This window comes from Lygodium microphyllum, chromosome 20 (assembly GCF_053477565.2).
Source record: "Lygodium microphyllum isolate KBCC chromosome 20, Lygodium_microphyllum_v1.1.10, whole genome shotgun sequence".
Taxonomy (NCBI): domain Eukaryota; kingdom Viridiplantae; phylum Streptophyta; class Polypodiopsida; order Schizaeales; family Lygodiaceae; genus Lygodium; species Lygodium microphyllum.
The window spans coordinates 39,447,191-39,519,279 of record NC_141154.1 but is presented as its reverse complement, the minus strand read 5'-3'; positions in this window follow the sequence as shown (position 1 = coordinate 39,519,279).

The window sequence follows — 72,089 nt, the reverse complement described above, 5'->3', positions numbered from 1 at the left end:
ATAAAGCATGTCAGAGAGCTTCAAGCTCCAACCAAGATCAAATACAAGTTGCCCTATTACTTTTTACAACTGGACTGCTCTTGTTTCAGATCTGTAGATCAGATCTGTAGCTCATAACTAAGCACACATCCAAGTATTAGTATGCCAAGACCTTCAACCACCTTCCAAGGTGTATATGCAAGATGTAGATTGCTTGATAAGCTCCTAATGCCTTGTTTTGCAGTCAGATACATCTTCAGCCCCACAACAGGCGCAAACATGCAGACCTATCTAGAGTATGCAGTAGTAGCATTCGATGACAATGATAATCATAGAGCACACTCTAGTGCTCAATGAGGCCCTAAGCGACTACCCAACAAGCTATAGCAAGCTCTTGCATAGATAGAATACATAAAACCTAACACATACCTTGATAGAGTAACAATGACAGCCTTTCTTCTTCATAGAGACACTCTGTCTTCAAGCTTCAAGTCTTCTTTTCCAGTGCATTCCACTAGTGAGCCCATTCATGGCTCTGATACCATGTTCACTTTCATGGATGCAGATAAAGAGCAACACACAGAGTGAAGCAACATGCTTCCTCTCTCATTCTTCTCATTTACTGAAAGAACATAAGTCAAGTATTTACAAGTCATGAAGGACCATTCACACCAACCATAAAGACTAGAGTACCAACTTATTTAATATACCTGACTAATATAGCTAGACTAGCTGTGTCCGGTTAAACACACATGAAAGAGCTTGATTTTCCAACACTTCTTGCATGGTGAATTGGAAGACGAAGTGTATATGGAGCAGCGAGAAGGTTATGAGTATTTAGAGCACCCCACATATGTGTGCAGGTTAAAGAAGGCGCGCTATGGGCTGAAACAAGCACCTAGAGCATGGTCTGACAAGATTGGAGAGTATCTTGTCAATATTGGATTTTGTATTTCTGATGCTGATTGCTCACTTTATTTGAGAAAGGGAGATGCAAGGTTGGTCATCATAGTCATCTATGTGGATGACTTGATTATTACAGGTGACAGTGACAATGGGATTACTGAAGTTAAGGACTTCTTGAAGAAGAAATTTGAGATGAAAGATTTGGGTGAGCTGAGACTTTCTTGGTATTGAGGTGATCAGATGTGATGATGGTATATGGCTATCCCCCCAAAGGCAATATGGCTTGGATGTGTTATCCAAGTATGGTATGACAACATCTAAGCCTCTTTCAGTACCATTGGAACAAAATGTGAAGTTGAGTGCTGATGTTAGGGATGAGATAGAAGACCCTACTATGTTCAGGAGGATAGTAGGGAGTTTGATCTACATGACTATCACAAGGCCAAACTTGAGCTATGCTATTGGCCTTGTCAATTAGTTTATGCAAATGCCTAGAAAGCCTCTACATGCTATAATGAAGGTAACTTGGTAAAAAGGGTAGTAATTGGACATAATTGAAGCTTAATGTGAGGTGTTCACTAGTCTCAATCCATGGCACACCTTTGAGTAGTCCATCAGTAAGTTTTCCAAAATGATACCACTTCATGCTCCCTTGGAGTATTACGGGGTTTGTCACTTAGGCCCCACTAAGGCTACATCACAATGGAAGAGTCCCGGCTGAACTCACTAGGATCAACTTGAGTTTTCAGGTTCCTAAAATCAGATGGGTCTCCTAACAACCATCTAGCATCAGTAATTTTGGGTTTTCACTTCTTACAGGACTACTAAAACTGAAGCTGACTTACCATTGCACTTGGTTGAAAGGAAATGGGTTGGATGGACCCGTCGGGGTCTACACGCACCCGCTTTCCTTTGATGATGGAATCACCTTAGTTTTGTAACTATCTACAATACATTTATTTGAACATATACAACCAGCTTCCTTAATTAGTCCATTACATCACAGAGTTCTTCATGTAATTTATCTCACAGACATGCATACAATTCAAAAAACCCTCAAGTAAAACAAATTTCTTTATTATAATGGAAGCTTATTATAATTTCCATCTTTCCGACCTTGGAAGATATAGAGAGTTCCATGATGATATTGTGCCCACGAAGATTCCACCCTTATAACTAGTATCCAGGGTTTCACGATCCCATCCTAGGACATGAACATGCTCATCAAAATATAGTAATAATGCGTAATTTATGGCCAAAGTGATGGGACCTAAAATGGGCCGGCACTGGCTATAGCACTAACCGGACCTCATGCTCATGACACACAAACACCCTCACGGCCTCGCGGACCAGGAGCGTCAATATAATGCTAAAGGACACACTGTCCTAAAGCTTAATCTATGCGTTCATATTTCATAGTCCAACGTTTCCCTAAAAATCCTCAGAGGGAGATCCCAAAGTACTTAGGCATAATGCCTCGTCACACACACATAGGAGGCACTCCACCGACTAATAGTCGGAGACCTATTGCAGCTCTCCTACATCACAGGGATTGGCCCTTTGATGCGCTGCTAAACATATAACACAAACGAGCACAAACTCCTCTCTTTTATATTTCTCGTATTTCCAGGAGATATATCATGCTTCCTCACTTCACAGTCCCTTAGGAAACCGACCCTCTACCTTAGGGCAAGGGATAACCTCACACTCTCAATCGTGGGTCGAAGTCCTAAGAAAACAATTGTTATGCAGTACAAGAGATTTTCCTTCGATACCATGAACCATGCATAGTGCATAATATGAATGGTTTAGTGCACAAACAATAGAAAATCAGCATTGTGCACATGTGGAAAACATTTCTTTCAATGATTTTGACTATTGCTCGTATGCAGCGTTGCATGAACCTAGCACCGAGAAACCCTCATGCTACTAGGTTCTTAATTTTAAATTAACGATCGATCTATATGATATGCATAGATAAAACCAATCATCCTTTTCTTTCTCTCAGTACTTAAACACCACTCTCATTCTCTTTACTCCCTCGTCGTTTAGATTGTGCATAGTGCATAGGTTTAGGGTAATATTTTCCATGTTTTTTTTGTATGAAAAGCAATAAAAACTCACTAAAACATAAAGGTAGGGATGAACTGAGGCTGAACCTCATACTTCAGACCCCCCATACATATATAAACATGAATGTTATTTTTCCTTAATTTTCGGCACTCAAAATCCATTTTTCCCCTATTTTTTAGTGGTTTTTCCCTATTTTCTTTGTATTTTTCCCATTTTTTCTGCATTTTTCAATTATTGAAGACTTAAAACAGGTTATGGGCTGTGGCCCTTAGTTAATTTGCAGCAAAATATAAATTTAGTTGGTGTGTCTTATTATATTTTTCATTTATATATCAAAAACACCCAATTTTTCCCTATTTCGCGTGTTTTACGGGTTTTACACCATTAATTTCAGTCACAACACTTATGATTTTCTGATTTTGTGAGTATAAACTACTTAAACTCATAGCAAACAACATTATGATGCATAATCATCCCATGGGAACGAATATTCATGAAGCAAATTGCATAAAACATCAATTTCCTTTGTAAAAAATGAAATTACAGTTCTTTGCGGGTTGCGGGTTTTAATTTGCCATGTCTCGGGACTGATTTCCAGCAGTCGTTAATGCTCATGACAGTCCACAATCAGAAATCTTCATTCCTCTTGAACCACGGAGCAATCCAGTCTCGGTTGGACAAGCATCCGTCATCCATTCTTCTTCTTATTCTTCACCACATGAATCTGCCCTTAGAGGAGAGAGAGGGAGGAGAGAGAAAGACTGATTTTCTCTCTCTCTCTACAGCCCGCCATTGGATGTGCAAGAGACGGCGATACGGAGTGGAGAAGGAGTAGATCAGTCTTGGCTTGTCATTGATATGGCTTGCTCTCAGCCCAAAATCTCATCCATGGGGGGGGGGGGCGTTTTTCTGCATGCGCCTGCTACACGCCACCCCTCCTCCTCTTCGTTTTTTAATTTATGGGGGGGTGCCCCCTTTGAAGGGCACCCCTTCATTCCTCAAGTGGCCACCCTTTCATTTCTGGCCGCTTTCCGGCCTCTGGGGCATCCGGCGACCAATTCGAGCCCGGAAAAATCCTGCGCGACCGTTTTGAGACCACGAACTGATCGGCAACTTCTGTCACTTGCACAGGCGCATGGGAAAATTACTAAAATTCTCGGAGTATCGCACGGGCGCTCGTCAAGCACTTGATGCTTCAAATCGACCTAGCTGGAGCCGCCGCCTTCGATGTTAAATATTTTTTCCCTAAATTCCAGATTTTTTGGCAAATTTTAGGCACATCCCAGGCTCAAAACTCTGCTCTCATTGTCGACCACAGGATAGGGCGACTCAGCCCGTCGAATCCCACAATAGATCTGCACAAAAAAACCAAAGGAAGCATTAAGGTGATACAAAATAGATACACACTAAAACACAGCACAATGCTCACCCTAACCCCTGACAAAACCAAGGCATAACATCCACAAGGAGTAGGCCTAGCATAATCTGATACAAAGCCTGAAGCTAGTCACTAACCAACTACTCCAACATGGCCAAACTAAAAAGAACTATCGAAGAGGTTGCCCTAAGTGGTGGTCTGAACTACCTACCTAACTAAGGACAACACAACTAGGAGCTTCTACTAGGCGAGGACTCCTATAGCCTGATCAAGAAGTATTTTCTTTCAGTACATCTCTTCTTTTAGGGTTTTATTTTCCATACTTGGGCATGTAAAAAGGAGGGAGCTGAGCGTAGTGACCCAAGGAGAACAGGGCATCGGTCTGAGGACCTGTCTCGGCACCCAAGAACCTACCAAGCCCTCGCAAGGCGACACTTAATCCTTTTTTGACGCTCACTTTTATTTTCGCTCCAACCTTCCTTAATTTCTTCTTTTCCAGCAAGATGCCACCCCTAGGAAGACAAGGCATCGGCCCCGGGTTTGACTCATCCCCAGGAACCTACCAAGCCTTCGCAAGGCGATGATCAACTGTTTATAAATTTTCCTTTTCTTTTCTTTTTTTTGGTAGGGGTTAGAACCCCTTTTTACAAACCTTTGTATATTTTTATTTTCTTTAAGATATTCAGGATTTCTTTCATTATCATCATTTTCCTCTGGCAGGCTTCTCTAATTGCCTCACAACTAACAAGAGTTCCTAGAACGGTCGCCTAGCAGGCTAGCAGAACAGGGTCACTAGGACTACTTCTAGAACAGGTCTTTCAATGCTTGACAATGTCTTTACAGGAGGCAACAACTACTCAGACCTCCCTCAAACATATTGAACCTTAACCCTGGGTACTTCATGCCTTGGACGCCGGTCCCCAACAAAAACCGAAAAACCCCTTTAACAAGTACACGAACACATATAGTATAAAAACCACAGTACTCATAAAGGAAAGATATCACCTAGATAGGGCCACAAGAAGCTTCCACGCAACAAAAGGCTCCTTCCAAGCTCTTCTTCCGAACCTGTCTAGCACAGAACTAAAACAAGAAACCATTAAACGCACCTGCACTAAACAGACAACTGGCCCTCTTGGCCTAATGAAATAAAACACTTCACTACAAAACTTAATCGGCCCTCTTGGCCTAACGAGATATGGACGTAATATCCAAAGCAGCTAGCCTTCCTAGCTTAAAACTAGATAGGTCATTTTAGTCCACGTAATACTGATGTCCTTGGCATATACATCACACCCTATCAGACTACCCAGGGTGCCAAAGATAGCATATCATAGGTCGACTAGCCCCATGCTACTCATGCGAGTTAGCTAAAAGTTTGATCTTGTATGGTTTTTTTTTTTAAATCTCCAGGCTTTGTAGAGCTACAAGTCCAAGCCTTTCCACAAATAACTCATCAATAAGACCGATCCCTTCTTGGGCACTATGAGCTGAATGAACAACCTTAGTGGACTCGCATGTCCCACATTTATTGTAATCTGAATAAAGTGGTTGTTCAAGCAGCTGAGTGGCTCCTTTGGGAGAAAGAATCATAGCTTTGTACTCATTCGAACCTCCCCTATTTGGATTTTCACATAAATCAGTGCTGCGACCCAAACCAGGTAGAACTTCAAGCCTAAGCACATCACATGGGTATATCCCAAGGCAGTGTATATGGTCAGATGTATATCCAATCTTACCCTCTTGGGGGTTTGACAAAATATATCCAGATGGGATCCTTGGTCTTGCATCCGACACTCCTGCCATACTTTTGGAGATTTTGGGTCTCCAAACCCATCTCACATTTCCCTTAATATTCTTGCATTCCCTCAATTTGCTGCATTGTTCTGACGAACTCAATGCAAACTTATCCCTATGGCCAAATGGCCTCACATCCTTATGACCTTTGTGAAGCACAGGTGGACTTTTAGCATTTTTCATCCTCTTTACAAAAGATGTCTTTACTTGTTTACTTCCGTACTACAATTTTTTTCCCATAAGAACCATGCTTTCATTGAAGGAAACAACATCCACCCGGAAGCATGATTCCGACACCAAAGGTCTCTCAAGAGCCTTACTAGCAACAAAATTAGAACCACACACGGAATGCTTATCAACACTCATAGGCCCATTGGTGCGATCCATATTGCCATCACAACTACCTCTCATGGAAGTGTTGCAAGCCCTAATGGGACTTACATGGCTTGGCACCTGTTAACTGAGAGGCATGTTATTACTACTCATAGGATGGCCATTTTTTGCTTTGAGATTTTGGCCACCAAACAAGGTTCCCCTCATAGGTTGCCTTGGTATCAACAAGCGAGTTGTCTTCTTGCAGAAATGGTTGGAAGCTAGGATGCACTTGTACTGAGCGGGGAAAACTCCAAAAGTTTTCCAAACATCTCTGAATATGACCCTCATAATCAATGGCTTGCATTTTTGCTTCCCTTAACGACTTAGGATTCCGCAGTCCCACTTGGATTTGCGTATTAATCTCTAAGCCATTCAAAAAGAGCTCACATAGCACATCATTTGGTAGTGCACTAGCTCTTCTTGGCCAAAGCCTAAGAGTACTATGAAAGGCTCTAGCATACTCTTTAATAGAAGGATAAGACTCCTGTCTAAACTGCATAAGCTGCCCTAAGACGTGAATCATAGGGAGCTTCTTTTCATACTCATCTAGAAATCTATCACAAGACTCCTCAAATGATTTGATCGACCCTCTTGGGAGGCTCCAGTACCATTTCCTTGCCTCTCCCTTTAGGGTACTTGGGAATACGAGCATCTGATGTATATCGTTGAACCCACTTGCAATCCAAGTTAGGTAGATTCTCTTGAATGAATTATTGGATCCTCATCTGGCAACCCATAAAACACTGGGAGATCCCTATAAAGAGGAGGACATTTAGTCCTTTCTTTGGGGATCAACATCGGGTCATTAAAATCTTCATATTCACCATGATATGGGTCCAGCCTCTTAGGATCTTTAACCTCTTCCATCCCCACCCTTTCTGGTGTAGGGGGGTTAATATCCTCATTGACATCCCTTTCTGCCAACTCACTGAGTGGTCTAGGGAGTCCTATAAGTTTCAACATGTCATTTTGATCCCCTCTTAGAGGGTCTTCCATACCTTTCCCTTTAAAAGGAAAGTCCATAACGGTTTTATGTAAGAGCTTTTGGTCCTTATCTAAAGTATATTTATCATTACCACTTCTTAAAACTTGGGAACCGTTCCTTTTAAGCAACGGTTTTCCCTTGACAGCTAGGACTTCTTACATCCTTGTGATGCCTACTATGTCGTCATGGTGGCCCATTACACGGGATGTTTCAACCACAAGCATATTCCATCGTATATCCGCACTTTCCCATGGCATTATGGCTTTAGCATGATGACTTGTTGATGCCACAACTACCATAGTTTCCAACATGCTTGTTTCATGCTCTCTAGGTTGTTAAACATGATTTCTCTTGGGTCGAGACCACACCAAGGCGAACCTTGGCCCATGCCATTGTTTTATAGGATGGGGTAACCACTACTGGGCTACTCTTTTCATCACATAAATTATCTTCTGCAGAGGACTCATGCTCTACATAACTAACTAAGTCCATTAGTAAGTTTTGTATGGGGAAAGCCAAGTTTTTCTATCCTTGAACAAACCCCATTTTATGGATAATTTAGGGTCCCTTGAAACCCTAGATTCGAAAACCACCACTTATAGGTAGCTCCCGGCAGGTGCGCCACTGATGGGACCTAAAACGGGCCGGCACTGGCTATAGCACTAACTGGACCTCATGCTCATGACACACAAACACCCTCACGGCCTCGCGGACCAGGAGCGTCAATATAATGCTGAAGGACACACTGTCCTAAAGCTTAATCTATGTGTTCATAGTTCATAGTCCAACGTTTCCCTAAAACTCCTCAAAGGGAGATCCCAAAGTACTTAGGCATAACGCCTCGTCACACACACATAGGAGGCACTCCACCGACTAATAGTCGGAGCCCCACTGCAGCTCTCCTACATCACAGGGATTGGCCCTTTGATGCGCTGCTAAACATATAACACAAACAAGCACAAACTCCTCTCTTTTATATTTCTCGTATTTCCAGGAGATATACCATGCTTCCTCACTTCACAGTCCCTTAGGAAACCGACCCTCTACCCTATGGCAAGGGATAACCTCACACTCTCAATCGTGGGTCAAATTCCTAAGAAAACAATTACTATGCAGTACAAGAGATTTTCCTTCGATACCATGAACCATGCATAGTGCATAATGTGAATGGTTTAGTGCAAAAACAATAGAAAATCAGCATTTTGCACATGTGGAAAACATTTCTTTCAATGATTTTGACTATCCCTCGTATGCGGCGTTGCATGAACCTAGCACCGAGAAACCCTCATGCTACTAGGTTCTTAATTTTAAATTAACGATCGATCTATATGATATGCATAGATAAAACCAATCATCCTTTTCTTTCTCTCAGCACTTAAACACCACTCTCATTCTCTTTACCCCCTCGCCGTTTAGATTGTGCACGGTGCATAGGTTTAGGGTAATATTTTCCATGTTTTTTTTGTATGAAAAGCAATAAAAACTCACTAAAACATAAAGGTAGGCCGAACTGAGGCTAAACCTCATACTTCAGACCCCCCCCCCCCCCCCCCCAATACATACAAAAACATGAATCTTATTTTTCCTTAATTTTCGGCACTCAAAATCCATTTTTCCTCTATTTTTCAATGGTTTTTCCCTATTTTCTTTGTATTTTTCCCATTTTTTCTGCATTTTTTAACTACTCAAGACTTAAAACAGGTTATGGGCTTTGGCCCTTAGTTCATTTACAGCAAAATATAAATTTAGTTGGTGTGTCTTATTATATTTTCCATTTATATATCAAAAACACCCAATTTTTCCCTATTTCACGTGTTTTACGGGTTTTACACCATTAATTTCAGTCACAACACTTATGATTTTCTGATTTTCTGAGCATAAACCGCTCAAACTCATAGGAAAAAGCATTATGATGCATAATCATCCCATGAGAACGAATATTCATGAAGCAAATTGCATAAAACATCAATTTCCTTTGTAAAAAATGAAATTACCGTTCTTTGTGGGTTGCGGGTTTTAATTTGCCATGTCTCGGGACTGATTTCCAGCAGCCATTAATGCTCATGACAGTCCACAATCAGCAATCTTCATTCCTCTTGAACCACAGAGCAATCCAGTCTCGGTTGGACAAGCATCCGTCATCCATTCTTCTTCTTCTTCTTCTTCACCACATGAATCTGCCCTTAGAGGAGAGAGAGGGAGAAGAGAGAAAGACTGATTTTCTCTCTCTCTCTCTATAGCCTGCCATTGGACGTGCGAGAGACAGCGATATGGAGCGGAGAAGGAGTAGATCAGCCTTGGCTTGTCATTGATATGGCTTGCTCTCAGCCCAAAATCTCATCCATGGGGGGGGGGGTGGGGGGCATTTTTCTGCGTACGCCTGCTGCACGCCGCCCCTCCTCCTCTTTGTTTTTTAATTTATGGGGGGGTGCCCCCTTTGAAGGACACCCCTTCATTCCTCATGTGGCCACCCTTTCATTTCTGGCCGCTTTCCGGCCTCTAGGGCGTCCGGTGACCAATTCGAGCCCGGAAAATCCTGCGCAAGCGTCTTGAGACCACGAACAGACCGGCAACTTTCGTCACTTGCATAGGCACACGGAGAAATTATTAAAATTCTCGGAGTATTGCACGGGCGCCCGTCAAGCACTTGATGCTTAAAATCAACCTAGCTGGAGCTGCCGCCTTCGATGTTAAATATTCTTTCCCTAAATTCTGGATTTTTTGGCAAATTTTAGGCACATCCCGGGCTCAAAACTCCGCTCTCACAAAGCCCCTCTTAGCACACACATCTCCTACTACCCAATGCTTTTTCCTATGGATAGATTTTTCACTACGGAGTTTGTCTGCATATCTCAAAGTGATAACCATGACCCCCTTGGAGTAGGGTTTCGCAGCTAGCTTGGGGGTAGCCTAGCGTGATCTTTTACTTTTATTCTCTTTGTCAATGCTTTTAATCAAAGATCTAGCTTCTAGCAAACACAAATAATCCTTTCAAACATATGTCAATGATGCAATGACAAGCATACCATCATGCAGCTCACAGCTTCACATAGCCAAGGTAGACCTTAGCCTAAAGTAACCTTACAGTCTAATGAGGATTCTCCTCCCCAACAAGAAGTGTTAAGTAAATTTATTTCAACTTGTTAAGCAAGGCATGAATTTCCCATTTAGGACTATCTTACCCAACATAAGAAAATTTCTATAAAGAAACATATTGTAGTAATAAGTTAACGAGATGGCTCACAAGACCTTTAAATAGAGTTTCACTTTTTAAACGTTAATCAACACTTATCCTTGTCACATTTGACAATAATTATATCGAGTTATTTTACTAATCTCGAGTATACATAAGTCATATGTGCAATAACCTCCTGTAACTATTTCTATCATGATTCTACGATTTATTATCTCGATTAATCTAACTACAAATCATAGTAGTTAGTCATTTATGTGTGTATTAGTATGCTTTCTAGGTGAAACTTTCAATTCGTGTAAGTGTAAAATATGGAAGCTAATATTTTATGTACTTAATTCTTATATGGATGCTATCCATGCAATCTAACAGGTAGCTCTTGTACCATTTGATGCAAAAGCTAACATTTTTTGTAAAAATTCAACATAAACATTATTATTTTATGTAACAATATGAAAATAATAGCCTATTTTTGAAATGTGAATAACCTAGTTTGTCATGATGACAATGGGAATTTCGTCTTTGCTCGCACTTGCGTTCACCACACTCGATGTTCCGTTGGTAGCAGTAGCTCCGGTAACCTCAGGCACTCTCGTATCTCTGGAAATACCTGTTCTTTGATCGGTTGTGGTGGTTCTCATGGTATTTCCACCTCGTTGCTTTGGAGTCATTGTCAATGAGTGGGTTCAAGAGATAGAGAGGGTAGAATGAATTCAAGATGGGAGAGCATGAGAGAAGATGGCTTAGTCAAAGACTATGATAGGGGGTTGAGCTAACTTTCTTCCTCGCACCTTCTCAGGGTAACCCCTCTCTCTCTCTCTCTCTCTCTCTCTCTCTCTCTCTCTCTCTCTCTCTCTCTCTCTCTCTCATGGTAGCATCTTCTTCAAGATAATCCTTCCACTAGACAAGGTATTCTCTAAGGGTTCTACTCCTCAATTTTCTCTCACTTTCGTAAAATACTTTGTTAGGTTGTAGCTCAAGGACTCCTTGGCTAGGAATTACAACTTTTTTATCATCAAGGATATGGTTAGGGTTAGCTATGTATGCTTTCAATAAGCTAACATGAAGTACATTATGGATTTTTAAATTCTTAGTGAGTTGTATCTTGTAAGCACTTGAGAACCGTGTAGGGTCCACAAGATCTTGGACTTATCTTCTTAAATTCTCCTGAAGAAAAACAACTCTTTTTTGGATGGACATGGATGAAGACCATGTCTTCTTCTTTGAAGATTCATTCTTGCCTTTTGAGATTAGCATATAACTTTTGTTGGTCCTTTGGCAGCTTGAATATCTTGTGTGATAATCTTGATTTGATCGTCCATTTCTTCTAACATTTTTCTCAAAGCTTCTACCCTTAGAGTAGGATCTGAAAAATTAAGTGGCATATGAAAATCTTGACCATATAGTGCATGAAATGGAGTCATTTGAATACTTTCATGATAGGAGGCATTATAAGCAAGTTCCATTAAGGGTATATATTGAATCCACCTTTTAGGTTCGTTGCTGCAATATGCATGCATAATATCCTTAAACACTTAATTAACTCATTTTGTCTATCCATTAGTTTGTGGATGATAAGCAGTGCTAAAACAAAGTTGGATTTCAATGGCTTCAAATAAACTCTTCTAGAAATGTGACGTGAAAAGAGAATCACTATCATTGATGATCCTTTTAGGTAACCCATGTAACCTAAAAATCTATTTTACAAAAATTCTTGTAATATCTGAAGCTTTGTAATTGGTTTTTGTTGGAATAAGATGAGTGACCTTTGTTAGCATGTCTACTATTATCATTATTGAGTTATGTCCTCCCCAACTACAAAGTCCATGCTAATAAACTCCCATTTCATTTGGGGAATGCTAGGTGGCTAGAGTTCTCCTGGTAACTTGACACGCTCAGATTTTAGCATTTGGAAATTTGGACATTTAGTGACATACTTAAGTACATCACCCTTGAGTCTTTGTCCTTAATAGCTTTTCCTGATAGTGTTAAGAGTTTTTGCATACCTCAGGGGTATCCTGAAAAATGAGAGTCATGTGCTTCCCAAAGTATCCTCCTCTTAAGAGTCTAAATTAAAGAAATGCATGGTCTCAATTTGAAACAAATAAGTCATTTATCTTCATCTATAGAGAATTCTTGATACTTAGTCTTAATTTTTAGATCTTGTTCATTATTCTAAACTTCTCAAAACAATTGTTGATAGTCTGGGTCCTTATTTATTTCATCCTTAGTCAACTCGATGATAGGATTAGTTGGAATTGATACCAATGTAGCCAGAGTTTCTACCCTAGATGGTTCTTCAGCGATCGATAAGAGCCTTAAGGAAGCTTTAAGACTAAGGGCATCTGCTACTACATTTTCTTTACCATGTCTTAATTTAATTTCAAAGTCATACTCGTGAAAAATTTTGATCCACCATCATTACCTCATATTAAGATCAGGTTGAGTAAAAATTCACTTAAGAATTTTATGATCTGTGACTAAGGAAAACTTATTTCCAAGCAAGTAATGTCTCCATAATTTGAAAGCGTGAATCATAGCTTACAACTCCAGATCATGACTAGCATATCTCTTTTCATGGGCTTTCAATTTTCTCAAAGAGTAAGCTACATGATGACCTTCTTGCATTAGTATGGATCTAAATGCAAGAGAGTTGGCATCAATGGAAAATTCAAACTCCTTGCTTAAGTCAAGTAGCCTCAAGATAGGAGCAATTATCAAACTATGCTTTAGTTACTCAAAGCTAGATTGTTCAATTAACGTCCAGATAATGGCAACTTACTTTTTGAGTAGGTCTGTAAGAGGTGTTGTAATTAGGGCATAGTTTATGACGAATATTCTATACCATCCTATTAGATCTAGAAAACTTCTCACTTCCTTGATAGTGGTTGGGGGTGGCCAATCTTGAATATCTTTGACCTTGGCAGGATCTACTGATATACCTTCAACAGAAACTATGAATCCCAAGTATTGAATCTTCCTTTTGAAGAAGGAACACTTCTTCTTCTTGGCATACAACTTGTGTGTTCTCATTGTCTCCATGACAATGCAAAGATGTGGTTCATGATCTTCTTCCTCCTTAGAATAAGTTAGGATATCATTAAAGAATACAAGAAAAAAATCATTGAGATGAGATCTGAAAATGTCTTGCATTAGCCTATTGAAGGTACCTAGGGTATTTATCAATCCAAATGGCATCATGATGAACTCAAAATGACCATATCTTGTATTGAAGGTGGTTTTAGGAACATCTTCATTCTTGACTCTGATATGATAATATCATGTTCAAAGATCAATCTTAGAAAATATCCTTGCTCCTTGTAGACGATCAAGAAGCTCATCTATCCTTAGGATTGGATATGTATTCTTCACTATTACTTGGTTTAGTCCTTGGTAGTCGATACAAAGATGGAGAGCTCCATCTTTTTTCTTTTGGAACAATATTGGGGCTCCCTATGGTGAACTAGTTGGCCGAATATACCCTTGCTCTAGTAGTTGTTTGACTTGCTCTTTTAGTTCAATGGCTTCAAGAATACACATTTTGTAAGGTTTTTTTGCCACTGGAGTGGCCCCTGGAACAAGTTTGATCTCATGATCAACTTCTCTTTCTGGACGTAACTCAGTTAGCTCTTCAGAAAATAGTTTGGTGTACTCTTTTGATCAAGATGGTTCTTCTTCTATCTAACCATCTTGATTTACCTTGTTAAGCTTGATCAAGTAAATACGTAATCATTTTCTTTAGGCCTTTCACAATTTGAGAAGATTTTGGTAATTGAGCTTTAGGTTTCCCTGTTTCACCTTGTGTAGTTGCTATTTCACCATTCGAATCGTGAAATGTGACATGACCTTTTCCACAATGGATATGAGCATAATTGGGAATCAGCCAATCCATTCCTAGTAAACATTCATTATCTCCTAAGTTCATTACTCTGAATCTCATACTGGAAAGGTTTCCTCCTAGATTAAACTCTACCTTGGCCATTTGCTGTGTAGAAAGTACATCCTTTCCATTTGCTAATTCCAAAGTATTTTTGATGCATTTATTGTATCTATCCTTGACTTCTTAGCACACTTAGGTGAAATAAATGAGTGTGTACTTCCACAATTAATCAAAACTTTAAATGATTTACCTTGGTGACTAGCTGGTGTCTGTATTATAAAAAAATGACAATTTGGACCCTTCTTATGGAATGCAGCATGAAAAACTGATTTTTCAATATCTTCTTCCATATAGGATTCTCCTCCTTATTAATATCTTTAAGGGTAATATTTGACATTCTTCCTCTTGCCATAGCTACTTGACCACTGTGTTGTGCAGCTCTGCCTTGACCTCGAAATTGGCCTTGGCGATGGTTTCCACTAAGCTTTGGACAATCTATCCAAAAATGTCTAGGCTCATTATAGTGAAAGCACCTAAGACCATCCCTATTTCCTTGGGTAGGAACAACATTTCCAACTGCATTGGATTTTGAATTTTTCTTTTGACCTTGGGTTCTTTATGCTTGGCCTTTGATTCCTCCTTTGTTCAGGTTATTGTAGCTCCTGAACTTATTATTTTTAGGTTTTGATTGTACTTCTCACATAATAAGAGCATCTTGAAGCATCTTGGAGATCTATTGGGCACATTGATTCCAAATGAGTGTTCAGAGAAGAATTTAGCCCATTGTAGAACTTAGAAACTTGTTGAGCAATATCTGTGGGAGGTGCATATTTAATAAGTGAAACAAACTTGGAGTAATATGCTTCTAGGGTAAGTCCCATTTGCTTCAAATTAAAGAACTCATTCATCTTCTGGGTGTAATAAGCTAGAGGTAAATATCTTCCTCTTATAGATTATTTCAGCAAATCCCAAGTAATGGTATTTTAGGGGCACCTTGATCTTAGCACCACTGCTTCCACCAGAGTCGAGCTTTGCTAATTAATTTTAGCGTAGCTATCATGGCTTGGTTGGCTGGAACAGTTCTAGCATCAATAAAATAATATTCCATGGATTCGATCCAAATTTTTGCATCGACTTCCACACGCTTGTCTTTCCCATCAAATTCCAGAGGTTTGACTTGCTTCAAAAGATTCCTTTTCTCTTGGGCTTTGTTGGAATTATTGTGGGTGTAAAGTTATGGAAAATTTTCAACAATTTCCAAGTTAAATTTTACGAAATTAATATAGCATTAATATTAGATTTTGATACTCAATTTATTTCTCGCTTAATTTATTGAAATAATTTCAAATAAAGCTATTTTTCATTGCTAAAGTTAAACTATGATTTCAAGGTTCCAAGAAAAAACAAGGTTCCATTATTTCTCTGATTAATAAAGTATCAATTAATCTTTATTACAATAGATGTATAAGGTAATCAAATAGCTCACAGGCTCATCTTATTTTTTTCAAACAAGGATTCCCTACTACAATCTAAGCATGACACTCTCATACATTCTTTATGAAATAACTGGGATTCTGAGAGTACTTATCTAGGAATCTATATTTCTTAGGGAGTTCAAGAAATCCATCATTTTTGTAGTTGCGATGACTAGAGCGACCTACAACTTTTATTTGTCAGTTGGAAGGATCTTCCTCATAGATAAACTCGCTTAGTTTGATCTTCTTGCCTCTTGTATACAGGGTTGAGTTTACACTGGCTTCATAAAATAGATAGATCTCGACAACTTTAAGGTTTTCCATCCATTTTACACTTTTTACATTATTCTAAAGATAAGTTAGACAGCTTGCATTGATATACCAGTATCCTTTGCTAATCATCCACCATCTTACACAATATAGAGGTGAGGGGTTATATAACAAGTCTAGTATCCCCATCATCTCATTTCTCCACGAAAAACTGGATGAATGCATAACTAACATAAACATTACTTGAAAGATCAAGAATCATTTCTAAGATTCGTTATTCTTCCATAATTCAAAAATATACATTAACAAAGAGAAAAACACATGTTCTAGGCTATGTTTACCATCCCAAAAAAACTTCTTAAGCTCTCAAGGGGGTCAGTCATGAATATATGTATATATAACGTGAGTTCAAAATAAGGGGTTTTTAAAACATCACTTTTATACATTTTTTACATACACAGAAGGGTGTCATATAAAGGGGTTACTTACAGATCAAATAGAAAAGGGCTGTGTTTTATTTAATAAAAATTGACAGATTAGGATATTTATAAATAGGCCATGAATGCACGTTATATAGAGGATATATATATAGTGAACCCCCCGAGCATAAGCTTATGTCATATTCTATTTTTACGAGGGGTTTAATACCAACTGTGAGGTGTCTGCCAGTCTCAATCCAAGGCGCAGCTTTTTGTAGTCCATCAATAGGTTTTACAAAGCCCAGTGCTACCTTGGAGTATCACGAGGTTTGTCACTTAGGCTCTACTAAGTCTACATCACAAGAGAAGAGTTCCAATCGGACCCACTAGGATTGACTTGAATTCTCAGGTTCCTAAAATGAGACGGATCTTCAACCAGCTAGCATCAGTAATTTTGAGTTCTCACTTTTTATAGCATTACTCGAATTGAAGTGGACTTGCCATTGCACTTGGTTCAAAGAGAATGGGAGATGGAGGGGAGTATAGTATGTTAACCCTCCTGCCCATAAGGCAAAATCCCATTCGAGCCCTGTTAATCCCAACACGAAGAAAGCAAAAGGAAATTAAAAAGACGCAGGAAAAAGTCGGAAAAAAGGTAGCCCGATTGAAGAAAGAAGAGGAGAAAAGGCCAAAAGCGCAAGGGCAACCTTAAAAGTCCAAGGCAAATGCAAAAGGGGAAAGGTTCATTTTAAAATAAAAAGGCACACCCTGAAATCTTGTAAAAGAGTACCAGGCTCTCTCCTGTGCAAATTGTAAAGATAGATGGGCGGTGGAGAAGAAGTAAGAAGGATAGGAAGGAAGCTAGGAAGATAGAAGGACAATGGGAAAAAGGGCCTAGGCTACAGCCGGCCATGTAAAAAAGGGGAAAAGAAAATGACCGCCCAAAAGGGATTTAGGGTTTTGTATATAAAGTTGAAAAGTGATTGAGAAGCTCATTCTTGTGTGTGGCCAAAAGTAGCTCTCCTCTTCTTCTTCTTCTTCTTCTTCTTCTTCTTCTTCTTGCTTGCTTGAGCTTGTGCTTGAGAGAGGGAGTGTGAGAGTGTGAGAGAGTGAGTGTATGAGGGTGAGGGACCGTCGGGTGGAGAAGCTCTCCATCTTCTCCTCTCTTCTTCTCTTCTCTTCTCTTCTCTTATCTTGCTCGCGGCGATGGAGCTTGGAGCTTGGAGCGGGAGGATCGAGCTTGCGTGAAGCTTGCACTTGGATCATGGAGCTACCGGAGTGCGCGGGAGAGGAGGCAACTCAATCAGCATGAAGGTAAGCTCACTACACCTGTAGATATGGATGGCGTATCGGCTATGTGAGAGGTAGCCATTCGTGCTCGGCTTGGAACGCTTGAACAATAAGCAGTCCGTGGGTCTTGGTGGTTGAGTGAAAGCTCCCACATTTTGGTTCCGTTGCCGGGACCAACGGATTCAAGCCTTGAGTGCTTGCGCGCTTCGAATCGAGCGTTGAAGTAAGGGTTTTCCCCTCGAACCAGTGCTCGAGGTAGATCGGTAGGAAGCGAGGGAGTTTGAAGAGGTATTCGATCTCCTTAGCAAGTAGGTTTTTGGTTTTTTGGATTTGGAAAATGATGTTGGAGTAGGGTAGTTATTTGCTTTGTGATTTGGGTGCATTAGGGTAGGAAAAAACAAAGAAAAAGAAGAAAAATAAGCATCAGGGTTTCTACAGTCATAACAGGGCATGAGGGTTTGATTCATTTTCCGATCTGCATTTTGGAGTTTATTGGGTATTCCAGGTATATACAACTCTTCTCCTCCTTCCATAGCTTTGATCTGGAGGCGTGTGTGACAGGCCGTGACCTGAATCGTGTGATTCGGGCGATTAATCATTGCACCGGCAAAAAACGCGCCGCTCTCGGCGTGTCCGAGTGACGGCAATTCTAGGCCGAGTCCCAGAATCGGCCCTCGGCCCACTACCACTCAAACCACTTGACACGGCCCACCTGACTCAGCCCTCGATCCACTACCACTCGGACCACTTAACTCGGCCTACCTACTCGGCTCTCAGACCACTTAGCCATTCAGGCCTCGGCCCACTACCACTCCGACCACTTAACTCAGCCCACTCGACTCGAATACCCACCACTCGGCCTGTCCGAATTGATCATTTGAACCAACTTTGAAATTGGGCCCTCGGCCCTACCGACTCGGCCCACTTGGCTCGGCCCACGTGACTCGATCCTTGGCCCACTTGACTTGGCCATCGGACAACCAGACTCAAACTGGCCAAATTTGACACTCGGACGAGTCACATTCGGCCCTTCCTAATCGGCCCTCAGACGGGCCGAATCGGACACTCGGCCCTTGCAATTCAGACCTGTTGGGCCGAATTTAGATTTTTTCAAATTTTAGCCTGAAGGCAGTGAAACTGACTGAGAGACCATATAGAGCTGAAACCATATTGTAGATCAATCACTGGGCTGAAACTTAAAGCAAGTAGTTTAAAATTTGGCTATAAACGATCTTTCAAATCACGTATGGCATTTACCATAACGCCCCTGCGGGCCAGGTGGGACTACCCCCCCCCCCCAGACCCCCGCAGAGGGGGCTCTACCCCCTCCACACCTCCCCCAAGTAGGTTGGAGAGAAAATGCACGGCATGACAGGTCCTCCAAACTAGACCCTAGTGTAGTAAGGGCTCTACACGAACATGGATTCTCATTGACAAAAGAGCAACCAAAAGCCCATACTTGAACTCAGAGAAACAGAGACCCTAGAACCTCAATGGGACAATCTAGCCAACAAGGGCAAAAGGGCCACACTGCAAAAACACATACGTGTTGCATTCGGACTGCATCTAGTCAAAGCGGAAAGAAACAACATCAAGCTACAATAGCGAGAATGACTAGATATGACAGTCTTGACAATAGATGCTCCTTGAATAGCACTGCATTGACAAGCCAAGACATCAGTGGAGAATCCACATCTGGTCGTGTCGTTGGGGACTCAAGGGCATTTGTCAGAAGGCTTAAATTTACAAGCCAAGACCCAAAAGATGAAGACATAGTACCACCTGCTTATCTTAGGGTCAAATTCACCGCGAAAAGAGAGCATAATATCAATGCTCTGATTGATGAAGGAGCAGATTTTAATGTCTTGACCTATGAGGCATGGACCCTACTAGGCCAACCAGAGCTGACACTGACTAATGCAACTCTTAGCCCTTATGGGGGACCTCCACAAGCACTCATAGGGAAGTGCAATATCCTTGCAACAATTGAAACTGAAAGCTTGCCTATCCTATTTCATGTTCCTCCAAATAGTGCTAAATATGGTAAGGAAACCCTCCTTGGAAGACCCTTCAAAAGGGTGACCAAATGTGAGGCTAACTATGTAGCACAGAGGATATACCTGACACTATCGGGTGTGAGGATAGTCACAACCTTTAGCAAGGGTGACCTCATCGAACCTCTAGGGAAAGGCAAGGAAGGTGCTGACGTAACAGTCAAGCCTACTAATGAGAGCAAGGACTTGTTGGAAGAGTTGATGCAAGCACAGGTCGAACAACAAGAACCAGTGAGTGAGGCCATGCTTGAAACAAGAAGGTCAAGAGACAATGCCAAGGACGGGCTTTGGACTCTAACAAATATCGTAGAAGACCCCAAAAGAAGCCAAAGCCTTATAGACGAAGGCATCGATGGAGGGTCAGCACAACGCCGCGATGGATATCCAAAGCGTTGCTATGTGCTCAAGGGTATTACGCAAGTAACCGATGGATTTGGATACCAAAATCCCCTGCTAAACCATCTCTATCAGCTGAAGGCAAGATTGCATCAAAAGAAACGAAGCGTAGGAGGAAATCTAAGAGAAACTCTAGGTCTTGAGGCAAGAAACCAGACATGAGTGTTCGAAAGAAAGAGCCTCAGCCTAGCATGCTTAATAAGAAGATATCATATGTAGCCATTGAGTGTGCAAAAAAGCCATTAGTGCCCAAAGAGCCTTTGATTTTCTAAGAGGATAACAGGCATCATAGGCACAACATTGCTCATGGCAAGGCTAATCGCTCAACAAAGCAAATGGGACAATCGTCTAATAGCCTCGAGCAAATCATTCAGCTAGTGCCAAGTCCACCTAAGAGTCCTAGATCTCCTACATCCTCTTTTTCCAAACGAACACAGGAAGCACAACAGCGGTCGTCAATGGCGGCTGCTCACTCCCAATCTCTATCTCCATCAAAGCTTCCAAATATCCAAGAGGGGGGACATGACACTAGTCGTAGCTCTTGGCCCAAGGATATACATGTGCAACCCAATGTGACCAGATCAACTCATGCTCGATCTACATAGATGAATGCTCAAAGGGCAACAAAAGATGCGACCACTTCCGATCGCCCTAGGGACCAAACACCGCAATTGATGCCAGGAGGCATATTCCACGGTGGATTCCGTGCCACGGTGGATTCCGTGAGGTTTTACGGTGGATTCCGTAAACTTAGATGACCGGGGCTCATACACAAAGTGGATTCTTTGTGCGAGAAGTTGATGGGGACGCCTGTCCTTTTCGGGCATTTCATTAATTTAGTGTGTACATGGGTGATTCCATAGCGGGTGATTTCACAAAATGCATATTAAATTAATAAACGTTTATGAGTTTAGAATGCGCACTCGTAATAAATTAAGGTTAGGATTTATTTCTAACCAGTTGATTTATTTATGTAGCTGAAGACTGCTAGGTATTCACTTTTGTCGGTTTAATTGTATTATTTTACTAACGATTGTGAATGCTTCAGTTGATGTGTAGAGATAGCAGCAGTGGCGGAGGAAAGCATTGGAGTCTAGCGAGTATTCGACCTATGGATTATATTTTGATAGGCGCCACGCCTATATTTTGTTATGTCTATTGAGGCATCGATTATTGATTATTATTTTGTATGCGCCTATGCGCAAGGATATGTTATTTCTATTTGGACATTGAGATTAGGCGTGCCAGACTCTATGGGCACCGTCCATTAGCTTTATTTCCTATTTTTGTAGAAATAAAATTCAAAAGCTAAAAGCTTGTCATATTTATGTAAATTGGGCTATTATTGAGCATGAAGATGGAAATATACATAAAATACATGCTTTGTGAAGCACTCACACAAGGCATGGGGGGAGATTGAACCCAATTGGTCTCTTGCTTCTTGTCGTTCATGCTTTTATATTGTTTTTTGTGCAAAAAGGTAGAGTTCATTGTTCTTGGGGACCTTCCGAGATTCACTACGTGAGCATACTGCGATCGATCTGGGCACCAGTGGTATCAGAGCGGAGCTGAGATCAAGAGCTTCCAATCGCTACCCATCTCGAGCGAAGGCGGAGCTCCTAGAATGATCGGGCTCTACAGTCAATCTCATCGCGAACCGTCGATACAGACAGACTTCTGGCAATCAAGAACCCCTGTTTCTACTGTCAGATTGCAAAGGACCAGGCTGTACAGGCGGAGGACCACGCAATCATCTCCATAGACAAGTCGTGGATATACAGTAAGAAGTTCATATCTATTTTCTTCAAAAGCTTAGTCATAAAGCTTAAAAGCTTAAGGAAATTCCACAAATCTTCATCGAGCTGTAAGAGGGCCTTTGGAAAATCACGCGACGTGGAGAAAACGGCCCCCCCCCACGATTCGCGCCGTTGTTGCCCATTAACCCCCCTATTAAGTTTAAGCTATTAAGCTTAAATCACTAAGCTTTCATCAAGTTGGACAAGACACACAAGTCAACAAACTTCAGGTCCTGCACTTCCGAAGTCAAGTCCTGCAAGTCGACAGTAATCAAGTTCTGCAAGTTCATTAAGTTCTAGAAGTCTGCAACTCTGCAAGTTGGCTAAGTCTGCAACTCTGCAAGTCAGACTAGTCAACTGGAGTCAGAACTGACTAGTGTTCAAAACTCCTAGAAGGGCTGTTCCTGTGCAAAAACTCTGAACTGCAAAGTTGTTCGTGGCAAAGTATTCTACCCATCCACAGATCCGCTGAAGTATTTTCAGCAAACGAAGAAGGAAATATTGCAGATTTTCTGAAACTTGAGAAAGAAATATCCAAAAACACATAGCCTTGTAACCCCGAATTTGAGCTACGCTCATCCCGCTAACCTAATTTTGAGTGAGAAAGGTCTTTTGAGTTTTACAGGATGACAGAACCACATATGGATGATCCTATGGCTGAAGACGACCTACCTGAGCCTACCATGGAACAAAAGCTGGATCTAATCATGCTGCAATTGGAAGAAGAACGAAGGGCTAGGCAAGCATTGCAAGCGCAATTGACAAAATTACAAAGAGCGTCTACCGACAAAGAAGAACCTCAAGCTGAAGATTTGATTCGACGTACTATCGACGCCACTCTTGAAGCTCAAACCATTTGCAAGGAATCCAAGATAAGTAAACGAAGTTTCAAATTTCGCACTTTCAATGGCATACGAGAGGAAAGACTGTTTTATCATTCATTAGTTAGTTTAATGACTATTTCCATGAGGAAACCTATCCAGAAAAAGATAAAATCAAGTGTGTTACTAACCATTTGGTAGACAGAGCATCACTTTGGTGGACTGTAGTACGCAAGAGCATAGAATGTCCTGCTACTTGGGAAGATTTCAAGAAGAAGTTCATGCAGAATTTCCTTCCACCACAATTTCATGAGAAGGCTATCAAGTAATGGGATTTACTTCAACAACGGGATCGTGAGCCTATTCCACAGTATACAGAGCGTTTTTGGAATGCACTCCTACAGCTACGCATGCTTGAAGACGTACCAGAGACGACACATAAGCGGAAGTATATGTCTGGACTTCTTGGACATTACTACGCTGAAGTGAACATGTTCAAGCCTGCTACCCTTGAAGACGCCATCTCACTAGCTCACGACACTGAAGATAAGTTACGCGGTAGAGACAGACGACCACAGCAATTCCAAGCCAATGGTAATTATGGAACTAAACAATTCAATTCCAATTTTAGAAGGTTTAATAGAGCCGCAAGGTTGCGGACAACAGTTTCAGGGTACACTGTGACTTCGAATGTATTGATCGAAAGTGGGTGCGCAGGTTACAGATTTCAGATCTGTAAGTTCAAAGGTGTTTACAGCAAGTAAACACAAGGTTTATCTGCAAACAGGTTGCAAATTACATGTATTATTAAGCAGATAGTGAAAAAGGCTATCTGGGGTATTGCTATGCACTACAGGTCGAAGGTTGCATAAGATTTGCTTGTTGTTTGCTAGTAATTTTGTGATAATGCCAAAGAACAGTGGAAGCCCCATCATTGAGAAGCTCGACAAGAACAACTACCCTTCATGGAAGTTCCGTGTCACGAACTTCCTTATTGGAAAAGGCCTCTACGAGTTTGTTTCAGGTGAAGAAAAGGAGCCAGAGGTGAGTGATCCTCCAATTGCAGAATAGACAAATACACGGAAGGAATGGAATGCAAAAGACAAGAAGGTCATGTATTGGCTGTCTGCAGTAATTGACAATAATATGTTGGGACATATTAGAAATGCAGAGAATTCATATGCAGCTTGGACCATACTTGAAAGTATGTTTTCCGTAAATACAAAGGCACGAAAGATTCAACTCAAGCAAGAGTTGAATACATTGAAGAAAGGGAAGATCTCTATCAATGAGTATGCACTGAAGGTAAGGAGCATTGCAGATGCATTGGCAGCGATTGATGCAATGCCCGATGATGATGATTTGGTGTCGTCTACCTTGGGTGGACTTAACAATGAAAAGTCTTGGAAGTCTTTTGTAACTTCCGTATATGTTAGAAAGCCATTTTTAGATTCCGATGAGTTGGTCTCTCTTATGATCACTGAAGAGATAAACATGCAGAGTGAGACATCTGAAAGAAGTGGTGAACAGTTCCAAACTTTCTACTCCAGTTCAGGAAGGGGACGTGGCACGTTCTCTTCAAGAGGCCGTGGTACAGGACGTGGTAGTGACAACCAGAGAAACAGATTGAATCAGCAATTTGGCGATATGCAGGTTTCAGGCGGTCGTGGTAACTTTAGAGGCAGGGGGAGCTTTAGAGGAAGAGGTGGATGGAAAAACAGAGGTTCTAACAACTCTGGTATTGTGTGTCACTACTATGGAAAAACAGGTCATATTGCAGCCCAATGTTATGCTAAGAAAGATGATATTTGCAATGGTAAGTTGCAGCAAGGAAACTATGCATCGTCTTCACGATAGAATGAAGACAAAAATGAACGTTTGTTTGTTATGTAGCATATGCTGAATGCTGTTACAGGAAAGGGAACACATGAAGATGTTTGGTATGTTGATTCAAGTGTTTTTCCAATCATATGACCAGCCATGCAGAATGGTTTGGAGAGATGCAGGATTTGCAAAATGCAGGTTATGTGCAAACGGGTGATGATTCATGCCACCCAATTTCACACATTGGAAAAGTTCCCTTGTCCTTGCATGATGGTAAGATAAAGAGTCTTTCAGATGTATTACATGTGCCATCTATTACAAAGAACTTGGTGTCAGTGGGTCAGATGGTAGAGCAAGGGCTGCAAGTCAGATTTAATGCAAAGGGCTGCTTTGTAGAAGACTTCAATGACAAGTGCAGGTTAGTTGCAAAGGGAAGTAGAGTTGGATGTATGTTTACTCTGGATGCTGGAATTCCTACTATGAATGCTGCTATGTATGCTAAAGGAAAAGGTGTTGTTGCAGACATTGAAATTTGGCACAAATGCATTGGACATGCAAATGTACAAATGCTGAAATTAATGCAGACCAAAGGGTTGGTTACCGGTTTGCCTACATTTAGAGTTGCAGAATTTCATAAGGTATGCGAAGCATGTCAGTTTGGTAAGCAGGCAAGACAAACCTTTTCACATGAGAGAGATGTAAGTAGAAATATCCTTGATGTTGTGCATACAAACATTTGGGGGCCTACACAAAATGTATCTCTTGGAGGCAATTCATACTTTGTCACATTCATTGATGATTGTTCTAGAAAGCTGTGGGTATATTTTATGAAGGAAATGAGTGAAGTGTTTGAGCACTTTAGAACTTTCAAGGCTGCAGTTGAAAGAGAAACATGCTTGAAAATAAAGTGCTTGAGGTCAGATGCAGGGGGAGAGTACCTCTCAAATAAGTTCAGTGTTTTTCTGAGGTCTCATGGGATAAAGAGACAGTTCACATGCAGGTATACCCCACAGCAAAATGGGGTTGCAGAAAGGAAAAACAGGCATATTGTAGAAGTTGCACGCGCCTTGATGGCTGAAAAGAATATGCCTAAGCATTTTTTGTTTGAGGCTATTCATACTGCTGTTTATATTATGAACAAAACTCCCACAGCTGCAGTTCATGGTATGACGCCCGAAGAATGTTTTACAGGTAAGAAGCTTGATGTTTCACACTTGAAAGTGTTTGGCTCCATTGCGTATGTTCATGTGCCAGATGAGTTGCAAAAGAAACTGGATCCAAAGGCTAAAAGGTATATCTTTATTGGATACTCTTTAGAGCAAAAAGGGTACCGTTGTTACAACCCTGTCACATGTAAGTTCAGAGTGAGCAGGGATGTCATCTTTGATGAAATGAGTAGTTGGTATGCATCTAGTGGTGATGCATTGGATGATGATGATGATCATGACACTCATGTGCAGGCTGAAAAGCAAGAATCATGGACTCTTAGTGGACCAGAGACATCATCTGGTAGTCCTTGGTCTGGGAGACTAAGGAGTACCTCTACATCTTCGGGTGCATCTAGTAGCACTACCGGTAAAGACAAAGGAAAGAATAAAGTGTCAGAAGGCATTGATGCAGTTCTTGATGGAGACTCCAGTGGCTTAGAGAGCTTGGATTATGAGCTTGGCATTCCTTTAGTGAGGACTCCAGGTGTGCAGAGAGCACGTGTTAATGCAAAGACTCCATTGAGTGATCCAGTGATACGTAGATCTAGCAGGGTCAGATACCCTGTTAAAAGATTTGGTTTTGAAGGTTATGCAGCTCACCATTATGCTTATATGGGGAAACTAGTAGAGGATGTTAAGCCCACATGTTTTGAGGAGGCTGTTGGTCATGCTCATTGGGATGCAGCAATGGATGAGGAGATGGCTACATTAGAGGCCAATAAGACTTGGGATCTAGTATCATTGCTGAAGGGCAAGAAAGCCATTGGATGTAAGTGGGTTTATAAGATTAAGCACAATGTAGATGGTTCTATTAGTAGGTACAAAGCTAGGCTGGTTGCAAAAGCTATGCCCAGACATATGGCATAGATTATGATGAAACCTTCAGTCCAGTTGCTAGGATGGAAACTGTCAGATGTGTGATTGCTTTGGCAGCAGCCAAAGGTTGGAGGTTGCAGCAAATGGATGTGAAGAATGCCTTCTTGCATGGTGATTTGCAGGAAGAAGTGTATATGGATCAGCCAACACGTTATGAAGATTTAGAGCATCCCACATATGTGTGCAAGTTGAAGAAGGTACTCTATGGGCTCAAGCAAGCATCTAGAGCATGGCCAAACAAGATCAGAGAGTATCTTGTCAATATTGGCTTTTATGTTTCTGATGCTGATCACTCACTTTATGTGAGAAAGGGAGATGCAGGTTTGGTCATAATAGTCATCTATGTGGATGACTTGATTATTATAGGTGATAGTGATAGTGGGATTGCTGAAGTCAAGGATTTTTTGAAGAAGAAGTTTGAGATGAAGGATTTAGGTGAGCTAAGGTACTTCCTTGGCATTGAGGTGATCAGATGTGATGATGGTATATGGCTGTTCCAAAGTCAGTATGGCTTGGATATGTTGTCCAAGTATGGTATGACAGCATGTAAACCACTTTTGGTCTCATTGGAGCAGAATGTAAAGTTGAGTGCTCATGTTGGGGATGAGATAGAAGACCCTACTATGTTCAGGAGGATAGTGGGGAGTTTGATCTACATGACCATTACAAGGCCAGACTTGAGCTACGCTGTTGGTCTTGTGAGTCAGTTTATGCAAGTACCTAGAAAGCCACATTTGGATACAGTCAGACGCATATTGAGATATGTGAAGTCCACATTACATTATGGACTTTTCTATGAGGCAAGTACAAATGTACAGGTGTTTGGATACACAGATGCAGATTGGGCTGGTAGTATGTCTGATAGAAGATCTACCAGTGGTGGATACATGTTCTCTCTTGGTAGTGCAGCAGTTGCTTGGAGCAGCAAAAGGCAATCTACAGTTGCTATGTCGAGTACAGAGGCTAAGTATAGAGGTGTTGCTGTTGCAGCATGTGAGTTAGTATCGCTACAAAAGTTATTGGCTGATTTGGATGCAGGTGGAAGGTCCAGTTGTCATTTATTGTGACAACATGAGCAGTATACACTTGGCTAGGAACCCTATGTTCCATGCCAGGACAAAACATATTGAGGTACACTACCACTTTGTGAGAGAGAAGGTACTAGTAGGTGAGATTGACTTGGTGTATGTCAATACACAGGATCAGATAGCTGACATCTTCACGAAGGCATTGGGTACAGAGAAGCTTCAAAAGTTTCGAAGCTTACTTGGAGTTGTAGAGATGCAGTTGAGCTTGAGGGGGAGTGTTGAGATGACAAGCTCAACACATGTGGACATTGATGATGGACCGCCTGGTTAGATGGGTCCACATGTCTACACTTAGCACGTTGGTGGTCATTATGACTGACACATGGCCACTGACTCATTATTTATTATATTCAGGTTGTTACACCTATTTAAGCGGCATAGTTATAGCACCAGTCGACTAGTGTAGTCGATTATGCATTGTTTGACTTAGGAGGCCACTTTCCTTTTATGTTGTATCTTATCTATACTTTGTGGACATTGTAAAGTGTGTGGAAGAAGACGAAGAAAAAATCACCAAGAAAATGTTTTGGCCTCCATATCTCTTCTTGTCTCTTGAGTGAGCTTCTCCTTGTGCATTCTGTGTGTGATCGGCGCAGCATCTTGAGCAAGTCCTCCCACCACGCGATTCTTGACATGGCATGGCACAAATACATAGCGCCAACATGGATGTGGTGTCTTTAGAGGTAGGGGGAGATCACCCCATGGTAGAGGTGGTGGATCTGGTTCATGGCAGTCAAATGATCAGTCAAACAAAGATAAGGACTGTCATTACTGTGGTAGATATGGACATATTGCAAAGGATTGTTATAAGAAGCATGGAGATATGAAGGCAAAGGGCAAACATCATGGGCATTATGCATCTTCTAGCGTGCTCATGATGAGCAAGTTGAAAATTTTTTTGCCATGCAACATGTGTCTAAGAATGCATCTAGGCAGAACAGAGACGAGAGATGGTATATTGATTCAGGGGCTTCAAATCATATGACATCCCATGGAGAATGGTTTGATGAGATGGTTGCAGGTTCACATGGCTATGTGTGTACTGGGGATGACACCCAACACGACATTCAGCACATAGGAATTGTTTTATTGTTGATACCTGATGGCAAGAAAAAGAGCATGCATGATGTATTCATGTACCTACAATAACCCAAAATCTTTTGTCATCAGTTGGATAGATGGCAGAACATAATTTTCAGGTGAGACTTAATAGAGATGGATGCTTTGTTGAAGAATATGGTAATGGTTGCAAATTGATTGCTAGAGGCCAAAGAGATGGCAGAAAGTTTACTCTTGATGCGTCAATTCTAGAATTGAAAGTAGCCATGTTTGCACATGATTATGGTGCTATAGGGGATGTTGAGATATGGCATAAGTGGATTGGCCATGCGAATGTAAAAAAGCTGAAATCTACGCAGTAGAAAGAGATTGTGCTTGGACTACCTAAGTTCAAGTATCATGACTTTGGGAATGTATATGATGCATGTCAGTTTGGAAAGCAAGCACAGTTTCCATTTATGAGACATGTACCGAATAGCTCACGACCCTTGCAGTTGGTACATTAAGATGTATGGGGTCCGTCTCATAATGCTTTGTTTGGTGGCACTCGTTACTATATATCCTTCATTGATGATTTCACCAGGTATACTTGGCTTTACATACTGAAACATAAGGATGATGTGTTTGATGCATTCAAGGACTTCAAGAAGCATGCTAAAAATGAGTTGAGCTGTAAAATTTCATGTCTTAGATCAAATGGAGGTGGAGAATATGTCTCTAATCAGTTTGATAGGTACCTTGCTAAATATATGATTTGAAGACGGTTAACTTGCAGCTATACATCATAGCAAAATGGTGTGGTAGAAAGGAAAAATAGGGTACTGATGGAATCTACAAGAGCTATGCTGAATGAGAAGAGTTTGCCAAATGGTTATTTCCCTGAAGCAGTAGTGAGACTGATGTGTTGAATAGAACCCCTACAGCAGGGATTCATGATGTAACTCCATATGAGAGGTTGTATGGTCATAATCCTTACATTTCACACGAAGGTATTTGGTAGCCTTGCATATATGCATGTTCTTGATGAAAGAGGAAGAAAGTGGATCCTAAAGCTGTCAAGAGTGTGTTCCTTGGTTATGCACAAGACTAGAAAACTTACAAGTGTTATGTACTATCTACGCATGAGACATTGATTAGTAGAGATGTTGTTTTTTATGAGCTGGCATCGTGGTATGGTAATCATGTTGCAATGGCTAATGATGGATCAGCCAACACTAGTAATGTTGAAAATACACCTACAGTGAGTACATCTATGAGTGGTCCTACAGGTGATGGGTCATCTATAGTAAGTCCTTGGTTAGGATGCTTACGGGAGTCGTACTCCTACATCCATTGACACGAATATGTCAGTGAGGGGGACATTGGATAAGGGAAAAGAAAAGATGCTTGAGGATGTGAGAGGTCCACTTACAGCAGGTTATGAGTCATCCAGCAATGATAGTTTGGATATTGAGTTGGGCATTCCGTCTATTATGACACCTAGAGTAAGATAGAGTCATTATGTACCGCCTCATGAGATGCAAGATCACAGTGAGCCACAGTTATGAAGATCTGAGAGAGTCAGAAAACGAGTTGATGGGTTTACATACACTAGTTTTTCAGCCCGCCATTATGCATATATGGCTAGTGTGACACGTTACAAAGAACCTGCAAAGTTTGATGATTGTTGAAATATTTGCAATCACACCTACTTTAGTCCCTTTGTGAGGAGCAGTGAGGGCTCATGACCAAAATCCCATATGCACAGTAAGAGAAAGTACAACCACTCAATTCCTATAAAGAATTGTACTTGCACTCTTTTTCTAATGCAATGATAGTACTCTTTTCTTTCCAATAAAGTGTCCTGTCACTGTCAATACATAAGATTGTGTTTATGAGCCCAAGTCTTAATCTTGGAACCTAATTCACTTGTGTAACGATTTGTCCTTGTCAGGTTCAATGTCTTCATGAGATTCTTTTTCCTCTTTCAACCTCCGTAGCTTCCACATCTGCCATGCTCTAGCTCCCGCGTATTGTAGCATGGTATCAGAGTGTAGCTGAGCATGGCTTAGCTCATTTTATTATATCTTCACCTCTAGTCCATGTCTACTCAGCTCAGCCTTAGTCTATGAACTCACTTGCCATCTCCACCTTCAAGCTTGCCTTCATGGCTACCATAGCCATTAGCACCCTATCAAATTGAAGTTATTGTATCTCACTCCACAAGACAAATCTTACCAAGATTCCTTCTAGAGAAGTGTTCCCCCACTATTGATGCTTCTCTACATTGTCAATTTTCTCAAGTTATGTTATGTGGCCTCCATAGCCAGGCAATACCTAGGCATCTTGAAGCTTGTGGATCTCTCACTACAACCCACCATTGATCATGATCTCTTTTAGGGAAATCTTCCTCAACATCCTGCACTCTATCCTATTACAACAAACGTCGGGATTGATGCACGCTACGACCAACATTGACGAAATCGTGGAAATTTGAAGAAAATTGCGCATGCTACTATCGTCTGCCCTACGTGCTTGAATTAGGCATCAATCTTGAGCATCATCATGGGGCTTTGGTAGAGCATGAAGAGAACTACATTTCCATTTAAAAGTATTTCAAAATGATCAAGTGTAGCTCCTGTAATGTCAAAAAAACCAAGTTTCCCTCAAAAACCCTGACTGTGACTCCACAGCCAAACTTCACCAAGCTCATAAATCTCATCATTTTCTCTCTTCTACCACTAGAACAACCCACTACCACTTAGATCTGCAGGTCCCAACATCAAATCAAGAAGGGGAAGATCTGGATTTGAAAGAACTTGAAGGATTTTTGCAGGTTTGAAAGACTCAGGGAAGAAACATAGTGTCTATTGACACTCATTTTAGTGATCTAAACACTTGTGTCTTTTGACACATCTCAACCAACTCTTCTGCTACTTAAATTTTCTAAGTCTAAATCCGATTTGCTGCTGGTCCCTCAATTCTAACATGGGCAAAGATTCTCCAACTTCCCATTTCAAAGGAGTCGAGTTTCATACCTAGCAGACCTGCATCAAACTGATCCTGATGAAGAAGGGCCTCTGGGTCATTACCACTAGAAAAGAAAAGAAGCCTCATGATGCGGATCTTGTTGTCACTTGGGAAAAGAACTATGATAAGGCTCAGGCCATTATCAAACTGGAGCTAGACGACAGCTATATCCACCATGTGGATAACTGTGAGACTTCATAGGATACATGGAAGAGACTTGACACTTTGTTCGGTGCACAGTCTAAATCATCAAAGTATGGTCTCTTGATTGAGTTTTTCAGGCTTGAAATGAAGTCTAGCACATCACTTGCCACACATCTAAATTACATGGAAGGACTTCTAACCCAACTTGCAGGAATCAACATTAAAATGGAAGAAGATGTTTGCATCGGTGTTCTACTTAAGAGTTTGCCTCCTAAATATAATAATGTATCAACAACTCTAATTAATATGCCAAACCCTGAACTTGTTGATATCCAGGCATCACTGTTAGAGGAGGAAAGGAAGCTAAAAAATAAGGAAGAACCAAATATCTCTAGAGATGAACATGCATTATATATTGGCAACATGTATAAAGGCAAGAAGGATCAACTCTTCTGTGACTTCTGCATAAGGACTGGAAAAATTGAGAAGTTCTACCACTCTAGAAAGAGGTCCCAAAAGGCCTATCTAGTTGCTGTCAAAGAAGAAGAAGAAAATGGAGCAAAGAAAGAAGAAGAAGACCACCAGGAGAAGGACAAACCTCATCAGTCCTTCTATTCAAATAGACTTTTTTAGTTTTATATTTCCTAGCCCTAATGCCTCAAACATAAACTTGTAAACTCCTCAGTTAGCCTTGTACTATAGCCTCTAGATGTCCATCATGTTTATGATACCCACACTTAACCTTTTTCTGTGACAATCTCTGGTGTTTTTCCATGTTTATGGTGTGCCCACACTTTTCAGGTGTTGCTTTCACTAAAGCCTCTATACGCTTTGTACTTCTGGTTGTGATTGAGGAGGGGTGTTGAAATATTTGCAATCATACCTACTTTAGTCCATTTGTGAGAAGCAGTGAGGGCTCATGACCAGAATCCCATATGCACAGCAAGAGAAAGTACCACCACTCAATTCCTATAAAGCATTATACTTGCACTCCTTTTCTAAAGCAATGATAGTACTCTTTTCTTTCCAGTAAAGTGTCATGTCACTGTCAATACACAAGATTGTGTTTATGAGTCCAAGTCTCAATCTTGGAACCTAATTCACTTGTGTAATAATTTATCATTGACAGGTTCAATGTCTTCATGAGTTTCTTTTTCCTCTTTCAAACTCCGTAGCTTCCACATCTGCCATGCTCTAGATCCCGTGTATTGTAACAATGATGCAGTTACAGATGATAACTGTTGTGTTGCCATGGATGAGAAATATGTAGCCCTGGCTGAAAATGAGACATGGGAATTGGTTGATTTACCTAAGGCAAAGTCCCCATTGGCTGCAAATGGGTGTACAAGGTTAAGCGCAAGAAGTCAGATGGTTTGTTAGAATGCTATCAGGCTAGGCTGGTTGCAAAAGGGTATGCACAACAATTTGGCCTTGACTATGAGGAAACTTTCAGTCCAGTGGGCTAAAATGGTAACAGTCAGAACTGTCATTGCTTTGACAGCATGCAAAGGCTAGAAATTATGGAAAATGGAAGTCAAGAATGCTTTCTTGAATAGTGATTTGGTTGAGGAAGTATATATGGAGCAACGTGAAGGCTATATTCACTCGGACTTTCCTACACATGTATGTAAGCTGAAAAAGGAATTATATGGACTGAAACAGGCAAGTAGAGCATGGAATGCTCGGACCAGCTGTTATTTATAGCAACATGGATTTAGATTAGGTGATGCAAATGACAGTTTTTTCATGAAGAAGACAGATCATGGATATGTGTTTCTAAAGTTTTATGTAGATGATCTTATCATCATTGGAGAAGATGAAGAGGGCATTGCTGAAGTTAAATCATGTTTACAGGCTGAATTCAAAGTCAAATACCTTGATGAGCTGAAGTATTTTCTTAGAATTGAGGTAGTATCTACGCCTTAAGGTATATGGCTACTATAGAAGCAGTATGCTCATGACATGTTTCAAAAGTATGGTATGGCTGAATGCAAGCCTATGGAGACACCTCTTGATCAGAATGTCAAGTTGCAAATTGATGTTGGGAATGACATAGAGAATGTGACCATGTATCGACAGATGGTGGGCAGCTTGATATATTTGACTATTACCCACCGTCCCGACTTATGTTACACAGTGGGGCTCATTAATCAGTTCATGCAGAAGCCTCACAAACCACATTTACATGTAGTCAGGAGGATCATGAGATTTGTAAAGGGTACTACATATTATGGGTTGTTTAATGCATATGAAAAATCTCTTGACTTGATAGGGTGTACTGATGCTAATTGAGCTGGTTGTGCCTATGACAAGAGGCCAACTAGTGGTTATGCATTTGGATTGGGCAACATTATGATCAGGCAGAGTAAGAAACAGCCTACTGTTGCATTGTCTAGTACCAAATCCGAGTATAGAGGAGTCGCCTTAGTGGCTTGCGAAGCAATTTGGTTGATGAAACTATTCAAAGACTTGGGAATATAGCTGGAAAGCAGAGTGAGATTGCATTGTGATAACCTCAACAGTGTTATGTTGGCTAGCAATCTTGTCTACCATGCTAGGTCCAAACATATTGAGGTCACTATCATTTCATCAAAGAAATGGTTCTTACAGGGCAGATTGACTTGATTCATGTGAAGACTAAAGACCAGGTAGCAGATATATTTACCAAGTCTCTTGGTAAAGAAAAGTTCATATACTTCAGACAGCTACTTGGAGTTTATCAGATGGTTTGAGCTTGAGGGGAAGTGTCAGAATATCAAGCTCCCATTACTCTTCAGTTAGTCTATCTTTATGTGTGTGAATAACATTAGCTGGATACATCTGTACACATGTGTGACATTCAATAAGTCGATGTAGTCAATGACTTAACCACAATGAGTCTTGGTTAGTCATGCCTATGTGTATAAGTTTCTTTCAATTAGTATGATGGAAGAATAATGGAAGAAGAACAACAATGAGTTGAGACTCATCTTCCACTCCACTCTGTCTCTCTCCCTCTCTTCCAACAACTATGTCATGTTTAAGCAAATTAGGGATTTGTCATCCCAAAAAGTTGATGTAAAATATTGCTCATGGCAACCATAATTTGTAGGGCTTGGAATCGATTACACATGATAACAACCATGCTTACCTTCCCCACACATGTAGCTTTGTATGTCTACACACTATTAGGGTATGCCGAAGGAAGTCTAGTCTATGTTTTCAAGGTAGTCCTAATGTGAGCATTGGAACTGAGTATCGTCTCTTAAGAGTACTTCATTTCATAGCAATGATAAATTTGCAATAGAGAAGCCCACTCCACAGCCTGACAAATAGCACTTTCACTCTACTCCCACACATTGTGATGTGCTTTCTAGTCTGCCAATTGATCTTCTAACACCTCTAAAGCTAGTAGGACACTTATTTGCATCAGGTAAACTAGTTGTGGTTTTACCCATTCTACCTTATGGCCTTGCAACCCCCAGCAAACCCAGATGGCTCCTAAGGTATGAGTTCCATTTTTGAAGTTTTCTAGCTTATCATTCAAGAACCCAAATGCCTTCCTTAGGCAATTTGAGGTGGCATATACATTTAGTTTTCCCACCTGATTGGATCCTACCCATAAGGTGGCTGTACTCGAGGCATCGATGTGAAAAAAGCTGGTGGCTTGGCTTGTAGTAGAAAACAACTTAGCAACTTTTGATGATGCCAAGGTAACATTCTGCTCACACTTCCATCCAAAACCATCCAAAATTTGGAGAGACTCCTAAACTCAAATAAGGTGATGGGGAATACTAGAAGCACGTAAACTCTATAAGGAAGGAGAAGGGACACAAACCCTCAAAGGGTGCTCAAAAACTTCTAGTTAAAACCCTCTAGTATACCAAGTGCACTAATCTAGCTCTCTGACTGAGGTCTTAATCAATAATGGTGTGTCATATGCCTTATGAATACCCATAATATGGAGGTATAGCGATATAATGCCAAGAGTTAGATGGGATACCCTAGGGCATTGCAAGGTGCAGGCCAAGCATAGCCTACCAACAACTAACAAGGTGCGAGAGTAGCATAGCCTACCCATTGGAATAAACCTAGTCCATTGAAAACAATTGCACCAGAAATCCCTTACATGCCAAAATATTATATGTCTTTTAGTATGGGCCATGGAGGATGTGGAAGGAATTGAGAAGGTAGAGGAGAATATTACCACCCCTCAAATAAAAAACGTCTTTTTTGCATGTAGGAAGGACACTAGAGATCGAAGTGTCTAGAATACTGACATTACGATGCTCCAAAGGGGAAATTTTAAGACAAAAATCCCTTTCCATCTATCAATATGGTGAAATCAAATGGATTCCTAAGCCGAAAGTCAATGTGGTTACTCAATTAGGAAAAAAGCCAAAAGAAACACTAGAGAGGCTCACACAAATTTCTTGGATAGAGTAGGAGAAAGTTCACCACCAAGTGATCGAGTGAACAACAAAGGAACTAGAAGTCATGAAAAATCCACAACTGATTCTTGTATTAGAGTTAGGACTTGTAACAGCAAAAGGGACCGGAGAAACATTGACAGCAAGGAAAAATTTGCACCCGGCTCCTAGTTTGAAGATAGTCCTCTTCACACATAGTTTTGACAAGTCTAGAATCAGAGACTGTGCGAGGCCTGGTCTCCATTACTATTCTTTTGGGAGATTTACTAAATTTGATCCTAGCCTTCAAGGACCACTTAGTGCAAATGATTCAACTAAATTGGGTTGTACTACTAGAACAAGAAGTTGTAGCCTTGATTGCATTTGGGCTAGAGAAGGAATTCTACAAGGTGTAGCAAGAGTGGGTTCCATTAGGACCGTTGTGAGAGATTATTATCCCAATAATCTCTCTTTGGTTTTGAAATCAAGTGATTAACAATGTTCTACTAGACAATGTGTCTAGATTCAATATTATCATAATGGCCACTTCTTGTGATTTTAGGCTAGTCAATTGGGAATCAACCCCCCTCCTAGTCCAAATGGCAAACTAGTAGAGCATGTGGCCACTTGTCATTATCAAATCAGTTGTCCTGATGGAAGTAGCAAGTGTGCCATTCCTCATTTCTTTGTTAGTATTGAATATAGAGCATGCAAGTAAAGATTAATACCTCTTTTTAGGATGATCCTAGTTGTGGCAAGCATAGGTGAGTCATAATCAGGATCTAGCTAACAATTTGCCAAGGATACAATATAATTAGAATCTTTTTAATGTAGTAATCCACCTCCATCAATAGCCTATTGACTAGTGGTAGCTATGACAACCAACATGGTGGATGGATTGGATAATGATGAAGAAGCTTCATTCCTAGGAGCCAATGCACACTTAGAACCCTCTCTTTTGGTGGATTTCATGTAGATTAGTCAGTAGTAGTATATGGACTTGCATTCCCCACTATATCTTGTCTAGGAGCCAAATCTAGCACACATGATTAGACTTTCTTAAGCACAAAAATCTTAAGTCGATACTCCTTTGAAGCAGAAGCTACTCAAGTAATGGCTATAGTTTATCCAAATATAGCCCTCATATAGTCAAAGTACTCAAATAGGAAAGATAATTTGAAGCATGAATGCAAAAGGTAACTAACAGTAGGGAGGATGCTATCTCTATAGCCTATATGGGCCTAGAATTAACCTTGAGGGGTCCACCCTTAAGAAATCATGTATATAGCATACATTCAAAGGATATTAAGAAATACCTTTTCTAAAAAGTTATAAGGCCTTAAAATGACCCCTTTCACTTTACTAAACTTATGTAGTTTTTTCAAATTGTAATTTAAAAACCCTTTTGCAAATATAATCTTGTAAATTTTGCTAAATACACTACCCTTTCTTTTGAACTCATGTGGTATCTTATATGTTCTATAAGGTGGACCCCTAGGGAAGAAACAAAGTTATAAAGATGAATGCTCACTTGTAGCCTAAATTCCAAGAGTAACTCTTTGCTCTTCTAACAAAACTTAAAGATGTCTTCACATGAGATTATGTTGACATGAAAGGATTGGACCTTATGTTCTATTATAGCAATGGATTCAACTCAAACCAAATGTTGTTCTATTCTATGTACAATGATATCGCATGACTCCTCACATGGCTAAGTTTGTGAAGGAAGAGCTAGATCAACTCCTCCAAGTTCTTCCAGTGGCCCGATGGGATTACTGCACATCCTTCAAGGTGGCAACAAGTTTGACTTCTTATAGGCTTTCCTTCACTCTCAAAGTAATTACACCTCTAGAATCTATACTTCATGGTCTTTGGATTATTATGGAAGAATTCCTTCTGCCCGAGGAATCCCTTCCCTTCTAGATGGATAAACTTTTAGAGCTATACAAAGACAAAATTCGAAATTTTTATCTCCTATTCAAAGTCTACTTCAAGTAGAAACACTAAGCAAATCCTCTCTTCAAGAAGTGTCTCTTCAAGCAAGGACAAGTAGTGCTTTTGTTCAAGACTCGCATGGGCAAGCTTCCCTACAAGGTGAAGATGCAATGAACTAGTCCATTTTGGACTTTTAACACAACCACATCTAATTCTTTCTACTTGACTAATTTATAGGGAAATCACCTTTCACACCTAGTCAATGGATTTTGATTGCAGTACTTCTATGAAAACGGGCTAGTGTATCCCTTTTCGCTCATCTAAAAAAAAGTGTCCTCTAGACCCAAAAGTAGCTCCTTCCACACGTAATTCAAATTATTCATAGTCCTTGATCTTGAATCCCCATGATTGCCAAAATCCAAATTGAATGTGATCCTAAATCCAACATTTATGGTGATGTGGATCTTATTCAATTTCTTTTATCATATTTTAGCCCAGTCTCTATTATAGGTAGTAATACAATACATCAAGAGGGTGCATGGTACTCATTATTCCTTGTGATCACAAAGGAGGTTGACGTAGCAAACATGCATTGGGCACATTCAAACCCCTCAGCATTTATGCATCTAGCCCTCTCAAACGAAATATACATATCATATTTCTCTTCATTGTGTTTTTTATTCTTGTTGCCAATAGTTTGTGCTCTCGACACATTATGTGTCTCTTATCTTCTATGTCATAACCATTTTCTTACTATTGACTGCCATGCTTACCTTCATCCTTTGCCTCGACACCCCTTAGCATCTATGCATCTAGCCCTCTCAAAAGAAATATACACATAATCTTTCTCTTCATTGTGTTTTTTATTCTTGTTGCTGCTAGTTTGTGCTCTCGACACACTATGTGTCTCTTATCTTCTATGTCATAACCATTTTCTCACTATTGACTACCATGCTTACCTTCATCCTTTGCCTCGACATGGTTATCCTAGTGCTCCAAGACTAGAAGGAAGCTATGAACCCTAATCTGTACACTATTTGCACCTTTCCACCTTTGTTGCCTTACCATGGGAGAGCACCCCAATCCACTTGGAGCTGAGACAATTCTTTTACAACTTCACTAAGGCCCCTAAGTCAAAGTAAGAGGGCATATCTATGACCTTATCCCTCAACATGTACATGAGCATCTTCAACTCCCTATTGATGGTGCCTTAGAGGCCCCCTCTCTACTCCCTACATGTAACATGGAAGCCATCTTAAACCCCACCACCAAGAATGAATATTTCCTCAATAGCATTGAGATACTTAAGTTTATATATGGAAGTTTTAGTGAGTGTTTATTGTCTTTATACAACAAAAAAAATGTGGAAAATGAACCCTAAACCGATCAATAATGCACAACCCAAACGGGTGACGGGGTAGAGTGTATAAAAGGTGTTTAAATGCTGAATGAAATGATGAAAAGCTTGCTGGTTTTTATGCATACCATTTAGGTTGGCCGATAATTAAAGATTAAGAACCTAGTAGCACGAGGGTTTCTCGGTGCTAGGTTCATGCAACGCCGTATACGAGCGATAGTTAAATTCATTGAAAGAAATGTTTTCCACATGTGCACAAATGCTGATTTTCTTAATTGTTTGAGCACATGGATAGCCATGGCCTAAAGTATCTTTCATAGGGTAACCTCTATGTTCTTCCTACTAGATGCTCCAACCATTGCTTGGGTAAGGGTATTTCTTGATTGTCTCCGTGAAGAGTGCAAGATGTTAGCAACCTTTACCTCATATATGAAGTTATTAAAGGTCACATGTGGCTAGCACTTCACCTTCTCTTTCCTCCTCTTTCCCATAATGAGCCATGCTTGCTCCCTTTCTAACATTGATATTGACCACCCTTCCCCTTCTTAAAGGCTATTTCTCGGGCTAAAATAGATGGGGATTGCCTAACACAGTATAGGAGGAGTTAGTAACTACTTTAAATGGACATCCCAAAAATGACACCTGTAAAGACAAACATGTAATCTTGGAAGCCACCCAAGCTATCCTACAATGACCTTGATAGTAGAATCCTTGAGCTTTGACAAAGTAGGCTTGACTTTAAGTCTCATTGTGCTCTATTGGTATGAACAAATCGGGCAACTCTACAAGCATCATTTTGACCCAAGACTTGATTATCGATGGACTCCTGAGGACCACATTCATCCTAGCGTCAAGTTTCACTACATGAAAATGTATAATAACTAGAAATCCCACCTTTTTTCTAGCTCATCTTGTACCTTTGTATCTCATGTATACACAAGGTATCCCTCTAGGTAGACGGATCCAAAAATTTCTTGGTAAGAAGTCGGGGCCTTAGTTTGAAGAGATCATACTGTAGTGTACAATATAAGGTAATCTTCCTTAATCATGGTAATTTATTTTGTGCTGCTATATTAGCACTCACTATATATAAGCTTGTGCCATCATATCTTCCAATATTTTCCATTGTCGGCTGCACATCCATGTAATCATAATCAATCAACTCTTCCATCAAATCCATGACTAGGACAGAGAATAACTATTCTTCCTTTATTTCTAAGTATTTTATCACGCTTGGATCCACATGTCTTTGAGTATTTAAAGAAATACTCCAATAACTCTTCCATGTGGTGTAGATATTTGATACCCTTTTTCTTCTTATATTTTCCTCATTTCATGCATCTCACTTTCCCTAGCCCATTAACTATGATATTCTCCTTTTTAATATTTAGAGCTTCATATATGGTGCATGCATGGAAAAAGCTTTGGGCCACCAAAGGAAGAAAATGCAATAATATATTTGTGCATGAAGGTATTCATTACAAAGGCCAAATCTATAAAGGTGGAGCTTTGAGACTCTTTTCAATTACTATCCAAAGCCTTTATCTCCATGAATCTCTCTCCAAAGAAAGCTTCCACTCCTTTTGGAGGATGGAACATATTGTAAGAAGTGGATATACCTTTTCACATTCTCTCTACTCAAATCCTCATGAAACTATCCATCCCATATTGTAAAGTGTCACATTATATTAGTAATGCACATGTACAATTCTCCTCACATTTTTCAATCTTTATAGTTTATCTTTCATTTTCTTATTATTTTGGAAAGCTTGACTATGAAGACTCATACACAAAAGAAAACCAAATGTATTATAAAGGGAGACTCCACAAATTATCTTATATCACTTAGTGCATCATCCAATTTGGGGCTCTAATCAATCAAGATTATGCTTGATTAATTAGGATTAGTAGATATTATAATCTAGTTAAGTGCCTATTAAAAAAGGACCCCTTTGAGTCTTCAAGAAGGGGGTATACATACTCCACTCTACCACCATTCTCACTACCTCTATTCTCTTCATCTCCTTCATTACTCCCACATCCCTCTCCACTCCACCACCCTTCTTCCTCACATCATTACACACACCATCTGCCTCTCACTCACCCCCATTCAAAGCATGGTGATTTGAATATTTCTCCCCATGCTTAAAAATATTATAATTCTTGTATTTGCACTTCAAAGAATGGTGATTTGAATATTTCTCCCCATTCTCAAAACATAACCCTTTTTGTTTATGCTCTTTAAAGAGGTCTATGGGGATGAACTTTTTGTATCTTGGGCTGTAAAATTTTTGGGTCTATTTTCAATTTGCTTATTGTCTACTTTAGGACTTTGTTAGCCTAAATTTCCTTAGGACCTTGAGGCATTAAATGATGGGTAGGTAGGAACTTTAGGGTTCCTATGAGGCACCTTAAATCTACATAATTTTCCCCAAACTATCCTTGCCTCATAGCAAGCCTTTGTTATCCATAAGAGGGTTTAAATGATGGATCTCTCTAATAATTGCTTGAGTACTTCAACTAACTCAATAGCTTAAAACAAAGTGGTAGGAGATTGGGCCATGACATCAATCAAAAAATTAGGGTCTAGTCCATACATGTACTTTTGTAGTTTAGCATCAACTCATTAATGCTTTCCACATACATAGTAAGGTCAAGAAATTGATTTGTACACTCATGTATAGTAAGTCCTCACTACTTGAGTTGTATAACCTTTGAGCAAGCCTTTCATGTTCAATCGATGAGACAAAGACTTGTGCCAAGAGTGCCTTGAACTCTTCCAAAGTGTCTACAGGCTGATTTTTCTTCTTCATATAGTACCACCATTGTTCCGGGCCCAACAGTGGCTCTCTAGCAATAGCCGAACCTCAAAAACACACAAGACACCCCACACGGACTCGTGGCTAGGAGCGTCTAAGGGTCATGCTACACTAAACTCTAATATCAATCTTACCTTTGTAATAGGACACAGTCTAGCCTTTGCCTTCCCTTACTCCTCAAAGGGAGATCCCATAACATGTAGGCATAATACCTTGTAGTACATGTTGGAAGAGAGGGACAGAGACAGAGAGGAGTGGAAGATGAGCCTCATCTCATTGTTGTTCTTCTTCCATTATTATTCCATCATACTAACTGAAAGAGACTTACACACATAGGTATGACTAACCAAGACTAACTCTGGTTAAGTCACTGACTACACTAAATTATTGAATGTCACACACGTGTACAACTGTATCCATCTAATGTTGGTCACAATCATAAAGATAGACTGACTGAAGAGTAATGAGAGCTTGATATTCTAACACTCCCCCTCAAGCTCAAACCATCTGATAAACTCCAAGTAGTTGTCTAAAGTATATAAACTTTTCTTTACTAAGAGACTTGGTAAATATATCTGCTACTTGGTCTTCAGTCTTCATATGAATCAAGTCAATCTGCCTTGTAAGAACCATTTCTCTGATGAAATGGTAGTGAACCTCAATATGTTTGGACCTAGCATGGTAGACAGGATTGCTAGCCAACGTAACACTGTTGAGGTTATCACAATGCAATCTCACTTTGCTTTCCAGCTGTATTCCCAAGTCTTTCAGTAGTTTCATCAACCAAACTGCTTTGCAAGCCACTAAGGCAGCTCCTCTATACTCATATTATGTACTAGACAATGTAACAATAGGCTGTTTCTTACTCTGCCAACTAATCATAGTGTTGCCCAATCCAAATGCATAACCAATGGTTAACCTCCTGTCATAGGCACAACTAGCCTAATCATCATCAGTAAACCCTATGAAATCAAGAGATTTTCCATATGCATAAAATAGCCCATAATTTGTAGTACCCTTTACATATCTTGTGATCCTTGTGGCTGCATCTAAATGTGGTTTGCAAGGCTTCTACATGAACTGACTAATCATCCCCACTGCATAACATAAGTCAAGATGGATTATATCAAGCTACCCACCATCTGTCGATACATCATCACATTCTCTATGTCATTCCCAATGCCAATCTGTAGCTTAACATTCTGATCAAGAGATGTCTCCATAGGCTTGCATTCAGCCATACCATACTTTTGTAACATGTCATGAGCATGATGCTTCTGTAGCAGCCATATACCTTGGGGCGTAGAGGCTACCTCAATCCCAATAAAATACTTTAGTTCACCAAGGTATTTAACTCTGAATTCAACCTGTAAACATGATTTAATTTTAGCAATGCCATGTTCATCATCTCCAGTGATGATAAGATCATCTGCATAAACTACTAGAAACACATATCCATGATCTGTCTTCTTCGTGAATAGGCTATGATCTGCATCACCCAATCTAAATCCATGTTGCTCTAAATAACTGCTTATCTGAGCATTCCATGCTCTAGTGCTTGTTTTAGTCCATATAAAGCCTTTTTCGGCTTACATACATGTGTAGGAAAGTCCGCGTGAACATAGCCTTAAAGCTACTCCATATATACTTCATCAACCAAATCACCATTCAAGAAAGCATTCTTGACATCCATTTTCCATAATTTTCAGCCTTTGCATGCTACCAAAGCAATGATAGTTCTGATTGTTTCCATTTTAGCCACCGGACTGAAAGTCTCCTCATAGTCAAGGCCATATTACTATGCATACCCTTTTGCAACCAACCTAGCCTTATAGCGTTCTAACAAACCATCTGACTTGCACTTAACCTTGTACACCCATTTGTAGCCAATGGGGACTTTGCCTTTAGGAAACTCAACCAATTCCCATGTCTCATTTTCAGCCAACGCTGTATACTCCTCATCCATGGTAGCACACTAGTTATCATCTGTAACTGCATCATCAAAATTTGTAGGTTCTTTGTAACTTGTCACACTAGCCATATATGCATAATGGCGGGCTGAATAACTAGTGTTCTGGAGAGGGCACTACATGGATGAATAACCACATACACATCTGTTTAACCTGTCTAGTGAATGAGTTTTTTTTAGAGATGACTTGACGCCATATTGGGTAGATGACAAAGTCCAAGTTCTTGAACACGAACTGCTTGAAAGACTCATAAAAAAAGCCCAAATTAGGTGACTCACTCTTAAAGTCCAACCCTATGAGTTGATAGGAGGCTGACTCTATAGGCTAGGGCAAGACAGGTTGTTGCAAATATGTGTGTGTGAGCATGAAATGCATAATGTACTTGCTGAGGCACATGGGGGAACTAGAGGAGGACACTATAGCGGAGATTCGACAGCCCGCAAGGTGCTGCAATCTCAATTGTGGTGGCCTACTCTTTTCCAAGATGCAGCATGATTCGTAAAGCACTGTGATGAGTGCCAATGGACCAAGGTACCTATTTGCAAGGATAAAATGGAGTGAAGCCCAATTATTGCAAGACAACCATTTGAGAAGTGAGAAATTGACCTCATTGGGCCTATTAGACCTGTAGCACAATACTCATAGGCCAAGTGCATCATTGTTGCCACCGACTATCTCACAAAATGGGTAAAAGCATGAGCTACGAGGAAAAACGATGCTAGGACCATAGCTACGTTCCTATGGAAGTAAGTCATCTCAAAATTCAACTGCCCCATTGAACTAGTTAGTGATCAAGGCACACACTTCATCAATGAAGTGATCCCTCATCTCTTGTCTACCTTTCTAATCATCCATAAAAAATCCTTGCCATACTACCCTCAAGCGAATGACCAAGTTGAGTCTACAAACAAGATTCTAGTAAATGTCCTGACCAAAGTAGTCTCTGCTTTGCATAGTGGCTGGGATAACAAACTAATGGTAGCCTTGTGGGCCTATCAAACAGCCTATAAAACAGTTGTAGGATAGACTCCCTTCAAGTTGACCTACAGAACTAAAGCAATTCTACCCATAGAGTACTTTGTTCCAAGCTTGAAAATAGCTCTTCAGGAGAGATGAGACAAAAGGAAGGCATGGATGGAGCACCTAATCGAGCTTGAATGCTTAATCAGAGACTTGACTTCTATCCACCCATGCACTGATATGCAAGAAGGCATGATGGAAGAGTTGGTTTGACAAGCACATCAAGCAATAAGATTTTGAACAAAAAGACTTAGTACTGTTGTACTCAATCAAATGTCATAAACATAATATGAAGTTTAGAGGACTAGGACCTTTTAGAGTTCTCACCATTACTCCTAAGTGATAATGTAGAACTCGAAACCCTAGAGGGTGAGGGCATAGGATTCTTCAATGGCAGTTGCATAAAGAAGTACTACCCTCCCACACACCCACTACATGAGCCTCCATTGCTAGAATCCCCTTTCGAGGTATGAGTGGCCAATATCATGGAAATTGAAGATGAAGATGAGGAAGTCATAGCTCCGACGACCTACCTACAAGTGACTATCACTACCCAGCAAACAGATACATTTGATGCATTGATCAATGAGTGTGTTGATATTTATATCTTGACTCATGATCATTGGATTGAAATTGGAAAACCACAGTTTTAGCCCATTAACACCAAACTCGGTCCATATGGGGGCCGATCATACACACTTCTAAGAAAGTGCAAGGCATTGAGCCATTGGCCCTATAGCAAGTCCATCGACCAAAACTACAGCCAACTCCCATTGACTTGACCAACTCCAAGGAGCCTAGTGACCTAGCTACTTCTCAAGCTAAGCGTAGCACATCCTTTGAGCCACAAGCCCAACCCAAGGTCCCTAAGGATGCCAGTACTCCTAAGGACCCACCTAAGATTGGGTCACTAGAAGCTCCCTTGTCTAGCTCGTCTCGATCCTACTTGCTAGTAGGCCTTAAGCCATACTACAAATGACGATCGATCCTTATGTTGACTAAAGACCTAGCTGAAAACACAGGAGAGGACCTAGACGCTTGTGTCAAGTGCTTAGATGCCACTTTTACCCTACTTGCTAAGATCTATGAGAATTTAGACCTAGGTCTGCTTGATCCATCCTTAGGCATCAGATGTCTGCTCCATGCCATGCATCTGGGCGGAATACGAGGAATTGATAGCCAGTGCTGAGATATTTCGTGACGAAGCCCTTAAAGAATGGTTGATCACCTCCTATAGCAACAGCAAAGTTATTGCCACGAGCCAAATGTTGGACGAACTCTACAAAAGCTAGTGGATAATGACTCATTGTTTTTATGCAAGTGGTATGCTCTTGGACTCTAGTGAGAACAAGAAGGCCACCAAATCATGACCAATGTTGAGCAACAATGCACCATTAAGTCCTTTGAGTATGATCCCACTTATGTAGCTCCTACCTCTTTTAGGGTATTGGCCATCAACCAAAATAGATCATTGGAAGAAGAGCTACACATTGCTAGCAGGATATCGGCTCTGGTGACCTCCTCACGGATGTTCTCACCTACATTGCTCAATTAGGCATCCATTGTCGCAACGGGTAGGGTTGAAGGTTACCATAGGGGTTTGGCAAGAGAAGAATGTATGGGGGTTCAAGAGCTTAGTTTCCAGAGATTTTAGAGATAAGAGAAGGGTTGAAGGTTTCAAGCCAAGTTCTTGAAGATAAGATACACCAGGGTAAAGGTAGATTTAGGGAGAGGAGTAGACGGAAGAGAAGGGTTTCGAAGAGATTGAAGATGTAGAAGAATAATCCAAAAAAGAATTAGAAAATATAGAAGAATACTAATAGAGATGAAGCCTGTCAGTTTCTTTTAGCATTATGAGAAAATATAACTCTAATAGAAAAAAAGGTGTACAAAATAATACCTTCCTCTATGCTACTCAGATGGCCAATCTGATGCCTCCATTAGCTTCAAAAGGGGAGGTTAAATACCAGAACATGGCCAAAACTCAACCAGATCACTCCTTGTTCATCTCCCACTTCGGATTGTTGTTCACTGCCTGAAAACAACGATCGCATGTTGTGTGATTTCATCAATCTCTCTTTTTACATAAAATCCTCTCAAATTGGCTGAAAGCTACATCCTTTCTTTTACATGTTATCCTAATCTAGAAGTTGTCTATAGTTTTATGGATTTTTTCTACAAGATATAATATCTAGAATATAAAAACTTGTCCAAAAAAATCTAATATTTTGAACCGTGGACATTAACACTAATGCCTAAAGTGGCATTGGCTCTCTAAATCTAAAAGGAAGCAACACTCTAGATTTTTTTTACACGGTGTGCGCGTAGCGGCACGACACCGTCCTTTCGACATGGACCACCATGCTAATCTAAAATACAATCCGAACTTCTATGCTTGGCTCATGTGAAAGTAAAACACCACAAGTACGTGCTCAATGCCCTTGAACTATCACACCTTAATCCTAAGAAGGAATCTTCTCAATTCGAAACGGGAGGGGGTATGATGAATTCAAACATGTAAATGTAAACATGTGAGGTGAATGAACATGCAAGGAAAAAAGGCTTAATCAATGTCCAAAAGTGAAAAAGAGTGGATGAAAATGAACTTGTGATTGAGGAAAAAGTCATTTTGGAATGAATGGACTGCTTGAAGGAAAAGTTCTCTTTTTGTACTCAAGCATTTTATTCTTTCCATAAAAGCATAATCAATTCGTGCTTATCTTTCAGCATGAAATCATCTTAAGGACACTAATGGTGAATTATGGTATCATGGCAGGAACTCAAAATGGCAGCAAGATCGGGCCCATCGGCTTCCATTCACGGAAGCAGCAAGGGCAAAGTACTGCATATTTCTCAATAACCATGCCTACAACCATCTAGAGTACATAACTATCCACAACATTGAAGAAGTTGTGGCCAAGGAGGAGGCTACAAAAAGAGTTGTGGAACAATGCAATCTTACTAAATGTGTCGAGAAATTTGGGTAGAGAGACTGACCACACTAGGTGCGTAGAGTTCTTGAGAACCTGCAAGCCCAACAGAGAATGTGGCACTGTGACAGTTGGAAGAGGAGAAGGAGCCAAGTAGGTATAGGTCCGCCATCTCAGTAAGGCCTTGGTGGAGAAGGCACTAGCGATAGAACCCAAGGTGAAAAGGAGACCAAAAAGGGATATTTATGCCATGTTGAACATGAAAAAGGAATAGGTTTTTTGACCAATGATGGCATCAACATCCAAGACATTCCGTATCTAGAAGTGAGACTTTAGGAAAAAGTCATCCGCTCCCTATTCTCTAGCCAAAGGTATAATTCGCTCATGCACAGAATTAGTGTGCCCACATTGGAGAGCTTGGTAGCCTGTTCATTGGATGATATTGATTGGAATGGGTATGTGAAGACAATCGACCAATCAGCCAAGGCACTAGCCCTAGGGAGCAGAACAATTGGCGTGTAATCCCCAGTGTGAAAGGCAAGAGCTAAAAGAAAGAAACCATAATCAAAAGCCTCGTTCATTGGATACGATGGTGCGTTGACTACTCTTATCCAAGAGGTATTGAAAGAGGCATGAAATGAATAAGGAGAAGGAGCTTGACAGGTCACCTCCCCACCATGAATGAGAGAAATCCTCTGAAAGAATAGTAAGTGACTAAGAGGAGGAAAAGGGAACACAATCTAGCCATGGAAGGGCTAAGAAAGCAAAGAAAAAGACTGCACATGCAAAGCAAGAAGAAGAAAGGAGGAAAAAGGAGAAGGCCAACTTAAAAAAGGCTAAGAAAGAATCAAAGAAGGTGGAGGAAGAAAGAAAAAAGAAGGAAAAGGAGGAGTTAGAGAGGTTAGAAGAATAATCAAAGAGAATCAAGCAGGAGAGAAGGATGAAGGTAGCTGGAAAAGAGGGAGAATTGAGAAGGAAGGAAGAAGAGGATATCATGCTAGCAATACACATATCAGTAGAACAATAGTGCAGACAAGACAAGCTGGGTGCCATGAGCCCACCAGGAAATGAAGGGCCAAGCTCAAGTGCCCAAGATCCAAAGATCACGCCACCTCTAGTGAAAGAAGGCAAGGGCAAGGGCCTAATGGATCCCATCCCTACTCTCCTAGTGTCCACCACCACCCTTATAACCACAACCACCCAAGGACCCATGCCTAAAATCAATGCCATCAACATCTCGGCTTGGGTGCAATTCTTGGTGAATAAGGAAATGGCCCAAGGGGTAGGTGAAGGAACCATTCTGACTGGATCTAAAAGATTGCATATGGATATAGATTCTAGACAATATCCCAAAAGGCCAAAAATAGAAGCATCTATGACCAGAACCCCCACCGCACTGTTGTTGTCTGTAAACTATGACGAATATGTACAAGAGCTCCTATCATAGCCAAAAAGGGCTAAAGAAGAAAGGAAAGTAACTGTGGCAAAGATGGAGGCTAAGAAAGAGGCCATGGAAACTTTCTAGCTAGAGAAGACATGCAAAGTGGCAAGCTATTAGAAATAAATAAGCAATCTAAAAGAGAAACTCGAAGCTAAGGAAGGAGAAGAAGGAAAGTGGGAAGCAATGCTGGCTAAGGAGAAAAAGAACCTTATAAGGATACAACAACATATTGATGAGTAGACAAAGTTGTATGAAGAGCTGCAAGGAAATATATGAAAAACATATTGGACACCACGAAGGAGCTAGAGGCAGAAAGAGAAGAGAGGGCACGAAAATATCAAGAAGAAATAGAAAACTTGAAGAAGGGGATTGCCCTAGAGTTGAAGGAACAAGAGAGACTAGAAAGAAAAGTTGAATGCTTGAAGAATGAGAAAGAAGAAGCCATCAAAGAAGCAACCCAAGGGCTGTAGGAAGAGCTAGAGAACCTAGAGTAGGAGGTGGAAGGGATAAAAACCATGGCTGAATCCAAAAGACAGCGGCATGAAGGAAGACAAGAAGCCCATATGCAGAAGTATGAAGATATATCTAGAAGGATGTCACAAATTTCCATGCAACTCTCCATGGCACAACAAGCCCATACGATAGCCGAGGAGCAGCTAAACCGTGGAACAAGGAAAAAACACACATGGTGGAAGTATGGAATGAACAACAACAGGTGGTAATGATGCTATCTCAAAGCATGGAAAAGGGCAAGGAGGAATTGGAAGAGAGAGCCAAATGGTGGAAAGAGCACAACTTTGAATGGGTGCAAGGACTTGTCGGGCACTTGGTCATAGCAAAAAGTGAGCGAGTTTGGTAGAGACCAAAACTGAAGCCACAAAAGCAAGTTTAGATGCGCAACCACAAGCCTTCTTAAGCACAATGTTCCATGTAACGCAAGTGAACAACAAGGATTCTATGGAGAGGATGAGGAGGAAGTTAGAGGTGACCACCAAAGCCCTGAAGTACGGCCTGTACAAGTGTGCTTTTCCAACCACCACTAGCCTAATGACAAAAGAACAATGCGAATTTTTGAGGCAAGCGACCTCTCCACTGATGAGATGAAGAAGTCAAGTTTTGAAGAGCAGAAGTAGTCGCTCCACCCCTAGCTCTGACCCCACCAAAGCGACTACCAGAGGAAGGGCTAGACTTCAAAAAGAGCAAGAAGAAGGGCAACATGCCCAAAAGCTTAGCCCACCACCAGTGCTAGATTCACCTCAAAAAGATCTAGAAGGTAGCCAAGTACCCAAGCGCATCATTGCAGCTAAGAGAAGAAGACAAGAATTGGTGGAGTAAGCGTAGAAGAGAGCTAGAGGACAATCCCAATAGTTTCATGGAATTCGAAACTTGGCCGTTCGAGCTATCATTCCTCTATCCACGGGCCCTGGACCGAGTCCTACCAGCGGAAGTAGTGGACAATATAATTCAAATGTCCAACAACTTGGCCAATCGATGGGTCGAGGAGTGGAGCATAGTTATCACTCGATGGAGGAGGGAGGTCCCAGGCTACTAGCAGGACAAGGTGTACCAAATTCCTAAGGTGTTCCAAGGCTAGGAAGCATAGCCCAAGTAGTGGAGAAGGATATGGGATACAAACCTTGATACATGGATGGAATTCTATGGCACACTCCCTGAAGAAAGGAGTGATCCTATCTACATGCCCTACCCTCGCATGCACAAAGTGGATTACAATAGGGAGGAGCATGGTATGTATGACTTTCCCAAGTTCTACAATGCCAATGTAGAGAATCCTACAACGGGCCCAACCTTTAAGGCATGAGGCATCCGTCTGTCAATCATGTGCTTCCTTGAGGATCTCTCATCCTGTCCAAACCCCACTTTTATCACAACTTGTAATTATCTTAGGACTATTAGGTTTCGAGTAAAGCAAAAGCTAGCTGCTAAGAAGGCCCATCTCTCTCTACTCTTTTTCTACCTCAACCTAGGAATAGATAGTTGTACCATGTCTCAGCTAATGATTAGGGATATGTAGTCGCCCCCTTTTCATATGAAGGTACTCAAAGACATAAATGATAGCTGGTTACAAGGTTTGGACACCCCTTTTTGTCAACCACACCTCTAAACGTCAGGGCTAATCTCAAAAGCTACATGCAAAGTTGTGCCTTTTTTACCAAATCCCTTAGGCCACCCCGTAATGCATCATCGGAAAGAGGATTGAGGTATAGCCTAAGAGCACCCAGGTATCTATGATAGCAATTGTGTTTATCTATTTTTTAAAGAAAAATAAAAATAAAAGAAAAGAAAAAGAAAAGAAAATAATGAAAAAGAAAGACTAAGTTTCTGAAATCATGTGAGTGCCACAATCACTGCACTTAGGATTTTTTACCTAGCCCCATCCCCCACTTCATGCTTAGGGCACCTCAAGGGCAAGATTTCCAAACCTGTGTCCCTAAGCCATGCACCGCACATACAATGATGCACGAATTGGGTTCTCAAGTGTGGGACAACATCATAGGTGGCTCTCAAAACCTTCATGCTTGAATTTAGTGAGGAAGGCCAACTTCAGGTCATCCCATGTGCCAAAATTTCATGTTGCTTGTCTCTCATACCACTAAAACATCACGCCTTTAAAAGTGGTGGGGAATATTGCTAACCAATGCTCAGGGATTCTGGCATTGTTAGCCACACATGCTACCATATATTCTGCTACATGAAGATTAGGGTCTTCATTGTACTCTCCCTTAAAAACTGGCAATGGGACTACATTTGCTGGCCTATCATCAATATTTCTAGGACAAATTTGACTAGGAAGGGGACCTTGAGTCGCCATGGGGACTTCTGTAAAGAGTGCTTTTAGGGTATCAAAGGAGGCTTCTGCTGCGAGCTTGTTCTCAGCCTTGATTCTTACCTTCTCTCTTCTTACGTACCTCTGGACTTGTTATAATGCTTGCCTCTTGACTGCGTCATTCATCAAGGGCTTGGCTCCAACCAGTTGTTCAGTAATCAACAGAATAGAATCAGAGAGGGCTTTAGTCTCTCAGGGATTCTCAAGCCAACATCTCCTGTACTTCCTTCTTTTCAAAATCTCTGAATTCGACTTTCAAACCACTACAGAGGGGGACATATTCCATTTTGAAAGTATCAAAACTCATTCTTCTTAGTATCGTTGTTGTGCCATCATAATAATACCAGCTTCTGAGGGTTTCAACAGTGTATGTTGTGAAAAACACTCTGTCTACCAACTTCCAGTGGGTTGCTAATTGGACAAACAGAAGATTGTCAGTGCACCAAGCATCCCACATATCTTGCTATTGAGCATCCACGAACAAATTCTAACTCTTTTCCTTCTTGTTTTTGTGAATCTCCACAGACCACAATTCCTGAAGCTTCTTCACAATCTCCCACTTGATGATGTTTGGAAAATTCTCAATGAATACCAAATCTTCCATGGATAGTCATTCTCTCTGCTTCTGCTCTTCAGTTTGTTCCCAAACAATTTTCCACCAAGATGCAAGTTTCTGCTGCTTCAATAGGAAGAGGAAACAGTCCACTGCATAGAACTTGCATCATGATGGTAATATGTTTCCACCAATGTAGGATGAACTTCTTGTCGAAAGTGGCTTTGATAATAAGAATCTCCAACTCTTCAGTGGAAGAAGGAACTTTGTAAACATCCATTGAATTCTTCTCTTCTTGGCAATGCCATTTCCTTCATTTTCAGCCTCTTCTTATGCTTGTTGATGGCAAGTTTCCCCGGCTGCGCACAAAAAACATGGAGCCCCAAGAGGAACACCAGGGAAAAGGGGATTCTACTGCAAGAAAATATATCTTGTAACATCAACAAGATTTTATTTCATTCTTTTGATGACTAAAACAAAGAGAACAACAAATCTTCACGCAACATCATAGAAGATATCTCCCACGGATTTGATAGAATTAGCCATAATCTTCAACATCTTCATATAATCCTTCAATAGAACAAGGAACATAAAGGAATACATAATTTTTAAATGGAAATTAATCGCATAGTATTTTCTTCAATTTCTTCATAGTTTTCTCTCTTAATCTCTCATATACAGATACACTATTTTGATAGAATTGACTATCTCTGGCTCTCTCTCTCTCTTTCTCTCTCAATAGTACATCATCTCCTCACTAAAATACTCAATAATTACTCTCAATAATATTTCTTAGGTCGTGGATAAACCTCCCAAAGAGGTATGTCTGATGCGAAGAGGCACTAGAGCCACTGTAGTGTCTCTTCATAGCTCACTACTGTCACTGTCACTCCAGTCTTCTCTTCAGTCTTCAACAGCTGCTTCTTCCATTTGTTTTATCTCTTTTGAACTTAGATTCATCCTTTCCAAAAGTTAGAAAACTTTTCCAAAGTCACACATACATTCTACAGAACACTTACAGAAGATCTAGCGAACAGAATAGAACATGAACAGAGCAAAGATAGAGCAAAGACAGAGGCTCTACAGAAGGTTTACAGAGGGTTACAGAAGGTCATCAAAGAACATCAAATCCTCATAAGTCATACTAAAACCATTCCAAACTATCAAAAACTATTCAATAAACCTTCAAAATATTTCAACCTTCATTAATCATCAATCCATGCTTCATATAGAAGAAAATCAGAACAAAACAGAAGTTATACAGAAGGTATCAGAACCAATCAAAACTTCAACATAACCTATCAAATCATCACAAAGCTTCATATTTCTACTAAAAATCATCATAAACTTCCAAAACATAATCAATATTATCCAAAACACTCTCAAACACTTCCATTAACAACCATACATCACTCTAAATCCATAAAAAATCAATCATTCAGACCTCAAGAACAACAAAAATCAGTCAAAAATTCAGTCTTTTTCTACTCTCAACAGATCCCAGGGCTGTCTCAAATTACAAATGTCACAGCCTTTGAGAAGCTTTTGGATTTTCTCATAGAAAACAATTTTGGCATTGGTTTCTATCCAATAGCTGGGGAGATTTTCAATCCAGGGTTGATCAAGTTCTCAATTTCTCAAATGAGTTTATCAAGGAAGATTTTGCAGAGTTTGAAGAGTTGGCATATCACGTTGTTCAATTGGATTCCAAGGAGTATGTTCACACCCCAGTTGGAAGGTGCACTGAGAAGTCCTTGTTTACCAAGAAATGTGGTTATCATTCTCTTGATAGATTTTATGCACCTGAGTTATGTTGTTTATACCCAAAAAAATGCAAGCTAATTATGCTTAAGTCTATTGCATTCATTGTATTTTTCCTCATGAAATACCCTCTAAGATCTGATGAAAAGCATAAAGAAACCTCAAAATTATCTAGTTGTTGCCTTCTTAAAGAGATTGTAGATGAAGTTGATGTTGAGGAGCAACTAGACACCTAGATGGAAGCATTAGTTGCAAATGACCTAGATGTTGCTTAATTCAAAGGTTGATGAGCCATCTGACACTCCTTCAAGCCTTATTGTTCCATCTTTGCGTGCTTTCCCAATTAAAGATAAGGAGTACATATTATTGTCTGATCTCCAAATTATTTTCAATTTGAGAGAAGATTATTGCTTGCCAGTTATTGCAGAGCCATCTGTAGATGCAAAAGGCATAGAGAATGTTGAAAATGAGTCCAAGGAGGACTTATTCAAATTAGATACTCAAATATCTGATGATAAGCTTATAGATGCATCAAATGCTTTTTTCTTATGTTTAAGCAAGGTTAAAGATGCTGAGAAAGAGTTACACATTGCTGACAAATAGTTGGACCAATTTCAAGAGAAGGTTGGAATCTCCAATTTTGGAACAGAGGAGTCAAAATATGTAAAGGAGCTCAAGGATGTCAAGAAGACATCAATTAGCTTATGGAATCCAAGAAAACTTGAGAGTGATGAAAATCAAATGGTAATGCATTCTTTTGTTTTTGTGGAACCACATATATATTTTCATTTTTTTCATTCTAAGTGTTGCTTTTACAGTTGGAGATTGCAGATGAGGATAATTTCTTGGGAAGATCTAAAGGATCGAGAGTTGGTGGTAGTTCCCTAAAGGATGTTGCACTTGGGCATTATATATCAAAGTTTGATCCCAATATTATTTGGGTTTTGCATAGCACTTTCTCAGAGGAGGTCTCATGGCCGATTTTTTGTGTTAAAGCACTTACAAGGATTCTTGGATACTCAGATTTGCAATACAATGCACACAAAGTTATGTTTTTGAAAAAGATAGCAACCATCTGAATATTTGGTTATGGTCCCAGCTTCTCTGTCTCCAGGGCTGGATACTTCCTGGCATACTCATCTTATGTTTTAGTAGCAAACAAAATAGATATAAAATCCATAGCTGGATACAAGAGAAGAAATTTTTTACGTTATAGAGGAAAAATGCTAAGGAGGACGAGGATGTAAAGGCTCTTAAAAGCTGGCCATGTATATAATATTTTGAAAATAGTATCGGTATTTTAGATTCCACTGCATCTATTGTGTTCTCAATCTTTGAAGTTGTCTTGAAAAAACCAATTGAATAACTCTTGAAGGGCATTGATTTTTGTTGCTCCTCCTCCATGTTTGGTGCTCTGAAAGAAACACATACATGTTGGTAGTGAGATTTTTCCATACCTTGGCTACTGTAAGTTGCTAGGGGCCCTTGCTCTTCAACAAAATAAGGCCCATGAACAAGAGGAATATGATGTGACAACCCAACAAGAAATAATCAGTTTAAATCATTAAACCTTGTTTTCAAAGCAAAAAGGTTCAAATTTATGTCTATCTTACCAAGTAGAAAGTAATTTCCTTTTCTCCCCAATTTTTCTTAATTGCTTGAACAAGATTCACAATCGAGTGTTTGTACTCTTTTGAATAGTTAGATGTTATCTTTTGTTCCCTATGCATTTTTAAAAATATTTCATGGTGTCTCCAAACCTCCATTTGTAGGAATGCAATTCGTGGTGTACTAGCCACATTTGTTGTGATTGCAAAAAACTCTCTCCAGCACTCCCATAATGCGTTTATTTGTTTACCATTATGATTTCTTAGAAATTGTCTAGCTTTTGCACCCCCCATAGAGATATTTGCTAAGACCTCTCTTGTTTTCCCTGAGGCTATTGGGTCCTTTCTCAGGTAAACTTGACCTCCATAAAAACCCATTTTTGACAATAAAACCTCACATTTATCAATGCAATCATCTGACAAAGATACTGGTTTTATTGAATATGCATAGTCAAGATGCAATTTAAGCAACTTATCAATTATTCTAATCTCTGTATGTAATGTACAAATATGAACATTCCTTAGAGAGATTGAGAGAATAGGATCCCACAAGCCATCCATGTTTTTGAACTTGCTCAAATCTATAGAGTTCCGAGTTGGGGCTCTTCTTGCTGGCCGCAAAGTACTCCATTCTTTGGATCCCAAACTGTCCATGCAATAAATACAATGATATTTTGCATTGGCCCCATTACTTAATCCAAGCATACATTTGATACTTTTTAAGTCAGCACTCATATGCCATTCAACATTAAAACTACCAACACCATTGACTATCAACATTTCACCTTCACTTTGAGACTTTATAATATCAGGAATACATGTATGAGAGAATAACCATTTCAAGATTTCATGACTTTCAGTTGGTACTTGGTACTTGGGTTGCACCAATCCACCAAAGCTCCATCTCGGATTGTATCTTAAACTATTATTCTTGCCCCCTACCAGTGCTGTAATCCAATGCCCTATTCATTATACAGATGTTGACTCTTTCTATCTTTTGTCCCTTTTGAATTAGTGCTTCATCCAATTTTAGTGTGAACTTCAAAATACCACCACATTCTTGGACAATAATTTTATACATATGGACCATTGCAATCTAGACTCTTTTAAGATCAATCCAAATATTATTAAATGTGTTGTATTCAAAAAAGGCGTTTGTTTTATGTTTTTCATAGGGCATAGATCCTTCTATATGGATATACTCTCCAAAAACATCTAGAATCCTACGATTCATAGCTGTCCTAGCAATTGAAACTGCAAGAGGCCAAGGAAAACCAAATGCACTTATTCTATGACATTTAAGATTTGTAAACCACAATTTAGAGAGAGCAAGATAACCTCTATGACTGATAGCCATACTGCCACATGTTTCCACTATTTCATTTGGTTTAACTATTCCTTTTAAATCTTTCACTAACTCTTTTAGAGTTTGGCTTCTCAAGTCTACATTTTTAGGTGATTTAAGAATCCTTATAATGTCCTTGTTTGTCATGGTTTCTTTAATAAGATTAATCCTCTCATCATTCTCTCGAATGTTAATACCTGAAATATTAGAGAAACATCTATTTGCAAGATTTAGTCTCCTTTTCTTCACCCGACGACACAAGTCCATTATATTTTTAAGTGGTCTTTTTCTCTCTCTAAATCCTACTAGAGTTTCTTTCAAGCACAATAATTTTTCTTGCAATGACTAATTAGAGTTTTCTAGATTATCAACCTTGTCCGTTAGCTCAAAAATAGTTTTTTGTGCCAATGTTAATGCTTCCTTCATTTCATGCATTTGTTCTCTAAATGTAAAAGATGAAGAATATAACCTCATGCAATACCCAAGCATCCCATCACAACCATTTTTAACATACCTTATGTAGTCTGCATAGTGGGGCTGTGCTTGTATTGCTAGAAGAGGTATTGGTAAACATTTTGGTAGGGAACCCTAAACAAGGCAACAATGTCACAGAGAAGGAAATAGAACCACAGGAAAGAGAGGTGCAGAAAATGAACGTCGAGGAATAAACGAGCGATGTCTTTTGGTGCAAAAATTCAAAAATACAAGATTTTGCAATTTCCAAGAGAATAAGAATGAAAAGGTGACACTTAACGTCCATTAAAGATTGATGATATTTAATGCCCGACCTCTTAAATGAATCATACATTCTCTCATTAATCACGTTCAGGCAGCCAAATCTAGAGGGTATTTCTCTTCTAAACCTCTTCTAATTAGCAACTTAATCATTTTATTGTGAGTGTCATTTTGAAATTTTTTTGCCCTTATGTGTTCCTGATGAAAAGAGGAAGAAATCGAATCCTAAATCTATCAAGAATGTGTTCCTTGGTTATGTACAAGACCGAAAAGCTTACAAGTGTTATGTACCGTCTACACATGAGACATTGATTAGCAGAGATGTTGTTTTTGATGAGCTGGCATCGTGGTATGGTAATCCTATTGCAATGGCTACTAATGCATCAACCATCACTAGTAATGTTGAAAATACACCTATTATAGTGAGTACATCGATGAGTGGTCCTATAGGTGATGGGTCACCTATAGTAAGTCCTTGGTCAGGAGGCTTGCGGAGTCGTACTCCTACATCCACTGACACGGATATGTCAATGAGGGGGAGATTGGATAAGGGAAAAGAAAATATGCTTGAGGATGTGACATGTCCACTTACAATAGGTTGTGAGTCATCCAGCAGTGATAGTTTGGATAGTGAGTTGGGTGTTCTGTTTGTTATGATGCCTGGAGCAAGGCATAGTCGTTATGTACCGCCTCATGAGAGGCAAGCTTAGAGTGAGCCACAGTTACAGAGATTTGAGAGTGTCAGAAAACCAATTGATAGGGGTATGCAAGACATATGGTTAGCCATGTAATGCTGCTTCCCTTTGCCTACAACCATAGAGAAATAAAATTCTAAGAGTAGCAATAACCATCGAGCAATGGTCTTGCAACACACACTTTATTCATGAGATAAAGCAAGGCTTGATGGTCAACAAAGAAGGTAAAAGGCATAGCCGAAAGATAATGCCAAAATTTCTTTACAGTAAACACCATGGGTAAACTCTCTCTCTCTCTCTCTCTGTCATTGAGTAGTTCATTTCCATATCCATGAGTTGTATGTGCTACCAAAGCTCACTAGATAGATGAGATTGTGTTAACCAAGCTAGCACAATACAATTCCCATGGAAAACTTCGAAGCATCAATGTGAACATGCAAGGTTATGGTCCAGTTAGGGGCTCATAGGATTGGTGCTATGGTTAGATCATTCTTCAATTCTTTATATGTGCGTTGGCACTCCTCAGTCCATTCAAATATTATCAACAACTTGTACAAAGGTGTAGCTATCAATGCATAGTTTAGTACAAATCTGTGATAATACCCTGTATGCCCTAGGAAGCACTAAACTCCATTGTAATCAGATGGTGGTGGTAGATGGACAACAATACTGACTTTCAAAAAGTCTGTGGCAGTGTCATTCTTTGACCTACATGCCCTAGGATGCATCCGTGTTTTAGCCAAAACTGGCACTTCAAGGGGTTCAACGAGAGACGATACAATCGACATCGTTCAAAGACCACTCTGAGTTTTTCTAAGTGTTCCTTCCAATTAGAGTGAACATACAGATCATCAATGAATACTTCTAACTCTTTCCTAAGCATATCTTTGAATATGACACACATGAGTCTTTGGAATGTGGTTGGTGTGTTTGTCAACCCAATGGGCATGACTATGTACACAAAGACCTCCCACTTAGTGGCAAATGTAGTCTTATGCCCATTGTAAAGATGATGTACTTGCAACTAATTGTACCCTGAGAAGCCATCTAGAAAACTGTATGTATCTTTACCAGCTAGTCACTCAAGCATATGCTCAATGTACAACAATGGGTAATTGTGTCTCTTGGTGGCAGTGTTGACTTTCTTGTAGTTGACACACACTTTGATCTTTCCACTTTTATTTAGTTTGATCACTATGGTTGAGACCCAATCCGTGTGCTCAATCTTGTAAGTAAATCCTGCTATCAATTGTTTATCAATCTCTTCCTAATAGCATGAGCATGCTTGGGATTCATAGGATACGATTTGCTTGACCAGCATTGTATCGGAGGTCATGGGTATATTGTGAGTCACTACACTTGGATCTACCCCTTTTAGCTCATCGAGGGACCAAGCAAAGACATCTATATACTCTTGTAAGAGAGCAATGATATTGGCTTCCTCCTCCTCGATCAAGTCATTGGCTATAAAGAAATGTCTACGTGTCTCCCCTTCCTTAGCTAGATTAACCTCCTTAACTTTGGTTAGCCATTCTATTGGTTCACCCACTTGCTGTTGTCGTTTGGCTCCTAGAAAGATCACTACTGTACGCCCTTTCTTAAACTTCATGAATCATTTCGACAGGTCTTGTGGCTTTCTTTTCTCCTAAGCTTGTAGTTCCTTTGGTTGTCCCCTTCATTCCTCCTTCAACCTTTGGTGCCTTAGGTGGACGGGTAGGTCCCCCTTGGTATGTGTGGTCTTAGGTAGTTGAGGTATCTTAGGATCACTATTTGACCTTACTTCTGACTCGGAATCAAACTCTTGGCCCCTTCACTAGAAGAGGGAGTCTCTCCTGGTAGGCATAGCTCAGATGGTGAGTCTGTCCTAAATAATGAGAAGGCACTTGGTTGGGCTAGGTTGACTTGCTCATAGTCAATTGCACACATGTGCTCCTACCATGTGCAATTGCAATCCATGCGGATGACTCCTCTCTTGATTCTAAAAGTGTTCTTCTTTTGAGATTTGGATTCTGTTCATATTTTCTCAATTACATGTCCCTCAATGTCCTATTCTATCATGTCAATTTTCCTTTCAGTTTCCTTGCTGGTAGAACAACAGTATTCGTACTCATCATCCAAACTATTTCCCTCTGACTGCTCATCATCTCCTAGGTTCTTGTCTCCACCCTCAATCTCATCAATGACCAAGGTCCAATTATACATCAAGTTTAGTTCGTGCACATCCATGAGATCCTTGAGAGGTTTCAAGTTAGCAGCAAGGTTGCCGGCTAAGTTTCCTATCATGTACTCCAAGACCTCGTGGAGTTCTAGCCTATTGCTAGGGACATGGAATGTGATAGGTTTGGGTCAGCTACAATAACTTTTGGCCATCATGTAGAGTGGCATTGTAGGCTCCTTCTTGGGCACTCTCACTTAGGGTTCTCGATTACTTGTCTAAGTTTCAGGGTCTTCTCCTACTGGTGGATTCATTTAGAGTCTTAAGTCTGAGTGAGCTTCTTGTTATTTGCAAATAATCCTCAATTTATCGCCACTCTTTGTGTGTGTGTGTGTGTGTGTGTGTGTGCTCTTTTTTGTGCAGTGTGCGAAATCACACTCTCAGCTTTTCTTCAAGTGCACTTCAAGTGTCAAAAAACAATATGGGGTGCAATGTAGAATGGTAAATGTAGCATTAGCTCTCCTGTCTATGTTCTCGACCTGATAGGGCTTTAAGCTCAGTCTCACTGGATGCTCTCACTAGTCTCTAGGGCCTGTGGTGTGTCCTTGTGCCCAGTCAAGGTCTAATTGAGGGTCTACGACTCAGTTTGGCACTCTCAATGGGTGGACAACTAGTAAGTTGGTTAACGTCATTGCTAAATCCGCAATTCACTAGTTCTCGTGTTTCTTGTTTGAGAAAGATGTTCTATTCCCCTATATCGCTCTTGGTGGTTCATCGAGCTATGGTCCACGTCACTCAAGGTCTACAAATGCCAAATCTTACAAATTCTAGATTCGGTCCAGCTGGTCCAAATTACAGGGTCCAAGTGTTAGACTTGACACGTCCGAGTGGCCTGGGGCAACGGAATGATATCATGTCTGAATCTAAGGGTCAAGTGTTCGAGGGCCAAATGTAAGGCCATTTGAATGCCACGTGGTAAGGTGGGCTGAATGATCGATCATCTGAATCGGACACGCCAAATGGCCGAGGGTCGAGTGAGATGGGCGGAATCAGGTGTGTCGAATTTCAGGTGGCTGAGTCTAGTTTGGCCAAGTGGGATGAATGTGAGCGGGGCCGATTCTGGGGTTCAGCCTGAAGTGGCTATTCAAGTCTGGGACTCGCACAGGCCAAGTGCGATAGCACGTGGGAATAGAAAATACAATTTTCGCTTCATTTGCGTGATCTACAGCATACTAGGTGATAGACACTTCCAGAATAGATCAATAGACAAGGATTAAGGTTTGTATATATCTGATATTCTCGAAAAACTCCAAAACTAATCAATCAATCTTCTACAAGTGTTTGGTCCCCATCCAAGCTCTCTCTCGCTCTCTCTCTCAATGCTACTATTGCAAATGAGCTCTCCCTTATCCTCCTGGGTTTTAAATCTATGTCCAACTAATCCTTGAATTAAGGCTTGACCTTCTTGATCACTCCCCTTGTGATATTAACACATATAAGTGCTCTTTTCTCCAATTTCTTCCTTGTTTGTGCCCTATTGGGCCTATTTTATAGGAGAAATCCTAAAGCTTTTCGCTTTGATATCTCAATTCTATCCTACTCTAAAATGCAAAAAAAATCAAAACCCAAATACTGAAATGATTTCTCCTACTTTCCCAATCATCTAAAAACTAAACTGTTGAGATATCGAGCTCCACTCGTGATATGCCATGGTGACCGTTGTGCATTTATGTCACCGACTTGTTAGCTGCAGATGCAGTTGGTACACCACCCATGAATAATAGCTAGATGACAGCTATCCTTATCTACTCTAGTTCGTGGCTCAGTTAATATGCCACCTTAGTTAGTTGAGTTTCGGTTGAGACCCATATATAGGGTTCTTCTATTTCTTTGTACTAGAGTTCTTTTTGGCTTACACAAACTAAGAAGAGGAAAACTATTTTCAGCCTCCACCTTTGTGTGTATTCCCCCATTGTGCAAGCAAGAAAGCTACAAGTGAGACTCCTTCCTTCTCTCCCACAATCTTGACATGGTATCAAAGCCTTGTTCGTGGTAAGGAGCTCAAGAAAGCAAACCAAGTTTGCGGTGTTCTGGTAAGAGGACTAGTGTTGCTTTCATTTTTCTGTTTTGGGAGCAAGTCTCTACAGGGAGCACAGCCGGGAAGTGCAAGAGTGCATTGTCTTAGATTGAGACGCTCTTCGCGGTGTTGCCTTGTTTTTTTGACTCGAGGCCATTTCGGTGCCTGTTTTGAAGGCAAAAGTTTTCCGCACGCACTCAGGAAAAGGCCCTGTTTTTTGCTGTGCGACCACTATTCTACAGGTCGGTGAAAAGTTACTGTAGAAATTGTATCGTATGCTTGTGCGCAGAGACATTGGGAGTTACAGAATCATCCTTGTTGCCTGTTGATGCAAAATCGTCATTAGGAAGTGACTGTGTGGTCAAATACCACTTTCGTCAGTTTTGCAGATTTGCCCTTGTGAGGCTGAAGTTGTGCTTTTTGCAGTGACAGAATTTTTTGCAGTGTTTTGTAATGGCGTCTGATTCTCTTTCACAGATTGTCACTGAAAAGCTTGACAAGAACAACTTCCAAGCATGGAAGTTTAGAATGACGAATTTCCTTATGGGAAAAGGATATTGGGAATTCGTTGCAGGAAATGAAGAAGAACCAATTCTTCCTGATGTTCCCAATCAACAGCAAATGCAGGCATTTAAAGGATGGCATGAGAGAGCCAGAAAAGTTATGTATCGGCTGTCTATCAGTATTTCAGACTCTATGATTGTGCATATTCAGGATGCAAGTACGCCAAAGGAGGCATGGGATACTTTGTCAAAAATGTATAGCACAAATACACAAGCCAGGAAAATGCAGCTCAAGCAAGAGTTGCACAATGTGCAAAGAGAAAGTATGAGCATCAATGACTACCACATGAAGGTGAAGAAGATTGCAGATGCACTTGCTTCCATTGGGTCGCCAGTGGAAGATGATGATTTAGTTTTTGTGACCTTGAATGGTCTAGGAAATGATTATGCACAGTTCCGAACATTCATTTCCGTCCGTGAAAGATTTCCTGATTTTGAGGAGTTGATTGCTCTTCTAATTTTTGAGGAGCAGAGAAATGGTGGTGCATCTTCTTCAGGAGGAACTTCAAAAGAAATTATCTTTTACTCAAATGCTGGAAGAGGTAGAGGCAGAGGTAGAGGAGGCCGATCTAGAGGCCGTGGTAGAAATCAGAATATGCAGCAAACTCAAGAAAACCAGTCCTATGGAGGAGGACGTGGTAACTCTAGAGGCAAGGGGAGCCAAAGAGGTCGTGGTGGATGGCAAAGAGGCCAAAATGCAAATTGCAATGTTGAATGCTACTACTATGGTAAAATGGGTCATATGGCTAAAGACTACTATAAGAAGCAAAATGACATCATGAATGGAAAATTGCAACAAGGGAATTATGCATCTTCTAGTAGACAAGGTGATAGAAATGAGCATTTGTTTATGGTGCAGCACATGACCAATTCTGTGACAAGTGCAGAAGAAAGCAATGATATGTGGTATGTTGACTCAGGTGCATCAAACCACATGACAGGTCATGAAGAATGGATGCAGGATGCAATGAAAATGGAAAAACCAAGATTTGTGGAGACTGGTGATGATGCTGCACATCCTATTGTGCAGATTGGAAAAATTCATTTATCTATGTAGGATGGGAAAAAGAAATACCTATCGGATGTATTTCATGTTCCGAATATCACCAAGAACCTAGTTTCTGTTGGTCAAATGGTTGAGCAGGGCTTGCAGGTCAGATTTAATTCTCATGGACGCTTTGTTGAGGATATGAAAAATAAAGGTCGCTTGATAGCAAAAGGAAAGAAGAAGGGCAGAATGTTTACGTTGGATGCAGACATGCCTGAATTGAGTGCAGCAATATTTGCACATGGGACCGGTGTCATTGCAGATATTGATATCTGGCATAAATGCATTGGTCATGCTAATGTACAGCGACTTAAATCAATGCAAACCCAAAATATTATTGCAAGATTGCCTAAATTCAAGGTTGCAGAAATGCATAAGGTATGTGAAGCCTGTCAGTTTGGAAAACAGGCAAGGAAACCATTTCCTAGACATGTTCAAGAGAGTAAGAAGCCATTGGAATTAATCCACTCTGATGTGTGGACTACTAAAGTTGCATCTATTGGAGGCTGTCATTATTTTGTCACTTTTATAGATGACTATAGCAGAAAAGTTTGGGTGTATTTTATGAAAAAGAAAAGTGAAGTTTTTGGGCATTTCAAAACTCTTAAAACTATGGTTGTAAAATAAATAGGCTTGCAAATAAAATGCCTAAGGTCAGATGGAGGGGGAGAGTACCTCTCAAATGAGTTTGCAAGGTTCTTACTAGAGCATGGCATAAAGCAGCAATATTCATGTACTCATACCCCACAGCAAAATGGAATTGCAGAAAGAAAAAATAGGCATATTGGAGAGGTATCTCGTGCTATGCTCAATGAAAAAGACCTACTAGATTTTTACTGGGATGAGGCAGTTGCTACAGTAGTCTACATAATGAACAGGACTCCCACTGCAATAATACATGGCATGACTCCAGAGGAGAGGTATACTAGTAGGAAACCAAATATTTCTCATTTGAAGATTTTTGGTTGCATTGCCTATGTTCATGTGCCACATGAGTTGAGATCCAAGTTGGATCCAAAAGCTGAGAAGTGCATCTTTATTGGTTATTCTCTGTAGCAAAAAGGGTATAGATGCTATAGCCCTTCTACTCGTAAGTTCACAGTGAGCAGAGATGTTGTTTTTGATGAGATGAGTAGCTAGTATAAACCTGTAAATGTGATTGATAATGTAGATGCACAAAATGGTAATGCTGCACAGAATTCACAGCAGCAGTCACAAGATATTAGTGGACCTGGAGCGTCCTCTAGTAGTGGTTCACATTCTTCGCCATGGACAGGCAGATTGAGATCAGGAGAATCTCCTCAAAGCAATGCAGATAGTGGTATGCAGGCATCACGAAAAGGAAAAGAGAAGGTAGATTAGCCCATGTTTGATGTGAATGCAGGTCACTCTTATGTGGATGGTGAATCTAGTGGCTCAGAACAGAGCATTGATGATGAGTTGGGTATTCCTTCTATTGTTACACCTGGAGTAAGAAAGACCAGGGATGTTTTGAGAGCACCTGAGAGTGAACCTACTTTGTGCAGGTCTACCAGAGCTAGGTATCCTGTGGATAGGCTGAAATATGATGGATTTACAGCCATTCACTATGCATATATGGTCAAAGTGATACAGGAACCAGAACCCACTTCTTTTGAGCAAGCCATGGGAAAAGAAAAATGGAAGAAAGCCATGGATGAAGAAATGGATGCCTTGGAAGCAAATGCTACATGGGAATTGGTACCTTTGCCTAAAGATAAGAATGCAATTGGTTGTAAGTGGGTTTATAAGGTGAAACACAATGCAGATGGTTCTATGAATAGATACAAGGCAAGATTAGTAGTCAAGGGGTATGCACAAACATATGGCATTGATTATGAAGAAACATTCAGTCTAGTTGCAAGGATGGCAACTGTAAGAGCAGTCATTGCTATGGCTGCATCAAAGGGATGGTCTTTACATCAGATGGATGTAAAGAATGCCTTCTTGCATGGTGATTTGCAAGAAGAGGTCTATATGGAGCAGCCACCAGGTTATGTGCATGTTGTTCATCCTGAGTTTGTTTGCAGGTTGAAGAAAGCCTTGTATGGCTTGAAGCAAGCACCTAGAGCATGGTCTGACAAGATAGGATAGTATCTTGTCACTATTGGATTTCAGATTTCCAAGGCAGATTTTTCACTTTATGTGAGAAAAACAGAGAAAGGTATTATGCTACTTGTCATTTATGTTGATGATTTGATTATGACAGGTGACAGTGATGAAGATATCCTTCATGTGAAAATGCTATTGAAGCAGAAGTTTGAGATGAAGGATTTGGGAGAGCTGTGTTATTTCTTGGGCATTGAGGCAATTAGATCACCAAGTGGGATACGGCTCTTGCAGAGGCAGTATGGATTGGACATGCTGTCCAAATATGGGATGACAGGCTGTAAGCCTATTTTAGATCCTTTGGACCAGAATGTGAAGCTGAGCGTAGATGCAGGTGAGCTTCTGGAAGACCCTACTATGTAGTACAGACGCATAGTAGGAAGTTTGATTTATATGACTATTATCAGGCCAGATTTGAGCTATGCTATTGGATTGGTAAGTCAGTTTATGCAGGCTCCAAGGAAACCGCATTTGGATGCAGCTAGACGCATACTCAGGTATGTGAAGTCCACATTGCAGTATGGACTACTTTATGAGACTGGGGTTCAGATACAGTTGCATGGATACACTGATGCTGATTGGGCTGGTAGTTAGACGATCTACCAGTGGATATGTGTTCTCTTGTGGGAGTGCTACAATTACTTGGAGCAGCAAGAAACAGCCTACAGTTTCCTTGTCAAGCACAGAGGCTGAGTACAGGGGCGCAGCAATGGCTGCATGTGAGGTAGCTTGGTTGCATAAGCTACTTTATGATATGCATCAGCCTACAGATGAGCCAGTTGTCATTTATTGTGACAACATGAGTAGTATACACTTGGAAAATAACCCAGTCTATCATGCTAGAACAAAACACATTGAGGTGCATTATCACTATGTGCGGGAGAGGGTTTTACTAGGTCTTATTGATCTAGTTTATGTCAGCATAGAGGATCAGATAGTTGACATATTCACGAAGGCATTGGGTGCAGAGAAGCTGCGCAAGTTCAGAGACCTGCTTGGTGTGCAGGAATTGGGATTGAGCTCAAGGGGGAGTGCTGAGATATCGAGCTCCACTCATGATATGCCAGGTTGACCGTTGTGCATTTCTGTCACTGACTTGTTAGCTGCAGATGCGGTTGGTACACCGCCCATGAATAATAGCTAGATGACAGCTATTCTTATCTACTCTAGTTCGTGGCTGAGTTAGTATGCCACCTTAGTTAGTTGAGTTTGGTTTGAGACCCATATATAGGGTTCTTCTATTTCTTTGTACTAGAGTTCTTTTTGGCTTACACAAACTAAGAAGAGGAAAACTGTTTTCAGCCTCCACCTTTGTGTGTATTCCCCCATTGTGCAAGCAAGAAAGCTACAAGTGAGACTCCTTCCTTCTCTCCCACAATCTTGACAGAACTACTTACTTGTTCCAAAGAGTAAATCCCCAAAATCTCTTATCTATCTCAAGCTCTTGTTCAGGGTTGAAACCCTTACTTCATCGCTCTATTTGAGGCACGCAAGTGTTCAAGCTTGAATCCATTTATCCTGGCAACGGAACCAAAATCTAGTGGGAGCTCACGCTCAACTACCAAGACCCACAAACAACTTATTCTTTCAAGCATTTCAAGAAGCAAGCACAGATGACTATCTCTCACCTAGGCCATGCATCTTCTATCCTATGGGGGTGTAGTGAGCTTACCTTGATGCCTAAATGAGTAGCTTTCTCCCTCAAGCACCTAGTAGCTCCATGACTCATGATGCGAACTCAAGAATCCTCAAGCCTCCACCTTCAAGCTCCATCCTCCATAGCTGCGTGCAAGAGAAGAGAAGAGAAGACGATTGAGAGATTCTTCTTCTTGATCCCTCACCTTCACACACTCACTCTCTCACACTTTCACACTCTCAAACCCACTCCCTCACACTCTCACACTCCCTCTCTCAAACACACACAAGCAAGCAAGAAGGAGAGAAGAAGAGAAGGGGAAGAGATCACCTTTGCCACACACCAAAGAATAAGCTTCTCATTCACTTTTTGAGTTTATATACAAAACCCTAAATTCCTTTTGGGCAGCCATCCCCTTTTTTAAATGGCCGCCTAGGCCCTCTTTCCTATTGTCCTTTTATCTTCCTAGCTTCCTTTCTACCACCCATCTATCCTTACAATTTGCACAGGAGGGAGCCTGGTGCTCTTTTACAAAAGTTTTAGGAGCACCTTGCATTTACAAAATGTGTTTTTGCCTTTGGCTTAGCTTTTGAGGCCGCCCTTGCACTTTCAGTCGTTTCCCTTCCTACTTCTTCCTTTGTGTCTGATTTCCTTCTCCGCTGCCTCTTTCAACTCCTTACTTGCACTTTTCCACTTTTTCTACTTTTTCTTGTGCTAAGGTTAATATAGTGTATGAGTTATTACAAAAGAGAGGCAAATTTATAATCAACATGTTAAGAGAGAGTACAATGTGCATGCATGTTTGAGCTAGCTTCCTAATCACCATTAGTCTAGAAAGATCATTACTATTTTTTCACCATATCATTGACTATTTACTTTAATTTTTTTACTTTTTAATCATGATTCTTGGTTTTTATTGAGTTCATAAATTTCAAACTTTCCTAAACTTGGTTATGATATACCATACGCATGTTGGACACGGTCTAAGGGGGCGGGTGTGGCTTAAGGATTGATGTCACTCCAATCTTCGACATATCAAATTACAAGGAATTTAATTTCTATGAATTTAATTTTCCTAAAAACGTATTTGAGTTTTTTTTAATTTGAGAGTTATAGAATAACATTATGCTATCACTATAAGTTTCGAGGACCCCATTTTGTTTGGCAATTGAAGTCATGCTTCAAACTTAGCATGCCTTTAGTAATTGCCAATATGTATGCTATCTATACTCAAAAAAGGCCATTGTACATTTACAAATAACATTTATTGTTCATGCTTCATATTGAATTTGAGGCTTTATATATAGACCTACTATAAAGGTATCTAAAGGGGCAAATTTAACTTGCAAAGCTTCAAATATAACAAATATGGAAGGATGAGATAGGGACAACTAGAGGATGTTGTTAAGATTTGATAAGGTGCTAGCACAATAAAGTTGATATGGGAATAGTTAAGGTTTTGCTAGATGTAGCATTAGAGACTAACATTAATAGTGGTAGTTGCAACAACAAGTGAGGTGAAGTGGCAATCACATTCAAGCATGGTTGGATTTCTTCACATCCATCATCATAAGTCTTATTAACCTAGGCTTCTGTAACGTTCTAAAAAAATCCTTTTCGTGTGGACTACCTCTTGTTAGGAAATAAGGATAATGAAAATTTTTTTATTCCGCTTATCCCCCCAGCCGACTGACGAGCTGGAGGGGGAGGGGAATAGAAGGGGTAATTAAGCTCCTTGGTGGAGCTTGGAGAGAAGGGGAAGGCATGTGTGATGCCACGCAGGGGAGGGAGGATCCCCCTCCCCTCCCCTATTTAAATCAGGGGCCGCAGGCTGAAGGGGGGCCGCCAGGAGATGCCGTTTGTTAGCCGTGAGGGAGAGAGGAATGAGATACGGAGGACGAGGGGAGAAGGGCTGCCATTGCCGTGCAGAGGGAGCCGCCGTCCGACTGCCAAGAGGGTGAGGAGGTGATCTTCGTGCCGCCACTGAAGCTATATGCCACGCTGCCTCCTGGGGAAGTCATTCCCCCCACGTGTAGAAGCTTCTAAGGGGGTTTCATAAGCCCCCTTTCCCCCCCCTCATAAAAGGTTTAACCCTTAGGCTCCCTTTCTTATAAGCCTTTAAGATTACCCCCCTGGAATTTCCCCCTTAGGGCTCTATAAGCCTTTTCCCCCCCAAATTCTCCCTACTATTCCCCCCCTTTCCCCCTTAAGCCCCTTCCTTGGCTTTGGGAACCAACCCCCCCTCCCCCCCCCCCCCCCCCCCCCCCCCCGTGTTTTATTCCCCTAAGCCCCTTTTCACCCCCTTATAACTCTTTTATTTCCACAAACCCCTAAGGTTTTTCTTAATCCCCCATATCCCCATTATTATCAAAATCCAAATCATCATCATGGCCTCGGATGATATCCCGTAAGGAAAAAGGTAGCCCGTGAGATAAAAAATAGGGAGGGAAAGTAAAGGGAGTGAAAAGAAGGAGTGAAGGAGGAAGAGTGGGAAAAAGATAAAAGATAGGGAAGGAAAGTAGAGGATAAGGAAGTGAAGTAAAATATAAGGAAGGGAAGTAGGGAGGAGTGAAGGAAAAAAGGGAGTAGTGTGAAAGAAGTAGAGGGTGAGGAAAAGATAAAGAAGAGTAAGAAAGGAGTAAAAGAGTTAGAAAAGAGAAGGAATAGAGGAAGGGCAAGGAAGGAGAATAAGTGCCTTCTATTCCTTTACCCCAAGTCAAAGTCCTCCAAGGGTTCTTGTGGTTGCAAAACCACACTCACCCATAAACTTTTTTTTCCAAAGAGATG